Genomic DNA, 71,378 nt, shown 5'->3' with positions numbered 1-71,378 from the left:
CTGCTCATTCTGTTGGTTTTTGTTTTTTGCCCTTCTCCCCCGTCCCTCTTCTCAGCTGTTTCTCTTTCCCTCTTTCTTTCTCCCCTTCTTTCCCCCAGTCAAGTCTGTCCCGTATTCAGCAAGTGAAAATAAAATAAACAATAAAAGGTGAATCAAATGGACCATTACGGCAAGGCTGGGATGGTCAATTTGGTAAAGTAAATCCGTTGGGCATCTTTCTTTGCCTTTAGACAACAATTCTGATGGCAAAAGAGCCAAACGGGACAGGCAAAAAAAAAAAGAAAAAAAGAAAAAAAAAAGAAGTGGCTTTAGATCTGACTCTTACAGACAGGCATGCATGTCTCAGGGTGATTACACACTAACACATTGTGATTAATCACACACATTTGTATACATTTTATTAACAAGATTTAAAAAAAACACTATACAAAATGTGTTTTTGTGACAGGCCGCTAGTAACAAAGTGCTTAAAGATTTCAAATTGGTTCTTTCCCAAGTTTTCTGTTATGTGTACACATATTCCTTGAATTAGGTGCTTTTTAATTCTCCAATAATGGTCAGTGCAAAGTGTTTACACAAACAAACAAACAAGTGTTTACACAAACAAACAAACAAAAAACATTACTCAGAAAATGGTCAGGTACAAGAACTGGATTAAAAAGGATTGGAAAAAACAGATAATGTCCAATGAAATACTTCAGCGTGTGGCTCATGACTTTTGCACAGTACTGTAAATGTTATTAATAATGAAAGATATAAAGATGTAGCTTTCCCATTTTTAAAAAATTCCCATACACATTATTCTTTTCTTCTAGTGAAGGTGCCTCCTCCTTCAGACCTTAGGATAACTAATTTCTCAGACAGTGACATCACGGTGCGCTGGGAAGCTGCAGATGATGATGATGTTTCTTACCTCATTAAGTGGATCTCCCTAAGTGGAGGCGACCTGAGGCAGGTGGGGAAGAACTATTGAGTTGTTGGAGTACATATTATGAAATAAAAAATACAATATCTCAATAAACTGTTGTCCTGTGTCTTAAGGAGTATCAGATATCACTGTCTGCACTCTATGGAGATGGAGCTCAGAGTGAAGCTGTGGCCGTACGCTATAGCACCTGTGAGTCACACATTTTAACTATATCAGCTGCTGGTGGGAGCAGGCTCTCATGGATCTTTCTGGATATTTGCAGCGGGGACATGCTGGGGTCATTTTGGAGCAGGTTAATTTGTGTGCGCCACGTGTCATAATCAGTTTTGTTGTTAGGTCTGGGAACCTTACTGGAGAAGGTACGGAGTCTAACCTGGGACTGGATGTGTTTGACATCTTGCCTTCGTACGATATGCTCTACCACGACCTTCTGAATGTCAGGTGGATTCAAATCACTTACTGAAAGGGACGCACAGGCTTAAGCAGACAAAGAAGGAAATCGGGTAAACCCTCCAGCACTCATTTCTGTGTCCATTCTGGGCTAAAAACAAAAACACCTCATAACTACCTGTGGATGCTGGCTGAGCCTCTGAAGGTTGAGTGATATGTCATTAAGCAGGTAGTCAGAGTTCTCATTGATCAGTTCCTTGAGGGAAGTGTATCCACAGGCCTTACTGATGTCCTACATGGAGCTCAGCGCCGCCTGGCTCACCAGCAGTGTCTCCTCACCAGCTTTCTCCAGCACAGGATACAGCGAGGCCATCAACAAGGCACAGAAATTGCGGCCCACTGGCTGAGCACAGCAGGCGATTCCCCCGAGTTGGATGCACAGCTGACAGATGTTGCTGTTGAGCTAATGGATCATGGATGCAGATGTTGATGATGAAGGAATCACTTGGAGAGAGCTTGTATTTGAGTTGCTGGCATCACTGTTGTATATCGAGGGGAGTCTGGATGGACCGAGCAGCTACGCAAAGAGACAAAACCTGTGTTAAAGCACTGCTTTCTAACCACTTTTACACATGCACTGCAGCTCTGAAGTTTTCAAGATATTGTCCATGCACGTGAGAACGCAAATGTCTGACACAGTTAGATCAAACATTAAACAGCCTTTAGCCTTCCTGCTCCTGAGTGAAAGCCTGTATTATATCTGACTGTGCTCATGTGGGGATAAGACAGATTAGCCTTTTCTCAAAGTGAAGAGTGGGGGCCAATTTAGGATCTTCACTCAAATTTAAAATACAAGGGAAACTGATGTATTTCCTTAAATAAACAAAAACCACACAAGCGCTTATAAAATGCTCATCCTACCCAGTCATATGCAAAGTGTTAGAATCAACGTGTGATCCACCTGCCACTAAGAGATATTATTTCTCTTTGGTAGATGGAAAAAATGGAATCAAACTCACTGTCAGTAGCTACAACAGCACATTTGTTATAATATGATGAATCAAGCATTTAGATATTAAATAGTATTGAGGGAGACAGGATCAAATACAGTGGGGCAAAAAAGTATTTAGTCAGCCACCAATTGTGCAAGTTCTCCCACTTAAAAATATGAGAGAGGCCTGTCATTTTCATCATAGGTATACCTCTAACTTGTCCGAGTTTTAAAGAACTGATTTGCAAATTATGGTGGAAAAGAAGTATTTGGTCACCTCATTTTTTGCCCCACTGCGTAATATACAAAGATATTTGTGGCAACTCGATGTGCTTTGTCCACTTTTATTATCGGATTGCTCTGTTAACCAAAGGGAATACCTCAGTTTATTGTATGTTTGACTATAATTTACAAAAAGACTAAAGCATCATTTCTTATCTTTTCTACAATAACTATCAAATGAACAAATGGAGAGTGCTCGCTCAAGTCATGGATCAAGTGACTTAAAGGGCCGTTTTCAAAGAAAACTACAAGTGTATAAGCAACCAAGGAAGTGAGTCCTACCTGGCCACTGGACAACATTCAGTGACAGTGCACTTGCTGGCATCTCCGGTGATTCAGTAGGGTGAATAAGGGATCTTGTCTCCTCCGTACTTAATGAGAGTGGTGTATCTGTCAGTCATGTCTGGCACATAAAACACCAGGTAGGTCCCATCATGGCTGTCACAGATATCTGCTTCTTGGGCTTCCCCTCTGGGTCCTTCAGGAGAAAACAAAAACTGTTACCTAAATATCAATGCTTTGAATACATTATTGTGTGGTCCACGTTCATGCACTCACAGTGATCTGCACTGCCAGCAGTCCCTCACCTGCATCTTTGGCATCAATGGTGACCTTCACTGGCAGAGAGGTGGGCGCTCCAGTGGTGTTAAGGCCGGATCCACTTGCACGCACCTTGCTGGTATCATGGGTGGGCAGCACCTTCACCTTGTAAGGGCGGACCAAAGGGGAGAGAAGACAACTGGCTGTGGAATACAGTCTCACAAATGAAAGGAGCCTTATTTACAGAACCGAGTAAACCACGCAAAGAGTTTTCCATTTTCAAAGCTGGCCAGAGTGGAACACTGTAACATGTAACACCTAGAAGGTTCAGATGGCTGCAGTACTTTGCTAATTTGGATCAAAAGTTTGGGGGGAAAATGTAATTAAATCAAGTGATTGTAATGCTGTTACTTCCGTTGTGTAGTTAACCATCTATCATTTTAGATGTTTCATTAGCAGCCTGATGAAATTAGCTGTGTAGTTAGCCGACTTCTGCCATCCAAACAGATGAGGTGAATTATGCAGATCACTAGCACAGTACACAGATTACCACTTCTTATTCCAGCCAGACTTCAGGTACTTCATTCGAATCATGCAGTAACAACAAAGGTTTATTACTACTGGCTTTTTAAATTGTGCTTCTTCTGTTCTAGAAAAACAGAAACATGTGATCACAGGGTTTTGTTTTTTTCAATGACATTTGTGTTGGTTGTGTCGGTTGCAGGCAAACATTGATCATAATGGTTAGATATTAGGAAATAGCTTAAAATGTGTGCATATTTAACTTGTTGCACTGCCGTAGTGTTACCTGCGTGGGATCTCCTCATGAGCATATGACTGTACCCTGGATGATGATATGTGAGGAGCTTGAACTTGATTCGCTAACAGAAACTAATTTGGCTAGCTTAGCGCACATGTCTTGTGGCAAGATATATGCACTTAAATGTTTTAAGTCATTGGCTGTTCTGCCAAATTGCCACCAACCTGCAACTTTGTGAGCTGACTGTTTCGCGATTTTTGTGTTTTAGACAACAAAAATAAAAGAAAAAGATGTACAGATCCAGGCTTTTCCTTTACTGTGGTAGTCGCATAGAATGACGTCACTGACACTGGTTTAATATGAAAACAAACTTTGCAAAAAAAAGAAAGAAGAAGAAGTGAGTCGGCGTGTCATCTTTATCGAGCACCATACATGTTTTGCCTCACATTAAAATTATTACTTTTCCTTTTCAAAAATAATTTATATTCAGAGAAGTCAAATATAGCAAATTTGCACGGCTTCCACGCGGGCAGGTGGCGCAGAACACTTGCCGGCCCCTGGCAACTTGAAGCACAGACAGGCCCTGGTTCGAGCCTCGGCTCGAACACACTCACTGAGTTCAGGTCCTATCTGTGTCTTCAGTCTGCTAGGGGGATTCCTGGGCTGCGCAGGGAATCCCAATCCTTTTTTTTTCTTTTCTTTTTTGGGCTGTTGGGGCCTGTATTTACAAAGCTGGGACTATCTCCGTTGTCATGGCTACCAAGAACAACGCCAGCTTGGGGGAGAGCGGAGAGCCGATAAGCAAACACTCATTCATCCTTTCTCCTCTTTCGTTTCACAGCTGCTGCGGTGGGAAACGCTGGGACTTGTGTGGCTATGCAGTTTTTGCATTGTTGGGAACTTTTAAGGACCAGCCTTGAATTTTACAGATTTGATAAGTGAAGCCTGGATATATAGTGAAGAGAGCTGGGATAATCTGGACAGAATCTGCAGGCTGCATCTCCAAATCACAAGTGGCTTTAGATCTGACTCTTACAGACAGGCATGCATGTCTCAGGGTGATTACACACTAACACATTGTGATTAATCACACACATTTGTATACATTTTATTAACAAGATAATAAAAAAACACTATACAAAATGTGTTTTTGTGACAGGCCGCTAGTAACAAAGTGCTCTCAAGGTTAAATACACATACCGGTAGACATTGAGGGCTAGCAGGAGGGACCATGCGCTTACCTGCTGCTCTCTGGCAGGTAGCTCCATGCCCTCCTGGGTTTTAAATGCACCTTAGAACACACATGCATCAACACTACAATGAGCGGGTGGAGGGAGGTTTGGAGTCTTCTCTCACCCCCATTCTCTGCGACCTGCTGGAGCGGGGGGGGGGGGGGGCTAGGAGGAGGAGTTGGCCGTCCGACTGCGGTCTGGGGTGTGGGGCCTCCCTGCTGCTGCGGAGTCGGGGCGGTCTGCCTCCCCCCACCGCAGGGAAAAGGGTAATACCACCTGGGTCTGGGTGCAGTTCCCCCTCCAGGGGCAAGGGTACCTAGACCCGGTTTGTAGGGTACGCTTGGGGAGTGTGATCGTGTGTACAGCGTCTCTTTATGTCTGTCTCCACGTTGGTTGAGTGTGGAGTAAGTGCATATGAGAGCATGAGTGTGGGAATGGATGTTTGTATATGTGTGTGCCTGTATTTCTGTGTCTATATGTCAGGTTGGGTGTCAGGCGCCACCTCTCTGGGGACATCTCAGGCCCTCCAAGGTTTGGAGGCCTATCTCCCCCTACCACCACTTCCCCTGCCAGTGGCGGACTCCCTCAGACATCGGTGCGTTGGTGGTTCTTTGTGTCCGGGGATGGGCGTCCAGGTACACACCGGCTCACTCCTTGGCGGCCGCTTATCGGGGCCTGGAGCCTGGGGCTCGCTCGGGCCACTTCGGAGGTGGGGTGCCCCCGGCCTCTCGGCCTGGGGCTCGGTCACTCAGGCACGGCTGGCTGCCGGCGGAGCTCACGGGCGCGTCACTGCAACTCCCCCCCCCCTGGCTTCTGCTCCGCGGCTGCTGAGTGAGCCCTCATCTGGGACTCTCCTCAGCTCTTTCTGGGACAGTGGCGCGGCTGCCCCTCTGTTGGTCTTCCTTGGTCTCTTGTGTTCTGGGGGCCTCTGGATGTCTGGAGTTTTGATCTCCTCCATACCTGCTTCATGCCCTGGAGGACGGGGCTGTGGCCCCCCCACACCCTCTAGCAGATCATTACATGAAGGAACCTTTTTAAAAAAAACAAGCGCATCCATGCTCACAGGTGTACACATGGGTGATCACACCCACAAACTACACCCTTTTTGGCTCCTACCTCAAAGCACACTGTGTTCTGTTGATCTTATGTGCTGCACAATAATGTTTAATATTTAGTATTTACTGTCATATTCCCATATATCATTGTGATGCTGTTTATTCTATTACTCTTGTTCTCTTCTGCTTGTTTTCTTTTTTCTTTCTCAGCAGGTGATCCAGGTGATCGATATATGCATTTTTTATTTCTTTTTTTTTTTCTGCTCATTCTGTTGGTTTTTGTTTTTTGCCCTTCTCCCCCGTCCCTCTTCTCAGCTGTTTCTCTTTCCCTCTTTCTTTCTCCCCTTCTTTCCCCCAGTCAAGTCTGTCCCGTATTCAGCAAGTGAAAATAAAATAAACAATAAAAGGTGAATCAAATGGACCATTACGGCAAGGCTGGGATGGTCAATTTGGTAAAGTAAATCCGTTGGGCATCTTTCTTTGCCTTTAGACAACAATTCTGATGGCAAAAGAGCCAAACGGGACAGGCAAAAAAAAAAGAAAAAAAGAAAAAAAGAAGTGGCTTTAGATCTGACTCTTACAGACAGGCATGCATGTCTCAGGGTGATTACACACTAACACATTGTGATTAATCACACACATTTGTATACATTTTATTAACAAGATTAAAAAAAAAAACACTATACAAAATGTGTTTTTGTGACAGGCCGCTAGTAACAAAGTGCTTAAAGATTTCAAATTGGTTCTTTCCCAAGTTTTCTGTTATGTGTACACATATTCCTTGAATTAGGTGCTTTTTAATTCTCCAATAATGGTCAGTGCAAAGTGTTTACACAAACAAACAAACAAACAAACAAACAAACAAACAAACAAACAAACAAACAAACAAGTGTTTACACAAACAAACAAACAAAAAACATTACTCAGAAAATGGTCAGGTACAAGAACTGGATTAAAAAGGATTGGAAAAAACAGATAATGTCCAATGAAATACTTCAGCGTGTGGCTCATGACTTTTGCACAGTACTGTAAATGTTATTAATAATGAAAGATATAAAGATGTAGCTTTCCCATTTTTAAAAAATTCCCATACACATTATTCTTTTCTTCTAGTGAAGGTGCCTCCTCCTTCAGACCTTAGGATAACTAATTTCTCAGACAGTGACATCACGGTGCGCTGGGAAGCTGCAGATGATGATGATGTTTCTTACCTCATTAAGTGGATCTCCCTAAGTGGAGGCGACCTGAGGCAGGTGGGGAAGAACTATTGAGTTGTTGGAGTACATATTATGAAATAAAAAATACAATATCTCAATAAACTGTTGTCCTGTGTCTTAAGGAGTATCAGATATCACTGTCTGCACTCTATGGAGATGGAGCTCAGAGTGAAGCTGTGGCCGTACGCTATAGCACCTGTGAGTCACACATTTTAACTATATCAGCTGCTGGTGGGAGCAGGCTCTCATGGATCTTTCTGGATATTTGCAGCGGGGACATGCTGGGGTCATTTTGGAGCAGGTTAATTTGTGTGCGCCACGTGTCATAATCAGTTTTGTTGTTAGGTCTGGGAACCTTACCGGAGAAGGTACGGAGTCTAACCTGGGACTGGATGTGTTTGACATCTTGCCTTCGTACGATATGCTCTACCACGACCTTCTGAATGTCAGGTGGATTCAAATCACTTACTGAAAGGGACGCACAGGCTTAAGCAGACAAAGAAGGAAATCGGGTAAACCCTCCAGCACTCATTTCTGTGTCCATTCTGGGCTAAAAACAAAAACACCTCATAACTACCTGTGGATGCTGGCTGAGCCTCTGAAGGTTGAGTGATATGTCATTAAGCAGGTAGTCAGAGTTCTCATTGATCAGTTCCTTGAGGGAAGTGTATCCATAGGCCTTACTGATGTCCTACATGGAGCTCAGCGCCGCCTGGCTCACCAGCAGTGTCTCCTCACCAGCTTTCTCCAGCACAGGATACAGCGAGGCCATCAACAAGGCACAGAAATTGCGGCCCACTGGCTGAGCACAGCAGGCGATTCCCCCGAGTTGGATGCACAGCTGACAGATGTTGCTGTTGAGCTAATGGATCATGGATGCAGATGTTGATGATGAAGGAATCACTTGGAGAGAGCTTGTATTTGAGTTGCTGGCATCACTGTTGTATATCGAGGGGAGTCTGGATGGACCGAGCAGCTACGCAAAGAGACAAAACCTGTGTTAAAGCACTGCTTTCTAACCACTTTTACACATGCACTGCAGCTCTGAAGTTTTCAAGATATTGTCCATGCACGTGAGAACGCAAATGTCTGACACAGTTAGATCAAACATTAAACAGCCTTTAGCCTTCCTGCTCCTGAGTGAAAGCCTGTATTATATCTGACTGTGCTCATGTGGGGATAAGACAGATTAGCCTTTTCTCAAAGTGAAGAGTGGGGGCCAATTTAGGATCTTCACTCAAATTTAAAATACAAGGGAAACTGATGTATTTCCTTAAATAAACAAAAACCACACAAGCGCTTATAAAATGCTCATCCTACCCAGTCATATGCAAAGTGTTAGAATCAACGTGTGATCCACCTGCCACTAAGAGATATTATTTCTCTTTGGTAGATGGAAAAAATGGAATCAAACTCACTGTCAGTAGCTACAACAGCACATTTGTTATAATATGATGAATCAAGCATTTAGATATTAAATAGTATTGAGGGAGACAGGATCAAATACAGTGGGGCAAAAAAGTATTTAGTCAGCCACCAATTGTGCAAGTTCTCCCACTTAAAAATATGAGAGAGGCCTGTCATTTTCATCATAGGTATACCTCTAACTTGTCCGAGTTTTAAAGAACTGATTTGCAAATTATGGTGGAAAAGAAGTATTTGGTCAACGAGTGCATATGTTCGTATATGTTTCTCTTCATTCTGAGTCAGTGCATGTAGATGTGTATGTGTGTGTGTGTGTTTGTGTTCATCACTTTCCTGTTCTGGTGTTCTGAGTAAACCGCGGCCTGAAGCATGCCCTGGGTCCTGCCCTCCTCCATTTCAGTCTGTTTGCGTCCATTGGTGATGCTGATTAAAGTTCTGTCCATACTGGTTCTGGCCCCAATTGAGGCAGTGCTTTTCTCCAGTGTCCTGCATCTTCTCCTTATTCCACTCCTCCTTAGCTTGACCCTTTTGCTTCTGTAGCTCCTTCAGGGTTTTGATACGCAGCTCAATCGTCTGGATGTCAGTGTCAAGCTCCAGTCTACGCTGCTGCTCCAGCTCTTCCTCTGTTTCTCCCAGCCAAGTCAAGATTTTGTTCAGGTCAAAGTTCAGCTGCTGTCACTGCTGCTCGTTCTGCTTTGTTCTCATCTCCTTGCTGAGGTCCTGAGCCTGCAGAAGCTCCCAGTGCTCCATCCCTCCTGAAGTCTGGGGGTCTGAGCTGCTGGGATCTGCCAGTCCAGACACCGTATCCTCTTCCTCCTCACCGTGTCAATACCTCCACGACACTCGCCCCTCAGTCGCAGATATCACATGTATGAGGAGTCCGTTTCTATGCCTGTACAATTGCAGCTGCTGTCCATTTGTTGCAGGCAGAAACGGCTGACATCCAGAGGGTGTAAATGAGAGTCTGCAGCAGCAACTTCACCAGTGGAAGACCTCAGTGTTTGTTCTGTTAGCTTAACAAAGGCCTCAAGGACGTTTCTGGGATGCTCATCTGGCCCCGGCAAGCTCCGGCCTGACTTCACGTCCAGCGTCTGGGACTGCAAGTCTGATGGGTTCCATTATCAGCCAGCTCCTCTTGAGCCATGCTCAGTTTCTGCTCTGATGTCTTGAGCTCTCACTGAGGACATAAACCTCAGTCTTTTCCGTACACATCAGATTGAAGTCCATTGATGTTTCCCTTGCCTTGCTCCACGGCCTTCTACGGCTCTGCTGTTCGGCTCTTCTCAGAGGTCAGCTCCTGGCCGAGCCCCGACACCTGTGCCTTCAGCTTATTTTCTCCTGGTGTTTTGTCCATTCTGAGGTGCCTCCTGACCTCAGTTACTCCTCCTGTCTCTAGCACGCCCTTCTTGCTGCCCGATGGTCATTGTTGGTCCGTCACTGTCCTGCACAGTTTTAATGCAGAGTGGTTAAGGTCAGCATGGTTTTGCTCGGCCTCTCTTTTCATCTGGGCTTAATGGGCGTCTCGTCACAGCTCTGTCAGCTGACGCTGTCTTTTTCCATATGGCAAGAGTGTGAAGAGTGTGTGAGAGGGGTGTGTCCGATCAGGCACAATGCTGGTGGCTTTGCGAGTGCCTCGTTTTCCAAATCCAGATGTTTATTTGTCACGTACACAGCAACAGAGAGAACAGTCTGTTGTTGGGATGGCTGAGGTCTTTCACGATCTTCCTGGTCTTGGTCCAGCACCGCCTTCTGTAGATTGAGTGCAGGTCAGGGAGCTCGGAGCGAATGGTGCGCTCAGCTGATTGCACAACCCTCTGTAGTGCTTGTCTGTCCGGCATGGTGCTGTTCCCGAACCAGACAGTGATATAGCTGCTCAGGATGCTCTCAATAATTCCTTTATATAAGGTGGTCAGAATCGGTGGTGGGAGCCGGGCCTTTCTCAGTCTTCTCAGAAAGAAAAGACGCTGACAGAAATCTCCCCGTGTAGTGAAACGGGCCTTGGATTACCGCTCTCCGTCTCTGCTGCATGAGATCATTTTCCTGCAGCACTGTTGACATTTTCAAGTTGTTGTTGTGGGTCCAGCTGCTTTAGCATTTGGTCAGGGTCACATCAAAGATGGTGGAGGAGAGAGCAAAGATGGTAGAGGGGAGAGCAGGAGTCCAGGGTCAGCTTCGGCTTCCCGGGCCGACAAAGCAGCCTGTAATCAAGCGTAAAGAGAAAAAACAAAACAAAACAAAACAAAACAAAAACAAACGAACAGGAAAATGATGTTGTATTGGCTGTGTTATTCAGAGGGGGAGAAACAACGGGACCAGGCCCTGTGTCAGCCTTCTCTCCCCCTTTTTTTGTTTTTTCTCTCCATATAATCCACTCATGACCCGCCAAGCTGACAGGACAACACAGGTACATGTTAAAATTCTTAAGATCATGTTTAAAGCACAAAAATGGAATTTTCTTTCATTAGGGGTATAACATGGCATAAAATAATATTATAATCTAACAAGTCCCAAGGAATTGAGTTAAAGGCTCAAGTAGTTTGGTAGGGAATTGGCTAGGTATATTTTAGAAATTAGGCCAGAGGCTGTTCCAGAAGTAACAGATACTGGGATTGGCTGCAAAAAAGTTATCTTTCTTCGGTTGGACCCGTTATGGTAAAATTTGTCGAAATTTGTTAGGTGCTAAATCTGTCAGGCCTTGCAGTGATTGTAAATATAAGACGTCTTTGTAATATAAAATAACAGAGGTTTGTGTGACCCTGTGTGTGACGTGCAGCTGCAGCGCTGCGAGCTATTTTTAGACGGTGTGTGAACATGCAAATGAGGTGGCTGCTGTGAAGCGCACAGAGGATTTTTGCTTGCTGTTTAGCGTGTTTTTGAGTTTTATAATTATGATTTGCAAACAATGATACATGCCTGTAATTAAAACGCTGATTTTGCTGATTATAATATTACAAATAAGGTTTTGAATGACTACGCTGAATGTTTGATGTTTGGCTGGGTTTTGATATAGAAGAGACAAATCGTGCATGATTTAGACTGGCACTTCAGTCGGCAGAGTAACATAGTGATGAAAATGATATTAAATAAATCTCTTAGTGTGTTGATACAGGTGGCTACGGGCCTGGGCCAACTGCCCCCACAAGCACAGCGGCCGAAGCAAAATTATAGTAATGGAAACCACACTCAGCAAGAATCAGCAGCTGTGGAAAAGACAGCAGCTAGGAAAGAATTAGAGGAGAAATTAAGAGAAGTTTTTAACTCATAAAATTGAGGCCACCAGACTTGTGGAAGTTGGGAAGGCGTCCGGAGCATCACAACAAAAAGGTGAAACAAAAACACACACAAGCAGAGTAATGTGAGAGAGAGGCACGTGCTAGAGGAATTCCTCGTTTGAGAAAAAAAAGTTCAATTCACCCACCTACAAACGCACACACACGCAATGAAGAAACAGCTTACATTCATGAACACGTGAAGATTTTCCAGCAAGTTTAAAGTAGCGAAACTTAACATACACCTGCTGTTAAATAATAAAGTTTATCCACTACTAACAAATAAACTCTCTGGGTTGCAGGACAACAACTTAACTTCAAAAAGACACTGGTCTGACCAACCAGTGAAGACACAACAAATTTAGTGGTTAAAAGATTCAAATTGTGACATGTTTTCTGCTGATTGATTAATACAAGTGATTACTGAGTGAAAGAAATGTCCATTTTTGGGCTTTTAAACATGATCTTAAGAATTTTAACATGTACCTGTGTTGTCCTGTCAGCTTGGCGGGTCATGAGTGGATTATATGGTGAGAAAAAACAAAAAAAGGGGGGAGAGAAGGCTGACACAGGGCCTGGTCCCGTTGTTTCTCCCCTCTCTGAATAATGCAGCCAAAATAACATCATTTTCCTGTTCGCTCGTTTTTGTTTTGTGTTTGTTTTGTTTTTTCTCTTTATGCTTGATTACAGGCTGCTTTGTCGGCCCGTTTCACTACACGGGGGAGATTTCTAGACAGCTTCAGCTGACAGAGCTGTGATGAGACGCCCATTAAGCCCGGAGGAAAAGTGAGGCCGAGCAAGACAATGCTGACCTTAACAACTCTGCATTAAAACTTCATACTTGCCTAAAGAACAAGCATGAATGATGCCTGAGTGGACACACACAACTCACAAGTTCCTGGCTCTGTCAGCTCCTCTGCAGAGGGTTTCCCTAAGAAGGTGGACCTAGCAGGGTCACCGGGAGACGGGGAGCTGTGCCTCACGGCCCTCACTTCGTCGGAGAAACCCTCATGCAGAGTTCAGAAACTTCTGTGTTGAGTATGTCGCTGTGAGCCTCCACCATTTAACTAGTGGGTGCAGCCTGAACTGTCTAGAGACAGACCAGACCAGCTGCACAACACAGACACTTCCAACCTGAGGACAAATCTAAGAGAACAGAAAAAGGAAAGGAAACTTAGCTTAGAACCATGCAGCGCTACAGGAGACGGCAGCACTGCAGAGGTGAGGACCGGCACCTGTTTGAAAGAGACAAATGCACACAAAATAAGTGTTTGTTGTAGAATGTGCAGCATGAAAGTAGCCTGCATGTTTTGCATAGAACTGTTTTATGCATCTGCATTTCACAAAGAATGACAAATTGGTATACGGGACAACAAATAAAATCTAATGTATAGAAAAAAGATAATAGGATATGCCCATGACAATAAGAATGATAAAGGACTTCACAAAGTCAATTTATTGCTAAAGTGTGATCTTAGAAAATTGCTATTGTGCACCACACTAAACAGAACAAATTCTGTCAAAACTTACTTTTGCAAGATCCCACAAATGTTTTGCAAGATCTTGAGAGTTTTTTTCTTTGCATTTATCATGCTTCCATCAATACCTGTAAAGCTGTACAGAGTACTGCAGCTGGTTGTTAATGAATGCAACAAAGACCACCAGATCAAAGTACACCTAGCCACGAGTGTTTCCCCTTCCACTGAGCACTATCTTCATCTCGCAAAATACATGTTCAAATTTTTTTTCTTCAATGTGCCTTGCAAGGCTCCATAACATACCTATCAATCTGTGAGCATTTCTCAGAGGCTGCAGCAACTGCAGCTTTTGAGGAAGTTGCAACAGCACATTTGTGAATTCTCACGCGTAGCCCTACAGGAACACCCACAGTTACAAATACCATAGCGACCAACATCAGTGCTACTACTGCCCACAGTTCATGTAAAGGAAACATAACGGTGTCATACAATAAACTACAGAATCAGCATTGTTGTCTGTGAAGGTTCTCAGTCATTCAGGTCATCGTAGTCAAAGGAGCTTGTAAAGAAAAGCGTCTGGACTTCTTTAAGTTGCTTGAAGACGTTTCACCTCTCATCCGAGAAGCTTCTTCACTTCATCAGCATTGTTGCACAACCGTGTATTCAATCTTGTTACCCTTCTTTAAAGTCCACCACCTGTGCTGCAAGTGAAGTTGAGGGCAACTGTGGCTCAGGGAGTTGGGAAGCACATCTGTAACCGGAAGGTTGCCGGTTCGATCCCTGGGCTCTCTGTCCTGGTCGTTGTGTCCTTGGGCAAGACACTTTACCCTACCGCCTACTGGTGATGGCGCGATATGGCAGCCTCGCTTCTGTCAGTCTGCCCCAGGGCAGCTGTGGCTACAACCGTAGTTGCCTTCACCAGTGACTGAATAGTGGCATTGTAAAGCGCTTTGGGTGCCTTGAAAAGCGCTATATAAATCCAGTCCATTATTAACACATTGGAAGTTGTGGCACTTCTCATTATTTGACGTGCACAGCCGCTCTGTGTGAGGGTCAAACATTTGTTTATTCAACACCTGTGAAGGTATCAGAAATCGGCTACTGAGAAAAAATGCATAGATAGCAAGAGAAGCAAATTAAAGCACTGCACGTGCTTTACGTGCTATGACATGCTGCACGTCATAAAACCCAGTTTCTTGATTAACATTTTTAAGAGTTAAGTTGTAATACTTTTGTGCATTATTAAAACAAATCCTAAAATTCTGTATCACTGTGCTGTTACGAGAAGGTAGCTTGAATGTAGGTATCTGGCCCTGTGTAAATCTTGAGCATGAGTGATGTTGTGGGACAGTGCACCAACTACACAGGTACAGTGGCGTGTCTAGAAAATTTTTGTTGGGGGGGCCAGGTAGGGGCACAGATTTGGAGAAGGGTGGCAGATTTAATTGGCAGATAATGTTTTTAAAAAAAAATTCTACCAACCCTTAACCATAATTCAATAATCCTATAAACCTAATAACCAAATGCACTTTTAACTCTTATTAGAATGAGATTTTAACCACTACGGTGCAAAGTTTTTAGATACTGCGTTGATAAAGTACAAGAGATACAATCAGTGCTTTGTCAGTGTTTACTCAGCATTCAAGGACAGCAATATTTGCATAGTATTTTTACTGACATATACTGCACATATGTTTTGGGCAAAAACATTTTTGAATATTAAAATACGAACATTTGTAGCAAACAATTGACAAATTAGCCATTCCAATGCAAAACTTTCTCTGCCTGTTAAAAAAAGAAGATAATCTTCTCACAAACTGGTGTTTGATTTTGAAACAGGAAAAAAGTGGAGAAACAACTGAAAAGACTAATATTTGAATAAAACCTGAAAGCAAGTAAATACTTTCTATGCTGCCTTATGGTAAACTTTGGTAATATTGATAAAGAACAACACTGGCTGATGATGAAATACATTCAGCTGGCATGGTGACACTGCCAGTATAACCTGCAGGGCTGGACTGGGACAGAAAATCGGGCATTTTGACTACAGACCGACCCACCAGGTATTAAAGCCATAAAGCCTTTGAATGAAAACAAACCCTGTTGTGACAGTGATGTACAGTCTTTTTGGTATATGTATGATTTCTATACATTTTACGTCAGATAAAAACTTTGGTTGTAAGATTTAGATAATTATTTAATAAAAGCTAGATATTTTAAATGAGAATAGGAAAGAAAAGTATTTCTTTGTGCCCCCTTTCCCTGTTAATGCCCTACCTGGCCCCCTGGCAAAACTTTGCTAGACCCGCCCCTGCACAGTTACCAGCTGTCAGCTACATAAAAAAGGATCCTGGTGGGTGGTCTTCACGTTTCCCTCTCACCAGATATCCAAACCGACATCATGACCAGCAGCTTTACAGCTGTGGCTCCAGCAAACATCAGCTGATACTAGAAATTAATATTAAATAAATTCTAACAACAGCCGATCAAGCTTAAACGTGCTGCTGTTGTTTAGCGTGACATCTGCTGGTTTCGTCTTTCTGGCGCAAAGTGGGCGATAAACAAACAAGAGAGAAAAGCCGATCAGCTGATCATCGATCAGTTTCATGATTGAAGTAGCAACAGGAGAGGGAGGATGAGAGAAGAGGCAGCTGTGCAGCGTAAAGACAGAATAAATCCAGCTTTGTGTCTTTTTCCATTCTAGCTGAAGTTCGGGACAAACTGCGTCTCTTCTCAGCTCAATACGAAACGTGTAATATTTTCTCTGATTGAGGGACCATTCCATTTTTTTAAGGAGCCGTTGGCAACTCTACTAACTAACCTTATGAATAAAATAAAGTTCACTATCAGTAACATCATAGCAACCGAACAGCTGTATAAAAACTCCAAGCTGGCTAGAACGCAGTATGAGTTATTGCAACTGACAGTAAAAAGTCAGCACAACGAAAATAAACTCCACCTAAACTTAGTTCATATCTGACCCAGATAGACTGCAGGTCATAACTTCTTACCTGAAGTTCAGTTCACCTGACACTCGGACTGGCGGCTGCCTCGGGGCTCTCCTCCTGCCTCCCCTTCCCTCATCCACCTGCTGCCTCTGTGGAAGCCCCGCCATAGCCACCACCAAACAACGGAGTTATTTCTACACATCGACCTGCATCTGGCCAATCCACCACCTCTCATTGTTCATGCCCTTACAAAAATAAATAAAAAAGTTTCCTGCAGTGACGTCTTTCGTGCTTGGCTCTCCTACCTTTGCTAACGTGATGCACATAGCGCAGAAGCCGATGCTGCATTCACTTACACTCGGATATCTGAGCGTCACCGTGAAAACATAATCGGACATTTGATATTTGATTGAATTTTATTGTTTTGCCTTTGGGGTGGCACCTGGGGTGGCCAGTCTGGTTGGGGGGGTGGCCTGTGCCCCCCCAGGCCACCCCGCTGGACACGCCATTGACCATAGCCAAAGAAAGCTCGTTTATGACCAGCATCATGTAAATAAGCGCTCTGAACGTCAGCCACAAACGAAGCCGAAGAAAACGTTAGCATCATTTCCTGGTTGCTGTGCGACAAGCAACTGTAAAACTCGAAGCTCTGAACGCGGTCCTCTGTCATATAAATCTGCGAGTGGTCTCTGCGTGAGGCGAGCGGCTTTTCCCGGTGAGTGAGAGATTGAGCGTGAGGTCCGGAGCGCGCACAATGAATAAAAAGGGCTCTGAGAAAACACGCCATGTGGTAGCCTGGCTTAACAAAGCGGAGTGGGATCAGGTTCGGGACTACCTTTACTCGATGGACTCCTCTCTGCAGAGGTTTGCGTTAGAGAGGATATCGGCTTGGAGGGCCAGGTGCGCTGATAGTTTTCCCGTGGCCGTGGACTGCACAGCAGACCTCGTGCGCTGCCAGGTGCGGGACCGGTCCGGACAGCTTACCGGAGATGACTTGACCCTGATGTACGGGACGGCCCTGGTAAGATTTTTTAATCTTATCACGGAGCGCCAGCAGGGGAGAAAGGCCCCGCCGCTGAGGCAACTGGCTGGAAACTTGAACATCCCCGAGTGGGTGGTGGATCTGAGGCACGAAATCACGCATCGGACTCTTCCTTCTTTGAAATGGTGCCGAAAGGGATGTAAGGTGGTCCTGGAGTGGCTCCAGCAGGAGTTTTGGTCCAGACAGCTGGGAGGAGGCCCCGATGAGCAGCTCGTTGCCAGGCAGAAAGAAGTGGATGCCTGCAGAAACGCTCGGGAGCTGCTGATCTCTTTTCAGAAGGACCAGTACCAAGCTTTTGATGATGGGTCTCCTGAAGACAAGGGGAAGAGCTTGTGGCAGGCCCCCTTAGCAGACATGAGTTCGTTGCTGGGTGAGATCAAGCAGTTTGCACTGGGGTCCAGGGAGCTGTTGATTGATGTGCTGCTGGAAGACGGTTTTCTTGTTCCTACCATGGAGCAGCTGGAAGCATTAGGCTGTGCAACATCTGACAGTGCCAGTCCCACTGAGCCCAGAGTCCCACAAACCTTCCTGCGCTTTTGGCTGCCCCTGCTAAAGATGCTTAACTCTTCGTCTTTCATTCACCTCTTCCTGGAGAAGCTCTTTGTGGAACTGAAGCTGCTCAGCAAAGAGCCCAACGGTCACAGGTGTTTCTATATTTCTGCATGGATTTCAGAAGTCTTCCTCTGCAACAACAACAAATTTGAATATCATTTTGAGACAAAGTTGCAGAAGAAAGCCAGAATGAAGGACAGGATTTTCATCGACCGCATCAAGCTGAGGTGGCAGCAGCTTCTCTCTGCATGTCTGGATGCCCCCTGCATCAGCACACCTCACCTGATCCAGCTAGTCCTGGATGACATGGAGCATCCCCCCCCTCAGGAAACCAGAGAGAAGCTGTTCCAGCTCTGCTCCATCTACACACAGACAGAGCGCTCAGAGGCCAGCACACCTCTGCAGCAGCAGCAGCCCATATATACTGTGAGTATGCTGCTGGACCAGATGCAACACTCCTCACCGATGGACTCGGAGAGAAGTGAGGACCGCAAATGGGCAGACGTGCAGGCTGAAAGAGCACTTGCCCTCAGACACGTAGCAGCATCCCCGGGGCCTCGGCTCCAGCCCGGCCAGCTGAGGGCCTCCTCTGGAGCAACAGCGAGCTCAACAAACTGAAATGTGGACTGAAGCTTTTTTAAGTTACTTGTGTTGTTTTTGTTACTTGTGTTATTTTTTGTTTTATGTTAAATGGTAAATGTTTTATGTTAAGCACAAGATTGTTGTTGTTGTTGTCATTCCAGCCTCCGCTGACTCTTGTTGTGCTAGAAGCAGTTTTGAAGCAAAAATACAATATTCAGAAGACAAAATGTTGTGGAATTTTAACCATGAGCACAGTGCAGGTTCAGCAGTTGTGATTGTTTCTGTCCAGTCGAGCTCGTTAACTAAACATGTTGGCAGAAGCAGAAATAAAACTTTCAGAAGACAAAATGTTCTGATTTAAAGAAGGACCAAAGGAAGGAAAGCATAGGTTTTGATTAAGTCTGATAAACTAGAATTATAATTTATTGTTACATTAAAAGGAGCAAAATGAAATAAAAAGGCTATATCAAAAACAGGTTATAACATAGGAAATGTGAGGTTTTAAAATGAAGTTAGTGTCAGCGTTTTAAGAGAGTGGTAAAATGATGAGTAACGTTGAAGAATATATATAAATACAAGTCTATAAGTCAAGAACATAATTAGGATAAGGCTTTTGATTAAAGAGTCCCAACTATGATAAGTTAGGGAGATGCAGGAAAAGGTGTTTTGTTTCCTTTGCAGAAGATCTCGGCGACCACAGGGGGTGAGGATCCTGGAGGCCCGAGGCCGGATGGACCACAAGAGAGGGTCAGAGCGAGGACACAATGTATTGCGACCTCTGGTGTACCAGAGGTCGAGAGAGGGAGTGTGGAGCAGGGAAATTATTTTACTGCTATTGTTAAATAATCGTCATCGTCACCATTGCATTAATAATATAATCTGCAGCATTGATATTGCATTCAGAGGTTTAAACAGTGTGTGTCTTTCAGAAAGACTAAGTTGCAGAAAGTTTGCATTAATGAAAGCAGAGTCTAAGTTATTCTGAGGAGCAGGTTAGACGAGGCTATTTGATGAGCCTCTGGTCTGGTGGAAGGTCAGAAGTGCAACGGGTGAGATGAGAGAGCATTTGAGGACGACATATACACACACACACTTAGTTAGAGAGAATCATTTATAGGTGAGAGGTTAGTTATGTTTACTCGCAACTGTGAAAGAGGAACAGTTTCTTGTTGTCTCGGCAAGAAAGAGGAAATACCTGGTGTGAATACGTATGAATGGACGGTGACTGGACGGACGAACTGAACTAAGGTTGGACCAACTGGACACTGAGGTAAAGACTGGACTAAGGCTAAGCACATGACTGATGACTGTTCTGTTTTAAGTTCATTTTCATGACATAGATTGGATCATGAGTGGGGAAAACTGAGCATTTTTAGTTTTGTACATTATTTTGACACATGAAATGTGTCAAAATAAAGGGGGGATTTAAGGTTTAAGTTGAAATGGGTTTAGGATCATTTTAGGACTTTTGGGGTGTTTGATGATTTAGATATGGTAAAACTGAGGCAGACATTGTTATTTTCATGTTTAAGTTGAAGGATTAAAATGAACTGAATCCTGGTTAGAAGATAAACTCTTTACACACATAAAGAGCATTTAGATTAGGGCTGAACGATATATCGCATTTGCGATAATATCGCGACATGATCAAGTGCAATTTTCTAACCGCAAAGGCTGCGATTATACTGCGATTATATTATACAATTCATGGGCTGCATCCTCCTGAGGCCGCATTTGTAGACCGATTACGTCACAGCGACGCGCCGAAGGCTGTCCAAATTACTACCATATCCCAGAATTCATAGCGCGGCCCAGCCAAACTCCAGTTTCCAGCAATGGCGGCCGCTACTAAGTTTTAAAATTACTCATACTAATCTTTCTGGGTCACAAAATAAACTTTTAACATATTTTCAGGCGAGAAAGTAGTTGTGTAAACATCAAATATCTGCTCGGTTTATCAAGATATCCCATATTTGCAAAAGTGCTTCGACGTTTTCAGAGGCGTCTGCTACCCACCAGCTCGACAGCTAGCCGGGAGCTCGAGGGTTACTGATGCGGCCGAGAACGGCACAACTCCCGGCACATCATTTTCAGATCACCGCGGAGTTTCGCTGCTCGGGTTAAACGTAATATATAAGTCACTTAGACAACCTAAAAATGTTATTGTTGGGCTTTTTTCAGTGTTTTGTTTGTTCGTGAGTAAATCGGTTTGGCTGAGATTAAAGTTATTAGATTAGATAAAATAAAACTTTATTAATCCCCCGGGTGGGTTCCTCCTTGGTTTTCACACAGCTGACTAAACGTCAAACAGAAAACTTATTAAACAGAAGTATGAGACAGTCGAGAATTTACACCAGTGTCTGGTTATATTTTAGATAGCAAGAAGCAGACGGCCGAGTTTATTAAACTCCACCGAGACAGCGGTGACGCTAATCAGAACTAGACCGTCCAATTTCACGCCTTTAAATTTTAAAGGCGTGTTTGTGTGTGTGTTTATACAATTGCTATTATGTTTGCACTTTATGTGTAATGTTACTGACTGCAGAGATCAGTAAGATGTGTGTATTTTTTATTTATTAGTTTTATTTATTTAATATTATTTTTTAATTGAATGACTGTCTAGTAGTTCACAGATGTCGAAAAACTGAGTGTGGTAAAGCCACTGATTTTTTTTATGTATATTTCTGCAATCTGCACATTGTACTGACTTTCATTTTAATGTTTACACCAGGGTTCCTTGTCAGCACTTTATGCTCAGATGTTTGTAAGCTAAAAATAAACTATTGTGTATGTTCAAATATACTGTTGTGATTGAAGAAGTTAAATAAAAATGTCAGTCATCAATTCATGCATCACCTCATGTCATCATAACAGAGGTCTGTCTTCCAGGAAAGAACAGTTTAAAATTAATGTAATATAGTATTGGCCATACTATATGATGTATTGCTTGTCTTTGTTTAATAATACAGAAGACAAAGACCTTAAAAAATAATCGCATATCGCATCGCAATATTGGGGCAAAAAATCGCAATTAGATTATTTTCCATAATCGTTCAGCCCTAATTTAGATTAAGTAAAGTTAATATAAAGGATAGAGCCCAGAACATGATATCTTGAACCAACTTTGAATAATTAAGGGAACATTAGATGAACACAGTAGATTAGTGAGGTGTACCAGAGAGAGGCTTTTTGTTTTCTATCCTTTACAGGAGAACATTCCAGTAACACAGCGACCACAGGGGTGGCAAGAATCTCCAGTTTCGCAAACAGGTCACATCTGGATTACACGCTGTGGACAGGGCGACCCCGGAGGCAAAGGTGGTGTGGCTGAAGGTGCTCAAACGCAAGTGGAAGGAGCCACGCTGGACTGGTCCATACGAGGTCGTTGCCAGGACAACTACAGCAGTCCAACTGAAAGGGAAGGGCGACACCTGGTATCACTGGTCGCAGTGTGCACCAGCACATGAGAGCTTGGTTGAGGAAGAGGCTTCAACCAACACAGGTGTCAACAAACAGAGACAGAATAAACCCTCTCACCTGTGCAACAGGCCATTCAGTAGTCCACCTGGAAGGCTGAAGAAAGAAGAGCAGCAGCGGAGAAGGTCGTCACGCCATCAGAAAGGGGCAGTGATAAGTTAAAGGCTCCACAAAGAGGGGAGTTTCAGTCCAGAATCTAAAATCTATATAACAAGTCTAGAATACAAAGTTTATATAACATGATGCAAACAACCGAATCAGAGACACGTAATGGGAAGAAACGTATTAAAATGTTCCTTACAACTACATGTGTATTATATGCGATAATAGTAACCATGGCTCTGTTGTCTTTTGTCTGTATTTTGCAAGGCACTCCGGACCCCTTGTCTGAACACGGAGGCCAGTCCAGCCCAGCAGTTCCTGAGACTGTAGGTCCTAAAACAGGATCGCTAGAAAGACAAAAGCGCGAGGGGTCAGGTAAAGGTGATGAATGTCTCAGCAGAAATAATGGCATAGAGTTGAACTATGTTAAAGGGTCTACCAGCTCATTCATGTTAGATTTGTGTGACGTCATTAAATGTACAGGAGCCAGTAGTAGATGGAAAGTGTCAGACAACAGTGGGACCATTTATGCCAAAACAAGATAACTATGCATGTTTTAAGTTCTCTACTGATAATGAAAAGTACAAGGTGGGAGAGATCGATCCAACTTGGTGTGCTGTCACACTTCAGGGACGAACCACCAACAATGTAAGCGGCCCTAGCACGGTAATTGGAACCTGGGCAGGAAGTGGGCTCTATTATTATCGTGGGGAAAATACTCTGTTGGTTCATGTTCCTATAGGAAGCGTAGGGACATGTGCGATGGTGCGATTAGGAGCTCCACTCATGCTGATTGGGAATCAGGTAAAGGCTATTCCACAACGCAACACACGTACTCTAGCCGCCAGACGTCTGAGACATGTTTTGGTCAAAAGAGGGACCCAAGGTACACATGCTTATGATCCTCGCCTGAACTCGCCTAGGGGAGTTCCAGACGAATATAAGCTGGTGAATCCGATAGCTGCAGGATTTGAGAGTATATTCCTTTGGGTAACACCTAATAAGAATGTTGACCGCATTAACTATGTTCATTACAATCTGCTGAGACTTTCTAACCTAACCAGGGACGCCATGATGGGGTTCGCAGAACAATTGGGTCCAAGTTCTCTGATGGGAGTTCAAAATAGGATGGCGCTTGACATGTTATTGGCAGAGAGGGGAGGTGTGTGCTCGATGTTTGGAGATATGTGCTGCACGTATATCCCCAATAATACTGCCCCAGGTGGCTCAGTAACCCGAGCTCTGCAGGGCCTGAAAACTTTGTCTAAAACCATGCATGAGCACTCAGGGGCCTGTTCTTCGTACCGCGCTAAGTGAGTTAGCTGGATGAGATTGTTGACGATTTCGCGTGATCCTGGATCGTTCGGTTCCCCGAAGCCCATCCGGGACTTGCTGTCATAGCAACAGAGCCGTAAGCGTAAACCTGCTGGGGAGCAGGTTTACTTTATGTAAACAGGATTAGATCGCGGCCACGCAGGTATGTCCGCGTCATTCATACGAAAGCAACAGCGATATTCCACCACTGTTTCACCATAAATAAATAACATCAATGTAACTAAAGATAATGCAGCACTTGATCCTTTTATTGATTTCACACAGATACATACAGGTCATTCCCTAAAAAAGGGAAATGTACTATTAACATTCTATTACATGTATGTGATTATTACAGATGTAATTCATATTTCAGAGTAGCAATTGTAAATTACTTCGTGTAATCAAGATGAGAGACCACGGCTATAAAAGCGAAGGTGGATTTGGGAAGTCTGTCGCAGTCATATCCTGTCCGTTTACGCGAGCAACCCATTGCAGAAGGTGCAAGATTGATAAGGAGAGTCCTCAGAATTCAGCGTATATTGCGGGACAGACAGGATCCTTTAGCTCAGCGCGACAGTGTGCTCATAGAGAGATATCGATTTTCCCGTGAGGGTATTATTCACTTAACCAACTTGTTGACGAGGGGGTGCAGGACCACCACCTGTCTTTTTTTGCTCTGCCCTTTTCTTGGTTGCTGTTATGAACAAACAAACAGAGTATTCCAGGGTCTCTTTCCAAGAGACGACAAGCAATATAAGTGATAAATATTACCATTCTGTAGAATATTCTTATATTTCACTTTTACTTGTTCCCATGTTCTAGTGGGTCCTGTTGTGGCTCTAATGTGAAAGGGGATATAATATAACATATTATAATATAATATAATGTAATATAATATTGGATAATATGGTGTGATATGATAAATCTACCCTACCGCCTACTGGTGTTGGCCAGAGGGGCCGATGGCGCAATATGGCAGCCTGGCTTCTGTCAGTCTGCCCCAGGGCAGCTGTGGCTACAACCGTAGCTGCCTCCACCAGTGTGTGAATGTGAGAGTGAATGAATAGTGGCATTGTAAAGCGCTTTGGGTGCCTTGAAAAGCGCTATATAAATCCACTCCATTATTATTGTTATTATTGAATTACTTACGAGTTTGATTTGTCAGCAACTTTCTGCCAGCCCTCTCTCCTTGCTTTTGCAGCCTTTGCAGTGTTCCCTTGCGTTTTAATTAAACTCTGAAACTCCTGAAATCCCTCACTCAAGAGTTCTTGCTCTGCTGCCGAAAAATACCGAGCGCGCTCCTTCGACATTTTCGCCGACCAATCAAAGGGTTGCCGATCAATGTTTCTACTATCGATGCGTAGCCCCTGTTGGGCCACCCAGTGATCTCACATTACTTCATCCAGCTATACTAATCGTCAACAACAGGTGTGTTCGGGGAACCGGAATAGCGAGCTCAGAGTTAGCGCGATGATTTGGTCTTGGATGTTTCATTTGATCTTGGATGTAGTAAGCGACGTACGAAGCACAGGGCCCAGGTATTGAAAACCCGCTGGCATCCTGGATGACATCTGTGTTTGGACAATGGTGTGGCTATATCAGTGATGTGCTCATTGGCTGTATTTTTGGGAATATTGGTCATCGCTGGTTGTTGTATCATTCCTTGTGTCAGAGGATTGTTGGTAAAGATAGTGGCGAGGGTTACGAACCCTGGCTGGGTTGAGGGCATCTACCAGATGAACCTGGAACCCATAGAGTGGGGCAGGGAGTGATACAACATGAAGTATGGTGACATTCCTGTGGGAATGTCAAAAGAGGGAATGTTGGGATTCAGAGATTCTTTTATTACTACCATATAATTTGCCTTATGAAGAATGTATTAATAACATGTTTCACAGTATCACTTATCAGTAATATTTCTTACAGGGTTTATATTGCATTGAATATGTCTGTCATCACATTGACCTTTCTATTTTATAGGTTGAGTTCATTTTATACACAATGCATAAATGTGCTTGGTTAAGAGTTGATGTTCCAGTCTAGAAGGTTTTAAGCTTCACTGGTGAGAGTGTCCAGATGATACATGTTGAGGGGAGATGAGAACATAGCAGGTTAATTGCATGCATGCTTACAATACACATAGTCAGGTTTGAGTGAAGGCCTAAGCGTCTTCTACTCCAGTCTGAGACTGGCTGCTAAAGTACTTTACTTAGTGATTAATGACGAGGGTCCAATTATTAGCTCTCAGAAATGCTAAGACCTGAAGTTATTACCTTAAAAGGCAAGTAATGAAGAAAGGAGAAGTTATATGTCAGTTTATAGTTATTAAAAGTATATGTGATGTACCCTTGTTTGCACGAATTGAACTTTTGTCCATCTGTCACCCTGTATTTTTGAACTGTATTGACGTAGGTGTGATATGTTATCCTATAAAACCAGAACCCAGTGTATTTTTGTCAGAGCAACCCATTCTGTATGCTGACGGTTGGTTGTTCTCCTGTGATAATAAAACTCATCGTTTGATTGCACTTTTCCGGAGCCTCCGTTGTTTTTTGTCTGGTCTGAAGTTGATCGATTTCGCAACAGTATGCACAAATATGACCCAAGATGGGACTCGCCAACCTGGATTGACTCAATAGGAGTTCCCAGGGGAGTTCCAGATGAGTATAAGTTAGTTAATCAGATAGCGGCCGGCTTTGAAAGTGTGTTTCTATGGATAACTCCGAATAAAAATGTCGATCGCATTAACTATGTCCATTATAATGTGTTGAGACTCTCTAATCTCCCTAGGGACGCGGTAGAAGGCCTTGCGGAACAATTAGGCCCGACGTCGTTAATGGGAATCCAGAATCGAATGGCCCTGGACATGTTGTTGGCTGAGAAAGGTGGTGTCTGTGCCATGTTTGGGGACATGTGTTGCACGTTCATACCCAACAATACTGCACCAGACGGTACGGTTACTAGGGCGCTTGAGAGTCTGAAAATGTTATCTAAAACCATGCATGAGCAATCAGGTGTGAACACTGGACCGGGAGACTGGTTCACGTCTGTCTTTGGGCAATGGAAGAGTGTTGTTATGTCTGCCATGTTTTCTTTTGTTGTTTTTCTTGTCATATTGATGATTGGATGTTGTCTCATCCCTCTGGTCCGGCGGCTTTTAGTAAAGATGCTGGAGAGAGCCCTGAGCTCAGGCTCAGCAGGTTCAGCTGCGCCGGAGTCCATGATGCCTTTGAGGGAGATTGTAGGCTGGACGGAGGAGTGAGACAAATCCTGGTGTAAGTTGGGCTCGCAAGCGAGCCCAAGAGGAGGAGTTGTCAAGAAAAACATGTAATTTCACTGCCATTATTTCATTATTATTTCATTAGTCTGCATCACTTAGTATCAGTTGATCATCACCATTATCATGTATCATTTATCATTTAGTAAATCTGCTTAATCTTGTATTCCAGAGCACGCAGAATAAGACACATTCCTCTGTAATATTCTATTGTGCAAAAACCACCAGCATCTCTGTGGCTCCAGGCGGCCCAAAGTAAAGTCAGATGAGGACAGCGACCTTTTGTTGGCCTGGACAGACAATCTCACAAACTGCACACTCGGACACACAATTGTTTAGACCAGATGTTTTCCCTCATCCATATCTGGGAACATAAAGCCTGAGAAAGTGTTAGGTTTCTGAGAAGCTGAGTTCTAGGAAATGTTCTGACGTCATATTAGGCTATAAAGCTTTCTGTAACGAGCAGAGAAGATCGAAGACCGGCTTCCCACACTGTATAACTGTGTGTGTTTAATAAATCACTTTTTGGACACTTCTGGGGACTCTGTCTGTGCTTATTTTTCCTTCCAAATAAAAAGAACCTTTACAAAAGAACTGTGCATTTCGTGTTGTTAAGACTGTTTCATCTGGGACCATTTTGCAATCTAACGCAAGCTTAATTAAGGATTCTGTTTGTTTTATTCCTTCTAAGCCCAAATGAATTTCTTGTGAATCTGTCTACTGTGAGCCTGGTGATTTTGTTACTGATGCCTGACTGCCAACTGTATAAAACAAAAAACTACACACAATATTCGAAGCACATAGCGCACAGTCGTAAATTCACCCTAATTTTGGTATGATCTGAGCTCAGGCACTGGGTGACTGAGCATAGCACTTACGCATGTGAGCGAGGGGGGAGAAACTGCTGCAGGAGAAGCGTAGACAGGCAGACAGAGGAGAGCTTAAGTTTGACCAGGTACCAAAGCAAATCATTCATACTGTACAAATAATGTAAATATGACGGTGTATCACAAAAGATTGATATCAAACTGATCACTTGACCCATATTACGTTACTTGCTCTTGGAGTGAATCAACAAATGGGGAAATGAAAATCCGAACAACAACAATGATGTTTTTTTAGAGAGTCTTAGCTTACATGTGTGTTTATTTCATATTTTCAGTTGTTTCCCTCCACGGCTAAACAAAGCACTGTAATCGGTTTCAGTTATGTACTGATGAACACAACAATTGACACAAGTGGCTTCTTTCAAAGAAAAAACTCAGGTAGATTTTATTTTATATATTATGCTTTGTATGTTGTTCAGTATATTTCTATGCAAAACAAGAGGAATTTCAATACACAGCAGTATATTCACAGCTGAAACCAGATATTTACATACACTTTAGGGAAAAAACATAAAAACTTTTTTTTTTCTGTTAAACATCAATTTAGAGTGAACTTGCAACTAGAAGATCACTGGCTGCTCTCTGCCCAGCATGGAGGTCACTGCAAACTCTCGGTACCTCAGCAGAGCTGGCAATATCATCAAGGACTACTCTCACCCCAGCAACCAACTGTTTGAACTATTACCGTCAGGCCGACGGTACAGGTCACATAAAACCAGGACAAACAGATTCAGGGATAGCTTCTTTCCCAGAGCTATCACCGTAGTAAATAAGAACAAATACAATTGAACCTATTCCATACCGTCACTGTCATTATATTATGCTGCTATTCATACTGTCATTATATTAATGCTGCTATCCTGTATATATTGTACAAACTATTGTTTGAGTACTTACGATTGTTTTTTTGTACTTTTTATATTTTACATTTATATTTATTATTGAAACTTGCACCAAGGGAGTGGCACTCCAATTTCGTTGTACTCTGTACAATGACAATAAAGGCTATTCTAACTTGTTTTGTTTTAGATAAATAAATATTGAAATATCTTTTGAATTAGTTAAATGTCAGAATATATATATATAGAGAGAGAGCTGTCTATTATTTATCACTTTCATCAAATTTAGGAGTACATATACACTAAGTTTATTGTTAATTAAGAAGAAAACTGCAGATGATTGCATTCTGATCTTAAGCAGCCTCTGATAGGTTAGTAGAGTCGGATTTTTTAGTAGAGTCCTCTGTCCTCTGCTGGATGTGTTGGAGAACACTTTCAGCCCTCTGAGGACTGCATACCACTGCCTGAGCCAAGCCAATGTGCCACTAAGCTCCAGCCAGTGTCCACACTGCCAGAGGTCTCCACACATGCTGGTTCGGTGTCTGTCTCCGCTAAAGGGTCAGAGGAACCCGTTTGAGCTGTCTGTCTCGGCTGGAGGGCCCAAGGGGCCCATTCAGCCACCTGTCTATGCTGAAGGGTCAGAGACCTGTTCGGCCTCCTGTCTCCTTTATAGTCGAAAAAGATGTGCTCCTGGTGCACTGGCCATTGCTGCTACTCAAATCGAGCGTGGACCTGGACCTCCAGCAGGCCCCGGGGACCTACGTCACACCTTGCTCTTGTCTCCCTTACAGCTGAAAAAGGTCCATGCTTGTGCCCTGGCCCTTCTGAAATTCCATCTCCATTTAGCCGAGGCAGTGAGTCGGCCTCCTGTCTCCCTTACGGTCGAAAAAGATGTGCTCCTGGGCGCACTGGCCCTGCTGCTACTCACATCGGGCATGGCCCTTGCCCTCCAGCAGGCCCCGGGGACCCACATCCTCCCCTGCTCTACTCCCCCACTAGCTTCTTCTCCTGCAGTTACCCTCCACCACATATCCAGCACATATCCAGCTAACCCTAACCCACTACAATTCGTCCTGATTGTAGCACAAGTGGAACCAATAAGCAGGATTCATTGGCAAGCAGACAACCAGTTCCAACTACTGGGAAGAACCAGTGCGATGCATTTTGTGGTACGCGTCGTGGTAGCTCCTGCTAGGATTTAGGACAGACCTGAGGCTGATGAGAAGGATCTGGGTGTTGCAGGGCCGTCCTGGCTGACACGGCGCTGCGTGAAGCTCTGGGATGCTGCCTCTGGACTGGCACACTGGGGTGGTGGTTCCCCTGTTTAAAGACTTAGACCTGAGCGTGTGCTCCAACTGTCACACTCCTCAGCCTCCTCTATGCCAGGGTGTGTCTGTCAGTCAGGCCTCTGATTCAGGAGGAAGCAGTTTGTGTCCTGGTCATGATCACTGGAGCAGCTTGTTATCCTCTCGACTGCAGGGTCTGTGGGAGTTTGCACAACCAGTCTACATGTGGTTTGTGAGGCTTCTACTTTTGTAGGATCTTCATCTTACAGTACAAAGAGCCTTTGCTGCAGCTGTTGTTGTGTTTTGGCGCCTCATGGATAACTTTTCATGTCATTTGAGTTTCAGGCTTGTTGGTGTTGCTGAGCTGTGTGCATCGTCTGCGTGGGTTTGTCAGCATAATGGGGCTCATATTAAAATGACTTTACAGTCACAGAGAAAAACTTTAAAACACAAAATCAACACTTTGAACCATCGTGGAAACTACGTGTCCTTACTTGTCATCAAATGATGAGTGTGCGTCCTCACCAGGTGTCACAATCATGTGTATCAAAACGTGTGTAACTGTTAAACAGCAAAATGTGTTAAAGCTGAAAGTCTGACTGTTCAAAGGTGAAACTACAAACACTTGTACATATACAGCTCCCTCCATAATGGCCTGAGGAAAACCAAAGACCTGATGTGATTTCATGTTTTCTTTGTTTCACAGTTTAAAAGTTTGTGGTTCTGTTCTCAGACCTTTGTCACTCACATGTTGTGCATCAGCTGTTTATGTCACTGTGCAGCCAAACTAACTCCCCTCATGTGTTTCCTTTGCAGCTGCTCCTCTGGATAGCATTGAGTCCCTGGCTGCCTACTACGTGAGCTGCGTCAGGCAGGTGCAGCCGGACGGCCCGTACAGAGTCGCTGGATATTCTTCTGGTGCCTGTGTAGCATTTGAAATGTGCTCTCAGCTGCAGACCCAGAATCAGCCTGTGGAGTTCCTGTTTCTCTTTGATGGCTCACATTCATATGTGGCAGCGTACACACAGGTCAGAGAAACACTCGCGCATCTTTATTTCATGTATATGCTGTATAGCGTGTGTGATGTTGGTTTTGAAGGATGAGCTCTGGTCACATGATCTGCATGTGAACAGGTTTAACTGTGTTTTTGATTTGCAGAGCTACAGAGCCAAGCTAAGACCCGGCAACGAGTCTGAGGCTGAGACTGAAGCCTTGTGTGCCTTCATCCAGCAGTTCACTGGCATTGAATACAACAAGGTATACTGTCTCTGACCCACAGGTTCACACACAAGTATTCCTTTATGTGGCATCAGCGTTAAAGGCCACACAACCTGAGCTTTTGCCTCACGGCGCCTGTAAGGTAAAGATGGTGACTGTAACACAGTCTGGAGCTGCTGTTCCAGCACAGTCTGTGTGTGGTGCAGGTTTGACTCAACAATGATGTGATGTTTGGAGCTGTTATGGAGACTAAAGTAAAACATGCGGTTAAATCAAACCTTCGTACAGTTTCTCACTGAAAGCTGACATTTGTAACTCCTGAATATCAAAACATCTTCATTTTGCATTTTCATATACATAAGATCTGTGATGTTCATTAATTATGTGTCACTTACTTTTCTGAAAACAACAATATGTCACGGTGCGGCATGGCACACCGTGGAAGGAGTGGGGAAGGAGGACCCAGGCGCGGTGCTCTACGTATAGACAGTGTTTATTTACAGAGGGTGATATCAAACAACAATAAATCCCCGTGTTTCTCCCCAGACTCCCGTGTCGTGTCCTCCAAGTGCTCTCTGCTCCCGTGCCTGCACTCCCGGTGCTCGCTGCTCCTTAAGCCTTCCACGCTCCTCCTGCGGGAAACAATAGCGGCAGCAGTCAGGACACTGAACAATGGCAGGCATACACTACACGACCAAAACCTAAACTGGGTAACTAACGTGGAGTCCCAAGCAATGATCCCGCGTCAGTGGGCGCTCCAAGACTCTCTTAAGTAGCTCCCCCGACGAGGCCTGATCAGCAGCAGGTGTGTGGCTTCGGGTGTGGCCAGTCCCCTTGCAGGGCCACACCCTCCAGGCCTGACGCCGCCTATAAACAAGTGCTCAGCCACCCACACACACACACACACACACACATATACACAAGCACAGGGAAGGGGGAGCAACACCAAAATACACAACAATAATAATAATAATAATAATAATACATGACTGCTCAGGGATCCTGGGTCGCCCAGTCCCAGGACCCTGACACAATATCTCCGCGAGCACGCGGTAACGTTTGCTATGAACTTACAGTCGTCTCCATGGTTACATCCTACAGCTTTTGGAGACTCTGCTCCCGCTGTCAGACCTGAATGCACGCGTCAGTGTGGCCGTGGACCTAATCACCTCCGCTCACAAGGACATCGACCGAGACTCACTGCACTTTGTAGCCTCCGCCTTCTACTACAAGCTAAAGGCTGCTGATGCATATGTACCTACTGCAAAATACCACGGCAGCGTGAAGCTGCTGCGCGCCGAAACCAGCAGCGAATATGAGCAAAACCTGGGAGCTGACTATAAGCTCAGCGAGGTACCGATGCACATTTACATCAGTCTGTAGTACTTATCTTCACTGTGCGTGTGTGCGCTTGTGTGTGTTTCTATAAACTCTGTCTGAGCCTTCCAATGTTCAAACTGTGTACTGCGTCTTTCTTCAGGTCTGTGATGGCGAGGTGTCGGTCCACGTCATCAAGGGAGATCACCACACTTTCCTAGAAGGTGCGGGGGCGGAGTCTATCAAGAACATCATTCATAACTCGCTGGCTGAGCGAGCTGTCAAACCAAGGGAGGGTTAAACATCCACCGTCTCTTCACCCTAATTCCTCAGCTTTCCCCAAACTAGACTGTAAATGTGTCGTTATAGGAAGTGTTTGCACTGCTTATGTTTACACGCTACTGTTATCCTAATATCCCAAATGTTAATGGTTAGTGAACCAGTCGACATCCCATCATCTCACAGCTCCATCGATTCCAACTGCAAGTTTTGTTTTTTGTTGCCATATGTTGTTGTTTGCAGAAGTTCATCCCACAACAAAATAACGTGGTTAAAAAATTAATGTAACAAAGTAACAAACACTGACACATTGATTGAATCCTGAATTACATAACATCACTCAAATTGGTGTTTCTGCTCATGCAGACATCAGTAGACAGGCAAACGCGCTGCGACCAGCCTGATGAGCGACTGTGGAGGGAGGGCTGACCCTGCAGCCGTGTTTCTGCACACTAACTACTCGTAACACAAGTTGGAGGCATTTCTTTATTTTGTGATATTTGTTTACTTTTCAGTCATGTGACCACACAGTCATCAGTTACAGTGGCAACCAGCAAATGTTTACGTTGTCAATAAGTTCACAACAAATTAAGTGTTTCATAAACTGTGTTTTAACAATGACACTCGTGTTACTGTAATTTACAGACCAGTTATTTCACTAATTCAGAAGAAAAACTGCTTCTCTTCATGATGGACTGTGTCAAACACACGCTGTTGTTCTGACAGACGCCTGTGACAGAGGCGTCGCTAAGGACCAAATGTGTCTCTTCAGAGGTTAATCAGAGATGTGAATGATCACTGTAACAGTGAGATCATATTTACTGATGTAACCTCTGAGAAACTGTTTCCTTTTAAAGGCTTTGGTCCAGAGATCTAAAACCTCAGCAAATAATCCAAACCTGAGTACAACAGCTGGCCTGAGACCTGTGATTGGGTCAGTGAAGGAAGCTGCTGATTGGAGATGAATGTGCTGAGGAGTCACAGTACGATGGACGTGACAATAAAGGCCTCTGTGTTTTATTGTAACATTTCTGTTATGTTTTGTAGGACTAATAAGGGCCTCAACAGTCGCTCAGTGTTTTCCTTCATTGTAACGAGCCTGTCCCGTTGGATCTATGATTCCTGTGCTTTTGTTGTCGTTACTATTTCTGATCATTTATCTTGTAAATATAGTTTTTGGGTTTTGTTTTTTAGAGGATGGGTCAGTTTATCAGGGACTGAAACACAAATCCTGTTGGCCCAGAAAATTCTTAGTCGCTGTTGGCGCCACCCGACCGTTTAGTTCAGACCATTAAAGTAACGACTGGTTCTATATGACACTTTTCTACATGCAACAAAGGTGGTGATGGAAGGAGGAGAACAAACTTTTTTGTCTGTATTTAATAGCACAATGAAGACCAGACAGCAAAGCAGGGAGGGAGAAATAAAGGGCCTCAGGTCAGAGTTGAACCCGGCCGCAGCATTTACCCCATGACCAGGTGACGTGGTCACCCGCCCGACCCTTACGCACAGCAGTATTTCACTTCAGCTACCAGGAGTATGTGGGTCGAGCATGCAGACTGAACTTTAGCTGCATGTTAGAAAGCCGAGTTTATGAATGAAGGCTAGAACAAATGTCCCGGCTGAAGGAGGAGGGGCTGCAGAGGTGTATAAACACAGGTGGGCGGGGCAGGGCTAGTGTGCAGGATGACTCAGTGACCTACACTGACCCGTGTTGGTGAACATTTTGTTAAAGTTAAATGTTTTCAAGCTGACAAGTAAATTATCCAGCGAGCTAAGTTGAGCTGACCGACGTGCAGTAAGGTTTTCATGCTCTTCACTAACAGCTGATCGCTGAGAATATATCAACAGTAATAATGTCCTGTAATTCCCACGGCTCTGTATGTCACACCTGCGTATGCTTCCCCATCACATTCATCACCTGTTCCTCTGGTGTCTCTGATTGGAGCACGCAGGTGTGTGGAGCAGAGTGAAATCACACACCTAATGCTGTTTTATTCAACCTGGATCTTGGAAGTTTTGATTAACATCAGTGTCAAACATGAACTAACTCTTTGTCCCCTTCAACATTACATGTTGTTTTTTGAAGTAACAGGTTCAGTGATCTTAAAAGGCTGCGGTAACGTGTCGCTGATAAAACACTGAGTCATTTTCAAATTATTCACTTTAGTTCAATTCAGCTTTATTGTTTTATGTGAAAGTCTCCATCCTGTGTCCTTCACTTATCTTTATCCCAGGTGTGAATTGTTCACAGGACTTAAAAGAAGGACGTGTCTGTGGAAAAGGCTCCGGCCAACCTAAACTCCTCCCTCATCAGGACACAGAAGAGCCGCTGAGGCAGCGCCTTGGAGTACGCTGCTGGTCGCGGCACACAGGTGCGCAACAAGATCTCCCGGCCTGCTGGAGGAGGGAAGTCTGGTACTCTGCTGCTTCCCCCAGTTTGCTTCTTGTCAGATCCCAAGTCCTCATCGACGGGCGCCAGAAGGGCAGCCTAAAAGGGCAAAGGTCAAATGTTAGCAAACAGCAACCGATTCTGAAGAAATGTGCTGTGTGATATTCAGAAGTACTGTAACCCGAGTCTCCCACAGAGACCTGATCCAGACTACAGCTCACAAACACAGCTCCTCTACTAACACCTCACTGCAGCTGCACGCTGCTGATCCTGTCTGTGATTAGAAATGATTTCAATAAAGTAAAACAGAGGCTCGTTTTCTATGAGCGTAAACAGGGATCTCTTTTTCAGTCTCAGTGTAACAAACGTGTTTACTGAATAAGTCTTTCAGTAAAAATGTTTTTGTTAATTCAGTAAAATCTGCAAAGATGACTTGTACTGTTGGCAGCAACAAACAGAGACAACAGAGTGTGGGACAGACAGGAAGTCAGGACACGTCTATGTGCTTCACAGTGGGACTAGAACATGAACATTTCTACACACACCACAGGCAGCAACTGTGCAAACCTCCACGTCACCAAAAACACCCTGCAGGTCCCATCAGAGCAACGGCAGAGAAAACAGATGAGCCCGGAGAGACCGAACAGCGTGGGGACGGCAGAACCCATGCTGTCGATGACCGTGGAAGGCACTGAATTGCCCTTTCTGGTAGACACTGGAGCAACATACTCGACATTAAGAGACACACCAGACAGTGCAACACTCTCCTGTCACACAGTTAATGTGGTCGGTTTTTCCGGGATACCGATGACTCTGCCATTGACAGATCCAGCATTGACAAAGCTGGGAAAACAGACTTTGAAACATCAATATGTGGTGTCCTCACAGGTGCCTGCAAATCTCATGGGCAGGGACCTGCTCGTGAAGCTGGGAGCCACGATCATGTGCTCACCAGATGGACTGATTGTTACTCTGCCTGGAGGAAAAGAATTCCCATGTCTGGGATCACCTTCAAAGACTCAATATCTAGTCCAGAACTCTGAACAACCCACTGCCGAAATCTACTGGGGGAGGCTAGTGGAAGAAGGCATTCTGAGACATTATCAGCTGTGGAAACCCTGGATAATGAGCCTGGCCGTCTATTCCCCGCCACGGGATCCTTTCCACGTCACACTCTTTTATGATAGGGAAGATAACGATATCTATCGGGAACAGTTCCAGTCTGATCTCGAGGGACAGACGTGGAATGTGCGAACACATAACATTTATGTTGGACCAGAAGGTGTGGCCGCGGCTGTGAAATTTACTGATGAACAACTGCCTTGGTACAATGTGGGAGAGGATTCAGCCCCTCACATTACCTTGGCGGTCCACGAGGGTCATGGGCCAAGAGATCTGGGACCGATGGTCAAGCGGGCGCTGGACAACGCATGCTGGCAAAGCACCCAAATTCCAAATGTCTGGTATGCACCAAAATGTAAAATATATCGCATAACTTGTTTGTCCAACGATGCAGTGATCTTAGAACATAAAGAAATCTCCAGAATACATGGCAGGGAAAGAATGGATCATCCTGATGCAGTAGCTGAGCTCTTGAAATTGCCTGATACTTTGTGGTCCGCAGGGCCCACAGATGTAGGTTTGGCTAACTGTTCGCCTGTCCTGTTCCAGCTGAAGTCTGACACACCAATTAACAGACCACAATATAAGCACAAAACTGAAGCAGAGGAAGGTATAGCTGAAACCATTGAAGGGCTGTGGAAGGCAGGAGTGCTTGAGCCCTCATGGTCATTTTGGAACACACCTATTTTGCCAGTGGAAAAACATGGGACAGGGAAGTACCGTATGGCACATGATTTGAGAGCAATAAATGCCATACTGAGGACTGATACTGTGCCTGTACCAAATCCCTACACAGCTCTGACCGAAATTACTGGGGACCAAAAATGGTTCACATGTATTGACCTAGCGAATGCATTCTTTTGTCTCCCACTGCACGAGTCACTCAGAGACATTTTCTCTTTCACATACAGAGGCCGGAAATTTAGGTACACACGCCTACCACAAGGCTTTGCACTCTCACCAGGAATTTTCAATCAAGTATTGAAAGAGGCACTCTCCCCATGTCAACTGCCAGAGGGCTGTACATTAATACAGTATGTTGATGATCTTCTTATTGCAGCCCCGTCAGCAGCGGCCTGTACGGCAGCATCGCTCGTGGTGTTGAACAGATTGGCGGAGTGTGGCTTCAAAGTGAGTAAAGAAAAACTACAGTTGGTCCGACCAGAGGTAACATTTCTGGGCCGGGTGATCGCACACAGATCAGTGGGGTTAATGAACACACACAGAGACCAAATTCTGACACATCCAAAACCAAGAACTGTGAAGGAGTTGCTTTCCTTTCTTGGCTTGACAGGTTACAGTAGGCAGTTCATTCCGAACTATGCTGGTAAAACTGCCCCTTTAAGGGACCTGATCAAGAAAGTCGGCGTTCGAAATCTTAAGGCTGAATTGCCTTGGACGCCGGACACAGAGACAGCGTTCATTTCACTAAAACAGGATTTGTCAAGAGCCACAGATCTAGCCACACCTAACTATGATGAGGCATTTTATCTTTATGTTTCAGAAACAAAGGGAGTTGTGAATGGTGTGTTGTTTCAGAAAAAAGGGGGAGGTAGAGATGTACTTATGTATGTCAGCATAAGATTAAATTCAACAGAAGCAAGGCATCCCACATGCACACAACACGCAGCAGGAGTAGCAAAGATAATTCAGAAAACAGCACACATAGTGAGGGAACACCCACTGAGAGTGCTTACCACACACAGTGTAGTGGCCTATGTGAACTCACAGGTATTCACAATGACCCCACTGACGCAACAAAGGTTGAGCAAAATTTTAGATGTGCCAAATCTGACATTCACACATGAAGGAATAAATATGGCAGACCTAATGGGGTCAGGAGAACCACATGATTGTATTAAGAAAGCCCAAGTTGAAGGAAAAATCAGGGAAGACCTGAAGGCAGAGCCCATACATGGAGCTGAGGATTGGTTCACAGATGGATGCTGCCACAGAGATGAAGAAGGATTAAAAGCCGGCTATGCAGTAGTCTGTAGAGTAGGAACTGAGTTTCAGGTGAAAGAAGCAGGAAAAATTGAGGGACAACAGTTGGCCCAGAGAGCTGAAGTGATAGCCCTAACTCGAGCCCTGAGGTTGGCTAAAAACATGAGAGTGAACATCTACACTGACTCAGCATATGCGTTTGGAGCAGCTCATGTGGAACTGGCTCAGTGGAAGAGAGCCGGGTTCAGAACGGCCACTAATGCACCCATCTGTCACCAAAAGGAAATGGAGGAACTGGAAAAGGCCCTGGAGGACCCAGACGAGGTAAGTATTATAAAATGCAAAGGCCACTCACAAGCAGACAGTATGGTGGCAAAAGGAAATCAGAAAGCTGATGAAGCCGCAAAGGAAGCAGCAGGCTACAAAGGACAGAGACAAATGGTACAGGTAACCCCAGAAGAGGAGGCCAGTACTAACAGTATGGAAGAAGTGAGACAGGCTCAGGAGGAGACATCCCCAGAGGAAAAGGGGGTGTGGGAAAACAAAGGAGCCTGGCAAGATGGCGGTTTGTGGAGGGGGCCAGATGGGCGTCCCGCCTTAACGGCCAAAATGGCGGAACAGAAGGTGAATGAGGCTCACGGGCTTGGTCACGTGGGAGTGAAACAGATGGAGAGAAATTTGTGCCGATGGTGGCATCCTGATTTGAGAAGGATGATACTGGAAAAGGCCAGAACGTGCCTAATTTGTGGGGCACACAATCCAAAGCCAGCAGTAAAACCTGAAGCTGGTAAGTTTCTCATGCCAGAAAGGCCAGGCGAAGAGGTCGTGATTGATTATACCGACATGATTGATACAGGACCAGGTGGTGTGAGGTATTTGTTGGTGTGTGTGGATGTTCTGACTGGATGGCCCGAAGCATGGGCAACCAAACGTGAAGACGCGAAAAGCGTGATTAAGTGCTTAATCAATCATTACATTCCAAGGCATGGGTTTCCCAAGAGAATTAGATCAGACAATGGTACTCACTTCAAGAACAAAGATTTGCAAGAGGTAGAGAGGATGTTGGGAGTGCAACATAAGTTCGGGACGGTCTATCATCCTCAATCTCAAGGAAAGGTAGAGAGGATGAACCTAAATTTGAAAAACAAGTTGGCTAAAATCTGTGCGCAGACAGGGCTAAATTGGGTCGCAGCCCTGCCCATTGCTTTGATGACCATAAGATGTTCTGTTAACCAATCCACAGGTTTCACCCCTTACGAGCTGCTGACTGGGAGACAGTTTCCAGCACCCTGGACAGTGGTCCCAGTGGAGCAGCCCAGGACAAGCAACAGGTCTCATGCAGAATATTTTAATGAGTTGAAAGCTCTTGTGTCCAGCTTTACAAAACAGGTCACTTGTGAGAGACCCACGGGGAACGGAGAGGTCCCGGACGCAAAGGCGGTGTGGCTAAAGGTCATTAAGCGAAAGTGGAAGGAGCCCCGCTGGACTGGTCCGTATGAGGTGACCGCCCGGACGGCTACAGCAGTCCAGCTGAAAGGGAAAGGCGACACCTGGTACCACTGGTCGCAGTGTGCACCCGCACACGAGAGCTTGGTGGAGGAAAATTCGTCTTCAAAGAACGCAGGTGTCAAGGAACAGAGGCAGAATAAACCTCTTCACCTGTGCAACGGGCCGACCAGTAGTCCACCTGGAAGGCCGAAGAAAGAAGAGCAGCCTAGGAGGAAATCGCCGCGTCTACAGAAAGGAGTGGTAATAACCTAAGAGGTTAAAAAGGGGTGGTTTAAATAAAAAGAGTGAAAGGGAAAGGGGAAAACAGAAACAAAAGTTTCAAAATTTATGTTAAGTACAAAATATACATCACACAATGCCACCCCGCGAACCGGAGATTCGTGAGGAGAGAGGACTAATTAAAATGTTGCTTGTGATTGTTAGTTTGATGACTGTAATGATATTGATAATGGCCCTATGTTTGCTTGTTTATATTTTGCAGGGAGGCCCCCGTGAACTGTCTGAACACGGGGGCCAGTTGAATCCAGCACCAAAAGAGAAACTGTTTATTGAAACAGGGCTAAAAAGGAGATCAAAACGCGAGGTTTCGGGTAAAAGGGATGAGTGCCTGAGTACATATGGTGGTTTAGAGTTGAACTATGTTAATGGGTCCACAACTTCATTCACGTTTGATTTATGCGATGTTTTTAAGTGTGGAGGAGCAGATAGTAGTTGGAGAGCATATAATGTGTGGGTTTGTTGGGATTATGCAGTAAGTACACATTGTGAAAGAGGGAGTAGGCCCTTTGCAAACTGGTGTCGGAACTGGAATCAGGTAAAGGGTTACACTGGGGAAAATGGGGAAACGTCAGGACAAGGGTTAGAGAACGTGTTAAAACTTCAAAGAGATTATAGTCCATCTAAGAATCCTTTGACTATGTCGCTGGGCAACTGGCGGCGTAAAAACTCTGTATATTTAGTCTTGGGTGTGGAGACTGTGGGAACTGACCCGAAGGGGTTAATTAAAGTCAATTTTCTTGAAAAGGCCAATCCCGTAAATCCCGTAGAGCCAGTTAGAGAAGAAAAGGAAATACACATGATTAACGACCCAATGAACGCTGTTGTACATTTTACAGGAGAAAGGGGAAACGGGTCGTCATATGCGGTACCAGAGGAACAGGAACCAAAGGATAGACGAGTCCTGGTGGTGGACTATACTAGACTGAAGCCTCAAGATTTAATTGAGCGCGCCACTGGGTTCAGTGACAGTAATCTCTGGCTGGACTGGATGGCTCTAAATGCTAGGGAACAAGAGCTATCTAATTGTGTTGCTTGCGCCTCTGCTAGACCACGTCTGTTCACAAAGCCCGCTCCACTCCATCTGGAGGACAAGTGGGGCTATGATTGCATGTTGCGAATGACTAGGGGAGCGGTGAGTACTGGAGACTGCACTGTCTTGTCCAGTTTGTTTCCTCCAGTTGACAAGCAGACAAAGGCAGGACCATTTTTGCCGAAAAAAGATAATTATACGTGCTTTAAGTTCTCCACAGATAAAGTAATATATAACGTGGGAGAAATCGACCCAAGTTGGTGCGCTGTTACCCAGACGGGAAGAACCACAAACAATGTAAGTGATCCCACCACTTTGATTGGGACTTGGGCTAGAAGTGGACTTTACTATTATTGTGGGCATAAGACTCTTTTGGCTCGTGTTCCTCTGGGAAGTGTGGGGACGTGCGCGATGGTGAGGCTAGGAGCACCTCTTATGCTAATTGGAAATCAGGTAAAAAACATTCCACAGCACAACACACGCACATTGGCAGCTAGGCGGAAGAGACATATCCTGTCCAAAAGGGGGATTGAGGGAACACACGCTTATGACCCTAGGCTGAACTCGCCAACCTGGATTGACTCAATAGGGGTCCCCAGAGGAGTTCCAAGTGAATATAAACTCGTAGACCAAATAGCTGCTGGTTTTGAGAATCTTCCAATAATTTCTGCTCTCTTTCCAGTGACCCCGAACAAGAATGTAGATAGAATCAATTATGTTCACTATAATTTGCTGAGGCTCTCTAACCTTACCAGAGACGGGATGGAAGGGTTAGCGGAGCAGATGGGTCCGACCTCATTAGTGGGAGTCCAAAATAGAATGGCCCTTGATATGTTATTGGCGGAAAAAGGGGGGGTTTGTGCGATGTTCGGTGATCAGTGTTGTACTTTTATCCCGAATAACACTGCTCCAGATGGCTCGGTGACGCGAGCCTTGGAGGGGCTAAAGAGTCTCTCTAGAACCATGCATGACCACTCGGGAATTGACAACCCGCTGGAGAGCTGGATGACCTCAGTGTTCGGAAAGTGGAAGGGGTTTGCTCTGTCAATTATGTTTTCTCTATCTGTATTGGTGGGTATTTTGGTGACCTGTGGTTGTTGTCTCATTCCTTGTGCCCGAAGGTTGGTAGAGAAGGTGATTGTAAAGGCAGTGGACCCTGGGGCGGTGGCCCCTATGTCCATGATGCCGATGATGGATCTGGAAGTAGTCGAGTGGACTGAGGAGTGAACAACAACCTATGTATCGACCTCTGGTGTGCCAGAGGTCGATACATAGGTTGAACAAAAAGTATACATAGGTTGAACAAAAAGTATTTTACCAGCATAATATAATCTGCAGTATGATCATTGCTTTAACAATGTAACAGATAGCTTTAAGATGGCCTTAAGATGTTTATGATGATGTTAACTTTGTATTCCAGGTGCAGTTATAACTATTTTATACATATTGCATATCTGTGCTTATTTGAGTTGATGTTCAGGTTCATTAATGGTTTTGAGCTTCATCTAGTGAGAGTGTCTAGATGATCCATGCTGAGGGAAAACTAGAACATAGAAGGAATTGCAGTACATGCTTACACAACAGTTCATTTTAATATCTTTTATATGTTCATATTCTTGTATTAAGCTTTTAGTAGGGGTTCTTGATTAAAACATTTATTTAGTAGAGGACACATACATAGTCTCAGTTGTTACATATCAGAGTGGCTTCTGTCTCTCTGTCTGGTTAGAGGTTAGGAGCTAGTCGCGAGGTGAAACAGGGTGCAATTGTGGTTAGCACACAGACACACACACACTTAGTTAGAGAATCATTTATAGGTGAAAGTTTAATCATGTTTTGCTGGGGTTGCAAAAAGAGCAGTTTGTCGCAGAACTGCTGCTGAGGTGTCAGGATGACAAGCGAGCATCCGGCAGTGACAGGAAGCACCTGTTATGAACATAGAAGACAATTGTTCTTTTAAACGGTGTCAAAAGTCATTGTGGTTTTGATTTGATCTATGTATAAAATGTATCTGTGACGTTGAAGGGGCGTCATTAAATTTAAGCCCTGACGGTATAAATATCTGTTTAATGCTTTGATTAAGTTGAAGATCAATTGCTGTTTCTAGTGATCTTCCCACGTGTGAATTAAAATCTTCGTTTGACTTCACCCGGCCGGACCAGTGTGGTTATTCTTCGAGCACCTCTTGTACCCTTCCTCAATTTTTGAACCTTAACAGTTTTCAAGCTGACAAGTAAATTATCCAGCGAGCTAAGTTGAGCTGACCGACGTGCAGTAAGGTTTTCATGCTCTTCACTAACAGCTGATCGCTGAGAATATATCAACAGTAATAATGTCCTGTAATTCCCACGGCTCTGTATGTCACACCTGCGTATGCTTCCCCATCACATTCATCACCTGTTCCTCTGGTGTCTCTGATTGGAGCACGCAGGTGTGTGGAGCAGAGTGAAATCACACACCTAATGCTGTTTTATTCAACCTGGATCTTGGAAGTTTTGATTAACATCAGTGTCAAACATGAACTAACTCTTTGTCCCCTTCAACTAGTGATGGGCAGATGAAGCCCCATGAAGCACTGAAGCTTTTCATCCAATTGGTTCACCCCAATGCGAAGCTTCATGAAGCTTCATTTGCTCTAGCAGGACACCTACTGGACGTAAAAATAATAGCTGGCATGAATTTGAAGAGTGTGGCATTTTGCACACAGCCTGTAAATGTCAACAACAAAAGGAGTGTGTAAAACATGTATATTGTAGTGATGGCAGTGTACTGTGTGTATTTATAGTGGCAGTATGGAAAATGATCATTTGGAAATGCTTGAAATGGAAATGATCATTTACTGTGAGGTGAGGTGTGGTTGGGGTGTGGACAGTAGTTGTGCTTTTGTAACGTTGAGGTATGGACAGCTACACACTGAGGCTTTGAGCCTCAGTCTTGCCTGTTCACATTTTATTCTGTAAAAACTAAATTTTCACTGCTTTTATGGCCTTTTTAGTGGGGAGAACATAGCTAGGATTTAATGATTTAACAAATCTTTTAAATCCTTTGTCCTCCACAATGCTAAATAGCTGTGAGTCCTCAATCACCATGCTGACCAGGTCTTCATCTATTTGAGATTGTTCTCCTGAGGAAAGACAATAAAGATAAAGCACAAATATAAATATCACACACGTAACTTATTACAGTTGTATAATATTGTTATATCATTTAGTAACATTACGGCATGCCATATCATCATGGCATTTGATGGCTCACCTGGTCTTGCTCCACAATCGGTGTTCCCCTTATTCTCATGCAAAGCTCTGTAGTGCCTAAACATGGATGAGGTGTTGTTGTTATATCCCAGCTCCCTGGCACATAGCAAACACTTCACCTTGTACAAAAGTCAAGACAGCTCAACATAAATTGTATTGCACCATCAGTATCATGACAATACATCTTCTGTAGAAATTTACATACCTTGTTGGGAGGAATAAGATCAAAATGTTCCCACACAGGGGAGGACATCCTCCTCTTCTTAGCTGGCTCCATTCTCTCCTGACTTTCTCTCCTCACTCTCATAAACCTCCAAACTGTCTCCAAACTCTCACTAACCGCAGCTCTCCATCAAACACCCACATTTTGAATGAAGTCTGAGGGGTTTATATCGCTGTCATATCTCGCGGCAAAGTTCGAACCACTTCATGAACCAGTCACGTGGTACAGCCGGGCAGCGAGGCTTCGGACGTCATCATTTTCAGCTCCTCCCATAAATGAAGCAAGCCTCGATACGCGCTTCGCGGAAACGCCCCCTCCATTACTCGACACACGCTCCGAAGCCTCGATACAGAACGTCACATCACTACCTTCAACATTACATGTTGTTTTTTGAAGTAACAGGTTCAGTGATCTTAAAAGGCTGCGGTAACGTGTCGCTGATAAAACACTGAGTCATTTTCAAATTATTCACTTTAGTTCAATTCAGCTTTATTGTTTTATGTGAAAGTCTCCATCCTGTGTCCTTCACTTATCTTTATCCCAGGTGTGAATTGTTCACAGGACTTAAAAGAAGGACGTGTCTGTGGAAAAGGCTCCGGCCAACCTAAACTCCTCCCTCATCAGGACACAGAAGAGCCGCTGAGGCAGCGCCTTGGAGTACGCTGCTGGTCGCGGCACACAGGTGCGCAACAAGATCTCCCGGCCTGCTGGAGGAGGGAAGTCTGGTACTCTGCTGCTTCCCCCAGTTTGCTTCTTGTCAGATCCCAAGTCCTCATCGACGGGCGCCAGAAGGGCAGCCTAAAAGGGCAAAGGTCAAATGTTAGCAAACAGCAACCGATTCTGAAGAAATGTGCTGTGTGATATTCAGAAGTACTGTAACCCGAGTCTCCCACAGAGACCTGATCCAGACTACAGCTCACAAACACAGCTCCTCTACTAACACCTCACTGCAGCTGCACGCTGCTGATCCTGTCTGTGATTAGAAATGATTTCAATAAAGTAAAACAGAGGCTCGTTTTCTATGAGCGTAAACAGGGATCTCTTTTTCAGTCTCAGTGTAACAAACGTGTTTACTGAATAAGTCTTTCAGTAAAAATGTTTTTGTTAATTCAGTAAAATCTGCAAAGATGACTTGTACTGTTGGCAGCAACAAACAGAGACAACAGAGTGTGGGACAGACAGGAAGTCAGGACACGTCTATGTGCTTCACAGTGGGACTAGAACATGAACATTTCTACACACACCACAGGCAGCAACTGTGCAAACCTCCACGTCACCAAAAACACCCTGCAGGTCCCATCAGAGCAACGGCAGAGAAAACAGATGAAAGGTCTGTTAGAGAGAAAAACGCTTCGCTGCTTTCTTACCCGTATGACATCAAAAGGGTTTTGTTTTTTTAATAATAAAGGCTTCATGTTTTACAGTTAAAGGTAAAGCTCATGCAAACATGCAGGCTTATTTGTCTGATCAATGCAAAAGTTCAAACATGTCTCTTTCAAGCCTCATTATCAGCTGAGATCATAGTAAAGACACAGACAGGATCCTGATCCATCTGTTCTTTATATAATTACTGTTTTTACTGTAATGTAGAATATCATGGACATAATACACAGACTGCAGCCTAAATACTGCTAAAAACAGCCCTTTTTATTTTTAAGGTTTCACGTATTAACCTTTTATTATAAAAGTCACCTGATCCTTAGCAGGTGTGTATACAGAAATACACCAGGTCATTATTTAAGCAAAGCGAAGCCAAACTGCTCCTGTGTGACAGATGAAGTCCACCTTTAAACAGCATTTAGATGCTGCTAATGAAACTCGATTAGTGGCAGCACTGGTCTGTGGGCTGGGGACACTGGTGCCACCAGTACAGCGCGCACTTTTCACAGCGCCACCATGTGGACCAAACTGTATTCTGGGTCAAACCTGATGTTTTATCATTTACACTGAACAAAAATATAAACGCAACACTTTTGCTTTTGCTCCTGTTTTCCATGAGCTGAACTCAGAGATATGAAACATTTTCTACAAACACAAAAGACCCGACACTCGCAAGCAATGTTCCCTCTAAGCTGCGCGCGTACACAATTGCGCACTGCTGGCACGGTCTCTGCACAGAAAATCTGCGTTGCGCGCACAAAAAAAAAAAAAAAAAATTCACCTGAATTGAAATTAAAATGAAAACTTTAACAATCCTGTTTTGCAGTGTTAGTCAGTGACTGGCTGCTCCCGTATGGGATTAGAACGAGGCCACCTTATCCCGTAGTCCAGCCAATCACGCGATTCACATTCGTATATACGCAGCTAATCAACGTCGCTGTCAGGCTCTGACGCGTCCTTATGCGCCGACACCGGTGTTTTAGCAAAGCGGCTGATGTGGAGTGAAGCCACGTTAATGACAACGTGTACAACCATTGGAGATGTGAGCAGGACCGACGGAACAACTGACGGGAAAAGTGTGGACTTTATACCAGTTTTTAAATTGTGTTGATCGGCCGCGTACAACCAGAGTTATGATAAAAATATCTGCAATGTTTGGTTTTCTTCCTGAATACTGTCGTTGTTTATATTTACTGCGGGAAGAAACGGTGAAAACGGCGTTTTCTGGTATAAAGTCCACACTTTTCCCGTCAGTTGTTCCGTCGGTCCTGCTCACATCTCCAGTGGTTGTACACGTTGTCATTAACGTGGCTTCACTCCACATCAGCCGCTTTGCTAAAACACCGGTGTCGGCGCATAAGGACGCGTCAGAGCCTGACAGCGACGTTGATTAGCTGCGTATATACGAATGTGAATCGCGTGATTGGCTGGACTACGGGATAAGGTGGCCTCGTTCTAATCCCATACGGGAGCAGCCAGTCACTGACTAACACTGCAAAACAGGATTGTTAAAGTTTTCATTTTAATTTCAATTCAGGTGAATTTTTTTTTTTTTTTTTTTTTTTTTTTTTTTGTGCGCGCAACGCAGATTTTCTGTGCAGAGACCGTGCCAGCAGTGCGCAATTGTGTACGCGCGCAGCTTAGAGGGAACATTGCTTGCGAGTGTCGGGTCTTTTGTGTTTGTAGAAAATGTTTCATATCTCTGAGTTCAGCTCATGGAAAACAGGAGCAAAAGCAAAAGTGTTGCGTTTATATTTTTGTTCAGTGTAAATGATAAAACATCAGGTTTGACCCAGAATACAGTTTGGTCCACATGGTGGCGCTGTGAAAAGTGCGCGCTGTACTGGTGGCACCAGTGTCCCCAGCCCACAGACCAGTGCTGCCACTAATCGAGTTTCATTAGCAGCATCTAAATGCTGTTTAAAGGTGGACTTCATCTGTCACACAGGAGCAGTTTGGCTTCGCTTTGCTTAAATAATGACCTGGTGTATTTCTGTATACACACCTGCTAAGGATCAGGTGACTTTTATAATAAAAGGTTAATACGTGAAACCTTAAAAATAAAAAGGGCTGTTTTTAGCAGTATTTAGGCTGCAGTCTGTGTATTATGTCCATGATATTCTACATTACAGTAAAAACAGTAATTATATAAAGAACAGATGGATCAGGATCCTGTCTGTGTCTTTACTATGATCTCAGCTGATAATGAGGCTTGAAAGAGACATGTTTGAACTTTTGCATTGATCAGACAAATAAGCCTGCATGTTTGCATGAGCTTTACCTTTAACTGTAAAACATGAAGCCTTTATTATTAAAAAAACAAAACCCTTTTGATGTCATACGGGTAAGAAAGCAGCGAAGCGTTTTTCTCTCTAACAGACCTTTCATCTGTTTTCTCTGCCGTTGCTCTGATGGGACCTGCAGGGTGTTTTTGGTGACGTGGAGGTTTGCACAGTTGCTGCCTGTGGTGTGTGTAGAAATGTTCATGTTCTAGTCCCACTGTGAAGCACATAGACGTGTCCTGACTTCCTGTCTGTCCCACACTCTGTTGTCTCTGTTTGTTGCTGCCAACAGTACAAGTCATCTTTGCAGATTTTACTGAATTAACAAAAACATTTTTACTGAAAGACTTATTCAGTAAACACGTTTGTTACACTGAGACTGAAAAAGAGATCCCTGTTTACGCTCATAGAAAACGAGCCTCTGTTTTACTTTATTGAAATCATTTCTAATCACAGACAGGATCAGCAGCGTGCAGCTGCAGTGAGGTGTTAGTAGAGGAGCTGTGTTTGTGAGCTGTAGTCTGGATCAGGTCTCTGTGGGAGACTCGGGTTACAGTACTTCTGAATATCACACAGCACATTTCTTCAGAATCGGTTGCTGTTTGCTAACATTTGACCTTTGCCCTTTTAGGCTGCCCTTCTGGCGCCCGTCGATGAGGACTTGGGATCTGACAAGAAGCAAACTGGGGGAAGCAGCAGAGTACCAGACTTCCCTCCTCCAGCAGGCCGGGAGATCTTGTTGCGCACCTGTGTGCCGCGACCAGCAGCGTACTCCAAGGCGCTGCCTCAGCGGCTCTTCTGTGTCCTGATGAGGGAGGAGTTTAGGTTGGCCGGAGCCTTTTCCACAGACACGTCCTTCTTTTAAGTCCTGTGAACAATTCACACCTGGGATAAAGATAAGTGAAGGACACAGGATGGAGACTTTCACATAAAACAATAAAGCTGAATTGAACTAAAGTGAATAATTTGAAAATGACTCAGTGTTTTATCAGCGACACGTTACCGCAGCCTTTTAAGATCACTGAACCTGTTACTTCAAAAAACAACATGTAATGTTGAAGGGGACAAAGAGTTAGTTCATGTTTGACACTGATGTTAATCAAAACTTCCAAGATCCAGGTTGAATAAAACAGCATTAGGTGTGTGATTTCACTCTGCTCCACACACCTGCGTGCTCCAATCAGAGACACCAGAGGAACAGGTGATGAATGTGATGGGGAAGCATACGCAGGTGTGACATACAGAGCCGTGGGAATTACAGGACATTATTACTGTTGATATATTCTCAGCGATCAGCTGTTAGTGAAGAGCATGAAAACCTTACTGCACGTCGGTCAGCTCAACTTAGCTCGCTGGATAATTTACTTGTCAGCTTGAAAACATTTAACTTTAACAAAATGTTCACCAACACGGGTCAGTGTAGGTCACTGAGTCATCCTGCACACTAGCCCTGCCCCGCCCACCTGTGTTTATACACCTCTGCAGCCCCTCCTCCTTCAGCCGGGACATTTGTTCTAGCCTTCATTCATAAACTCGGCTTTCTAACATGCAGCTAAAGTTCAGTCTGCATGCTCGACCCACATACTCCTGGTAGCTGAAGTGAAATACTGCTGTGCGTAAGGGTCGGGCGGGTGACCACGTCACCTGGTCATGGGGTAAATGCTGCGGCCGGGTTCAACTCTGACCTGAGGCCCTTTATTTCTCCCTCCCTGCTTTGCTGTCTGGTCTTCATTGTGCTATTAAATACAGACAAAAAAGTTTGTTCTCCTCCTTCCATCACCACCTTTGTTGCATGTAGAAAAGTGTCATATAGAACCAGTCGTTACTTTAATGGTCTGAACTAAACGGTCGGGTGGCGCCAACAGCGACTAAGAATTTTCTGGGCCAACAGGATTTGTGTTTCAGTCCCTGATAAACTGACCCATCCTCTAAAAAACAAAACCCAAAAACTATATTTACAAGATAAATGATCAGAAATAGTAACGACAACAAAAGCACAGGAATCATAGATCCAACGGGACAGGCTCGTTACAATGAAGGAAAACACTGAGCGACTGTTGAGGCCCTTATTAGTCCTACAAAACATAACAGAAATGTTACAATAAAACACAGAGGCCTTTATTGTCACGTCCATCGTACTGTGACTCCTCAGCACATTCATCTCCAATCAGCAGCTTCCTTCACTGACCCAATCACAGGTCTCAGGCCAGCTGTTGTACTCAGGTTTGGATTATTTGCTGAGGTTTTAGATCTCTGGACCAAAGCCTTTAAAAGGAAACAGTTTCTCAGAGGTTACATCAGTAAATATGATCTCACTGTTACAGTGATCATTCACATCTCTGATTAACCTCTGAAGAGACACATTTGGTCCTTAGCGACGCCTCTGTCACAGGCGTCTGTCAGAACAACAGCGTGTGTTTGACACAGTCCATCATGAAGAGAAGCAGTTTTTCTTCTGAATTAGTGAAATAACTGGTCTGTAAATTACAGTAACACGAGTGTCATTGTTAAAACACAGTTTATGAAACACTTAATTTGTTGTGAACTTATTGACAACGTAAACATTTGCTGGTTGCCACTGTAACTGATGACTGTGTGGTCACATGACTGAAAAGTAAACAAATATCACAAAATAAAGAAATGCCTCCAACTTGTGTTACGAGTAGTTAGTGTGCAGAAACACGGCTGCAGGGTCAGCCCTCCCTCCACAGTCGCTCATCAGGCTGGTCGCAGCGCGTTTGCCTGTCTACTGATGTCTGCATGAGCAGAAACACCAATTTGAGTGATGTTATGTAATTCAGGATTCAATCAATGTGTCAGTGTTTGTTACTTTGTTACATTAATTTTTTAACCACGTTATTTTGTTGTGGGATGAACTTCTGCAAACAACAACATATGGCAACAAAAAACAAAACTTGCAGTTGGAATCGATGGAGCTGTGAGATGATGGGATGTCGACTGGTTCACTAACCATTAACATTTGGGATATTAGGATAACAGTAGCGTGTAAACATAAGCAGTGCAAACACTTCCTATAACGACACATTTACAGTCTAGTTTGGGGAAAGCTGAGGAATTAGGGTGAAGAGACGGTGGATGTTTAACCCTCCCTTGGTTTGACAGCTCGCTCAGCCAGCGAGTTATGAATGATGTTCTTGATAGACTCCGCCCCCGCACCTTCTAGGAAAGTGTGGTGATCTCCCTTGATGACGTGGACCGACACCTCGCCATCACAGACCTGAAGAAAGACGCAGTACACAGTTTGAACATTGGAAGGCTCAGACAGAGTTTATAGAAACACACACAAGCGCACACACGCACAGTGAAGATAAGTACTACAGACTGATGTAAATGTGCATCGGTACCTCGCTGAGCTTATAGTCAGCTCCCAGGTTTTGCTCATATTCGCTGCTGGTTTCGGCGCGCAGCAGCTTCACGCTGCCGTGGTATTTTGCAGTAGGTACATATGCATCAGCAGCCTTTAGCTTGTAGTAGAAGGCGGAGGCTACAAAGTGCAGTGAGTCTCGGTCGATGTCCTTGTGAGCGGAGGTGATTAGGTCCACGGCCACACTGACGCGTGCATTCAGGTCTGACAGCGGGAGCAGAGTCTCCAAAAGCTGTAGGATGTAACCATGGAGACGACTGTAAGTTCATAGCAAACGTTACCGCGTGCTCGCGGAGATATTGTGTCAGGGTCCTGGGACTGGGCGACCCAGGATCCCTGAGCAGTCATGTATTATTATTATTATTATTATTATTGTTGTGTATTTTGGTGTTGCTCCCCCTTCCCTGTGCTTGTGTATATGTGTGTGTGTGTGTGTGTGTGTGGGTGGCTGAGCACTTGTTTATAGGCGGCGTCAGGCCTGGAGGGTGTGGCCCTGCAAGGGGACTGGCCACACCCGAAGCCACACACCTGCTGCTGATCAGGCCTCGTCGGGGGAGCTACTTAAGAGAGTCTTGGAGCGCCCACTGACGCGGGATCATTGCTTGGGACTCCACGTTAGTTACCCAGTTTAGGTTTTGGTCGTGTAGTGTATGCCTGCCATTGTTCAGTGTCCTGACTGCTGCCGCTATTGTTTCCCGCAGGAGGAGCGTGGAAGGCTTAAGGAGCAGCGAGCACCGGGAGTGCAGGCACGGGAGCAGAGAGCACTTGGAGGACACGACACGGGAGTCTGGGGAGAAACACGGGGATTTATTGTTGTTTGATATCACCCTCTGTAAATAAACACTGTCTATACGTAGAGCACCGCGCCTGGGTCCTCCTTCCCCACTCCTTCCACGGTGTGCCATGCCGCACCGTGACATATTGTTGTTTTCAGAAAAGTAAGTGACACATAATTAATGAACATCACAGATCTTATGTATATGAAAATGCAAAATGAAGATGTTTTGATATTCAGGAGTTACAAATGTCAGCTTTCAGTGAGAAACTGTACGAAGGTTTGATTTAACCGCATGTTTTACTTTAGTCTCCATAACAGCTCCAAACATCACATCATTGTTGAGTCAAACCTGCACCACACACAGACTGTGCTGGAACAGCAGCTCCAGACTGTGTTACAGTCACCATCTTTACCTTACAGGCGCCGTGAGGCAAAAGCTCAGGTTGTGTGGCCTTTAACGCTGATGCCACATAAAGGAATACTTGTGTGTGAACCTGTGGGTCAGAGACAGTATACCTTGTTGTATTCAATGCCAGTGAACTGCTGGATGAAGGCACACAAGGCTTCAGTCTCAGCCTCAGACTCGTTGCCGGGTGTTAGCTTGGCTCTGTAGCTCTGCAAATCAAAAACACAGTTAAACCTGTTCACATGCAGATCATGTGACCAGAGCTCATCCTTCAAAACCAACATCACACACGCTATACAGCATATACATGAAATAAAGATGCGCGAGTGTTTCTCTGACCTGTGTGTACGCTGCCACATATGAATGTGAGCCATCAAAGAGAAACAGGAACTCCACAGGCTGATTCTGGGTCTGCAGCTGAGAGCACATTTCAAATGCTACACAGGCACCAGAAGAATATCCAGCGACTCTGTACGGGCCGTCCGGCTGCACCTGCCTGACGCAGCTCACGTAGTAGGCAGCCAGGGACTCAATGCTATCCAGAGGAGCAGCTGCAAAGGAAACACATGAGGGGAGTTAGTTTGGCTGCACAGTGACATAAACAGCTGATGCACAACATGTGAGTGACAAAGGTCTGAGAACAGAACCACAAACTTTTAAACTGTGAAACAAAGAAAACATGAAATCACATCAGGTCTTTGGTTTTCCTCAGGCCATTATGGAGGGAGCTGTATATGTACAAGTGTTTGTAGTTTCACCTTTGAACAGTCAGACTTTCAGCTTTAACACATTTTGCTGTTTAACAGTTACACACGTTTTGATACACATGATTGTGACACCTGGTGAGGACGCACACTCATCATTTGATGACAAGTAAGGACACGTAGTTTCCACGATGGTTCAAAGTGTTGATTTTGTGTTTTAAAGTTTTTCTCTGTGACTGTAAAGTCATTTTAATATGAGCCCCATTATGCTGACAAACCCACGCAGACGATGCACACAGCTCAGCAACACCAACAAGCCTGAAACTCAAATGACATGAAAAGTTATCCATGAGGCGCCAAAACACAACAACAGCTGCAGCAAAGGCTCTTTGTACTGTAAGATGAAGATCCTACAAAAGTAGAAGCCTCACAAACCACATGTAGACTGGTTGTGCAAACTCCCACAGACCCTGCAGTCGAGAGGATAACAAGCTGCTCCAGTGATCATGACCAGGACACAAACTGCTTCCTCCTGAATCAGAGGCCTGACTGACAGACACACCCTGGCATAGAGGAGGCTGAGGAGTGTGACAGTTGGAGCACACGCTCAGGTCTAAGTCTTTAAACAGGGGAACCACCACCCCAGTGTGCCAGTCCAGAGGCAGCATCCCAGAGCTTCACGCAGCGCCGTGTCAGCCAGGACGGCCCTGCAACACCCAGATCCTTCTCATCAGCCTCAGGTCTGTCCTAAATCCTAGCAGGAGCTACCACGACGCGTACCACAAAATGCATCGCACTGGTTCTTCCCAGTAGTTGGAACTGGTTGTCTGCTTGCCAATGAATCCTGCTTATTGGTTCCACTTGTGCTACAATCAGGACGAATTGTAGTGGGTTAGGGTTAGCTGGATATGTGCTGGATATGTGGTGGAGGGTAACTGCAGGAGAAGAAGCTAGTGGGGGAGTAGAGCAGGGGAGGATGTGGGTCCCCGGGGCCTGCTGGAGGGCAAGGGCCATGCCCGATGTGAGTAGCAGCAGGGCCAGTGCGCCCAGGAGCACATCTTTTTCGACCGTAAGGGAGACAGGAGGCCGACTCACTGCCTCGGCTAAATGGAGAGGGAATTTCAGAAGGGCCAGGGCACAAGCATGGACCTTTTTCAGCTGTAAGGGAGACAAGAGCAAGGTGTGACGTAGGTCCCCGGGGCCTGCTGGAGGTCCAGGTCCACGCTCGATTTGAGTAGCAGCAATGGCCAGTGCACCAGGAGCACATCTTTTTCGACTATAAAGGAGACAGGAGGCCGAACAGGTCTCTGACCCTTCAGCATAGACAGGTGGCTGAATGGGCCCCTTGGGCCCTCCAGCCGAGACAGACAGCTCAAACGGGTTCCTCTGACCCTTCAGCGGAGACAGACACCGAACCAGCATGTGTGGAGACCTCTGGCAGTGTGGACACTGGCTGGAGCTTAGTGGCACATTGGCTTGGCTCAGGCAGTGGTATGCAGTCCTCAGAGGGCTGAAAGTGTTCTCCAACACATCCAGCAGAGGACAGAGGACTCTACTAAAAAATCCGACTCTACTAACCTATCAGAGGCTGCTTAAGATCAGAATGCAATCATCTGCAGTTTTCTTCTTAATTAACAATAAACTTAGTGTATATGTACTCCTAAATTTGATGAAAGTGATAAATAATAGACAGCTCTCTCTCTATATTCTGACATTTAACTAATTCAAAAGATATTTCAATATTTATTTATCTAAAACAAAACAAGTTAGAATAGCCTTTATTGTCATTGTACAGAGTACAACGAAATTGGAGTGCCACTCCCTTGGTGCAAGTTTCAATAATAAATATAAATGTAAAATATAAAAAGTACAAAAAAACAATCGTAAGTACTCAAACAATAGTTTGTACAATATATACAGGATAGCAGCATTAATATAATGACAGTATGAATAGCAGCATAATATAATGACAGTGACGGTATGGAATAGGTTCAATTGTATTTGTTCTTATTTACTACGGTGATAGCTCTGGGAAAGAAGCTATCCCTGAATCTGTTTGTCCTGGTTTTATGTGACCTGTACCGTCGGCCTGACGGTAATAGTTCAAACAGTTGGTTGCTGGGGTGAGAGTAGTCCTTGATGATATTGCCAGCTCTGCTGAGGTACCGAGAGTTTGCAGTGACCTCCATGCTGGGCAGAGAGCAGCCAGTGATCTTCTAGTTGCAAGTTCACTCTAAATTGATGTTTAACAGAAAAAAAAAATGTTTTTATGTTTTTTCCCTAAAGTGTATGTAAATATCTGGTTTCAGCTGTGAATATACTGCCCATGAATTGTATAATATAATCGCAGTATAATCGCAGCCTTTGCGGTTAGAAAATTGCACTTGATCATGTCGCGATATTATCGCAAATGCGATATATCGTTCAGCCCTAATCTAAATGCTCTTTATGTGTGTAAAGAGTTTATCTTCTAACCAGGATTCAGTTCATTTTAATCCTTCAACTTAAACATGAAAATAACAATGTCTGCCTCAGTTTTACCATATCTAAATCATCAAACACCCCAAAAGTCCTAAAATGATCCTAAACCCATTTCAACTTAAACCTTAAATCCCCCCTTTATTTTGACACATTTCATGTGTCAAAATAATGTACAAAACTAAAAATGCTCAGTTTTCCCCACTCATGATCCAATCTATGTCATGAAAATGAACTTAAAACAGAACAGTCATCAGTCATGTGCTTAGCCTTAGTCCAGTCTTTACCTCAGTGTCCAGTTGGTCCAACCTTAGTTCAGTTCGTCCGTCCAGTCACCGTCCATTCATACGTATTCACACCAGGTATTTCCTCTTTCTTGCCGAGACAACAAGAAACTGTTCCTCTTTCACAGTTGCGAGTAAACATAACTAACCTCTCACCTATAAATGATTCTCTCTAACTAAGTGTGTGTGTGTATATGTCGTCCTCAAATGCTCTCTCATCTCACCCGTTGCACTTCTGACCTTCCACCAGACCAGAGGCTCATCAAATAGCCTCGTCTAACCTGCTCCTCAGAATAACTTAGACTCTGCTTTCATTAATGCAAACTTTCTGCAACTTAGTCTTTCTGAAAGACACACACTGTTTAAACCTCTGAATGCAATATCAATGCTGCAGATTATATTATTAATGCAATGGTGACGATGACGATTATTTAACAATAGCAGTAAAATAATTTCCCTGCTCCACACTCCCTCTCTCGACCTCTGGTACACCAGAGGTCGCAATACATTGTGTCCTCGCTCTGACCCTCTCTTGTGGTCCATCCGGCCTCGGGCCTCCAGGATCCTCACCCCCTGTGGTCGCCGAGATCTTCTGCAAAGGAAACAAAACACCTTTTCCTGCATCTCCCTAACTTATCATAGTTGGGACTCTTTAATCAAAAGCCTTATCCTAATTATGTTCTTGACTTATAGACTTGTATTTATATATATTCTTCAACGTTACTCATCATTTTACCACTCTCTTAAAACGCTGACACTAACTTCATTTTAAAACCTCACATTTCCTATGTTATAACCTGTTTTTGATATAGCCTTTTTATTTCATTTTGCTCCTTTTAATGTAACAATAAATTATAATTCTAGTTTATCAGACTTAATCAAAACCTATGCTTTCCTTCCTTTGGTCCTTCTTTAAATCAGAACATTTTGTCTTCTGAAAGTTTTATTTCTGCTTCTGCCAACATGTTTAGTTAACGAGCTCGACTGGACAGAAACAATCACAACTGCTGAACCTGCACTGTGCTCATGGTTAAAATTCCACAACATTTTGTCTTCTGAATATTGTATTTTTGCTTCAAAACTGCTTCTAGCACAACAAGAGTCAGCGGAGGCTGGAATGACAACAACAACAACAATCTTGTGCTTAACATAAAACAAAAAATAACACAAGTAACAAAAACAACACAAGTAACTTAAAAAAGCTTCAGTCCACATTTCAGTTAGTTGAGCTCGCTGTTGCTCCAGAGGAGGCCCTCAGCTGGCGGGGCTGGAGCCGAGGCCCCGGGGATGCTGCTACGTGTCGCGCTGCTCTCCAGCTCCACTGGCTGGTCAAACACAGTCATTATCGAATAATTGTCCACCATGAGGCCCGACGGGTCGTCCGACTGTCCAGGAACTTTACCAAGGGTATAGTTCTTCCATGTGACATTATCAGTGCACACCTGCCACGGAGAACCTCTGAGGGCAAGTGCTCTTTCAGCCTGCACGTCTGCCCATTTGCGCTCCTCACTTCTCTCCGAGTCCATCGGTGAGGAGTGTTGCATCTGGTCCAGCAGCATACTCACAGTATATATGGGCTGCTGCTGCTGCAGAGATGTGCTGGCCTCTGAGCGCTCTGTCTGTGTGTAGATGGAGCAGAGCTGGAACAGCTTCTCTCTGGTTTCCTGAGGGGGGGGATGCTCCATGTCATCCAGGACTAGCTGGATCAGGTGAGGTGTGCTGATGCAGGGGGCATCCAGACATGCAGAGAGAAGCTGCTGCCACCTCAGCTTGATGCGGTCGATGAAAATCCTGTCCTTCATTCTGGCTTTCTTCTGCAACCTTGTCTCAAAATGATATTCAATTTTGTTGTTGTTGCAGAGGAAGACTTCTGAAATCCATGCAGAAATATAGAAACACCTGTGACCGTTGGGCTCTTTGCTGAGCAGCTTCAGTTCCACAAAGAGCTTCTCCAGGAAGAGGTGAATGAAAGACGAAGAGTTAAGCATCTTTAGCAGGGGCAGCCAAAAGCGCAGGAAGGTTTGTGGGACTCTGGGCTCAGTGGGACTGGCACTGTCAGATGTTGCACAGCCTAATGCTTCCAGCTGCTCCATGGTAGGAACAAGAAAACCGTCTTCCAGCAGCACATCAATCAACAGCTCCCTGGACCCCAGTGCAAACTGCTTGATCTCACCCAGCAACGAACTCATGTCTGCTAAGGGGGCCTGCCACAAGCTCTTCCCCTTGTCTTCAGGAGACCCATCATCAAAAGCTTGGTACTGGTCCTTCTGAAAAGAGATCAGCAGCTCCCGAGCGTTTCTGCAGGCATCCACTTCTTTCTGCCTGGCAACGAGCTGCTCATCGGGGCCTCCTCCCAGCTGTCTGGACCAAAACTCCTGCTGGAGCCACTCCAGGGCCACCTTACATCCCTTTCGGCACCATTTCAAAGAAGGAAGAGTCCCATGCATGATTTCGTGCCTCAGATCCACCACCCACTCGGGGATGTTCAAGTTTCCAGCCAGTTGCCTCAGCGGCCGGGCCTTTCTCCCCTGCTGGCGATCCGTGATAAGATTAACAAATCTTACCAGGGCCGTCCCGTACATCAGGGTCAAGTCATCTCCGGTAAGCTGTCCGGACCGGTCCCGCACCTGGCAGCGCACGAGGTCTGCTGTGCAGTCCACGGCCACGGGAAAACTATTAGCGTACCTGGCCCTCCAAGCCGATATCCTCTCTAACGCAAACCTCTGCAGAGAGGAGTCCATCGAGTAAAGGTAGTCCCGAACCTGATCCCACTCCGCTTTGTTAAGCCAGGCTACCACATGGCGTGTTTTCTCAGAGCCCTTTTTATTCATTGTGCGCGCTCCGGACCTCACGCTCAATCTCTCACTCACCGGGAAAAGCCGCTCGCCTCACGCAGAGACCACTCGCAGATTTATATGACAGAGGACCGCGTTCAGAGCTTCGAGTTTTACAGTTGCTTGTCGCACAGCAACCAGGAAATGACGCTAACGTTTTCTTCGGCTTCGTTTGTGGCTGACGTTCACCCTGCGGGCACGCTGACGCCACCTGCTGGATTGGAGGATGGAGCGATGGTTCTACAGAGCGCTTATTTACATGATGCTGGTCATAAACGAGCTTTCTTTGGCTATGGTCAATGGCGTGTCCAGCGGGGTGGCCTGGGGGGGCACAGGCCACCCCCCCAACCAGACTGGCCACCCCAGGTGCCACCCCAAAGGCAAAACAATAAAATTCAATCAAATATCAAATGTCCGATTATGTTTTCACGGTGACGCTCAGATATCCGAGTGTAAGTGAATGCAGCATCGGCTTCTGCGCTATGTGCATCACGTTAGCAAAGGTAGGAGAGCCAAGCACGAAAGACGTCACTGCAGGAAACAATTTTTCGGTGAAAGAAAATGAGGACAGAATAAATGTCCCGGTAAGTAATATTAAGTTTGTTGAGTTTAGTAAACTTCGGCGAAATTAGAATACCAAGGAAAAAATAACACTTAAAGAATTATTGCAGCCGTGGAATATTTCAGACAGTATGCTACAGAGGGCAGCTAACATAAGAGTTATGAGTTATAAGATGTAATCTAAGTCGTAACATTGCTGTATGGAGCTGCAGATTTGGTTGCAGGTTAACATAGCTGGACTGGCCATCGGGCTTATTTGACTTATTTTTTATTTATTTTTGTAAGGGCATGAACAATGAGAGGTGGTGGATTGGCCAGATGCAGGTCGATGTGTAGAAATAACTCCGTTGTTTGGTGGTGGCTATGGCGGGGCTTCCACAGAGGCAGCAGGTGGATGAGGGAAGGGGAGGCAGGAGGAGAGCCCCGAGGCAGCCGCCAGTCCGAGTGTCAGGTGAACTGAACTTCAGGTAAGAAGTTATGACCTGCAGTCTATCTGGGTCAGATATGAACTAAGTTTAGGTGGAGTTTATTTTCGTTGTGCTGACTTTTTACTGTCAGTTGCAATAACTCATACTGCATTCTAGCCAGCTTGGAGTTTTTATACAGCTGTTCGGTTGCTATGATGTTACTGATAGTGAACTTTATTTTATTCATAAGGTTAGTTAGTAGAGTTGCCAACGGCTCCTTAAAAAAATGGAATGGTCCCTCAATCAGAGAAAATATTACACGTTTCGTATTGAGCTGAGAAGAGACGCAGTTTGTCCCGAACTTCAGCTAGAATGGAAAAAGACACAAAGCTGGATTTATTCTGTCTTTACGCTGCACAGCTGCCTCTTCTCTCATCCTCCCTCTCCTGTTGCTACTTCAATCATGAAACTGATCGATGATCAGCTGATCGGCTTTTCTCTCTTGTTTGTTTATCGCCCACTTTGCGCCAGAAAGACGAAACCAGCAGATGTCGCACTAAACAACAGCAGCACGTTTAAGCTTGATCGGCTGTTGTTAGAATTTATTTAATATTAATTTCTAGTATCAGCTGATGTTTGCTGGAGCCACAGCTGTAAAGCTGCTGGTCATGATGTCGGTTTGGATATCTGGTGAGAGGGAAACGTGAAGACCACCCACCAGGATCCTTTTTTATGTAGCTGACAGCTGGTAACTGTGCAGGGGCGGGTCTAGCAAAGTTTTGCCAGGGGGCCAGGTAGGGCATTAACAGGGAAAGGGGGCACAAAGAAATACTTTTCTTTCCTATTCTCATTTAAAATATCTAGCTTTTATTAAATAATTATCTAAATCTTACAACCAAAGTTTTTATCTGACGTAAAATGTATAGAAATCATACATATACCAAAAAGACTGTACATCACTGTCACAACAGGGTTTGTTTTCATTCAAAGGCTTTATGGCTTTAATACCTGGTGGGTCGGTCTGTAGTCAAAATGCCCGATTTTCTGTCCCAGTCCAGCCCTGCAGGTTATACTGGCAGTGTCACCATGCCAGCTGAATGTATTTCATCATCAGCCAGTGTTGTTCTTTATCAATATTACCAAAGTTTACCATAAGGCAGCATAGAAAGTATTTACTTGCTTTCAGGTTTTATTCAAATATTAGTCTTTTCAGTTGTTTCTCCACTTTTTTCCTGTTTCAAAATCAAACACCAGTTTGTGAGAAGATTATCTTCTTTTTTTTAACAGGCAGAGAAAGTTTTGCATTGGAATGGCTAATTTGTCAATTGTTTGCTACAAATGTTCGTATTTTAATATTAAAAAATGTTTTTGCCCAAAACATATGTGCCTCAGTGCCTCTCTCCTTCTGACATTGTTAAAGAAAACACAACAAACTTATAATTATTTAGATAGTTACATGTAGGTAATGTCCTCAAGTTCTGTATAACCACTTTTTCCTCTCTCTGTGTTTGTTTCTCGTTCGTTGTTGTGTGTGTTTGTGTGCATTTGTCTCTTTCAAACAGGTGCCGGTCCTCACCTCTGCAGTGCTGCCGTCTCCTGTAGCGCTGCATGGTTCTAAGCTAAGTTTCCTTTCCTTTTTCTGTTCTCTTAGATTTGTCCTCAGGTTTACCCGATTTCCTTCTTTGTCTGCTTAAGCCTGTGCGTCCCTTTCAGTAAGTGATTTGAATCCACCTGACATTCAGAAGGTCGTGGTAGAGCATATCATACGAAGGCAAGATGTCAAACACATCCAGTCCCAGGTTAGACTCCGTACCTTCTCCGGTAAGGTTCCCAGACCTAACAACAAAACTGATTATGACACGTGGCGCACACAAATTAACCTGCTCCAAAATGACCCCAGCATGTCCCCGCTGCAAATATCCAGAAAGATCCATGAGAGCCTGCTCCCACCAGCAGCTGATATAGTTAAAATGTGTGACTCACAGGTGCTATAGCGTACGGCCACAGCTTCACTCTGAGCTCCATCTCCATAGAGTGCAGACAGTGATATCTGATACTCCTTAAGACACAGGACAACAGTTTATTGAGATATTGTATTTTTTATTTCATAATATGTACTCCAACAACTCAATAGTTCTTCCCCACCTGCCTCAGGTCGCCTCCACTTAGGGAGATCCACTTAATGAGGTAAGAAACATCATCATCATCTGCAGCTTCCCAGCGCACCGTGATGTCACTGTCTGAGAAATTAGTTATCCTAAGGTCTGAAGGAGGAGGCACCTTCACTAGAAGAAAAGAATAATGTGTATGGGAATTTTTTAAAAATGGGAAAGCTACATCTTTATATCTTTCATTATTAATAACATTTACAGTACTGTGCAAAAGTCATGAGCCACACGCTGAAGTATTTCATTGGACATTATCTGTTTTTTCCAATCCTTTTTAATCCAGTTCTTGTACCTGACCATTTTCTGAGTAATGTTGTTTGTTTGTTTGTTTGTGTAAACACTTGTTTGTTTGTTTGTTTGTTTGTTTGTTTGTTTGTTTGTTTGTTTGTTTGTTTGTTTGTTTGTTTGTGTAAACACTTTGCACTGACCATTATTGGAGAATTAAAAAGCACCTAATTCAAGGAATATGTGTACACATAACAGAAAACTTGGGAAAGAACCAATTTGAAATCTTTAAGCACTTTGTTACTAGCGGCCTGTCACAAAAACACATTTTGTATAGTGTTTTTTTTTTAATCTTGTTAATAAAATGTATACAAATGTGTGTGATTAATCACAATGTGTTAGTGTGTAATCACCCTGAGACATGCATGCCTGTCTGTAAGAGTCAGATCTAAAGCCACTTCTTTTTTTCTTTTTTTCTTTTTTTTTTGCCTGTCCCGTTTGGCTCTTTTGCCATCAGAATTGTTGTCTAAAGGCAAAGAAAGATGCCCAACGGATTTACTTTACCAAATTGACCATCCCAGCCTTGCCGTAATGGTCCATTTGATTCACCTTTTATTGTTTATTTTATTTTCACTTGCTGAATACGGGACAGACTTGACTGGGGGAAAGAAGGGGAGAAAGAAAGAGGGAAAGAGAAACAGCTGAGAAGAGGGACGGGGGAGAAGGGCAAAAAACAAAAACCAACAGAATGAGCAGAAAAAAAAAAGAAATAAAAAATGCATATATCGATCACCTGGATCACCTGCTGAGAAAGAAAAAAGAAAACAAGCAGAAGAGAACAAGAGTAATAGAATAAACAGCATCACAATGATATATGGGAATATGACAGTAAATACTAAATATTAAACATTATTGTGCAGCACATAAGATCAACAGAACACAGTGTGCTTTGAGGTAGGAGCCAAAAAGGGTGTAGTTTGTGGGTGTGATCACCCATGTGTACACCTGTGAGCATGGATGCGCTTGTTTTTTTTAAAAAGGTTGGAGGCGACCTGAGGCAGGTGGGGAAGAACTATTGAGTTGTTGGAGTACATATTATGAAATAAAAAATACAATATCTCAATAAACTGTTGTCCTGTGTCTTAAGGAGTATCAGATATCACTGTCTGCACTCTATGGAGATGGAGCTCAGAGTGAAGCTGTGGCCGTACGCTATAGCACCTGTGAGTCACACATTTTAACTATATCAGCTGCTGGTGGGAGCAGGCTCTCATGGATCTTTCTGGATATTTGCAGCGGGGACATGCTGGGGTCATTTTGGAGCAGGTTAATTTGTGTGCGCCACGTGTCATAATCAGTTTTGTTGTTAGGTCTGGGAACCTTACCGGAGAAGGTACGGAGTCTAACCTGGGACTGGATGTGTTTGACATCTTGCCTTCGTACGATATGCTCTACCACGACCTTCTGAATGTCAGATGGATTCAAATCACTTACTGAAAGGGACGCACAGGCTTAAGCAGACAAAGAAGGAAATCGGGTAAACCCTCCAGCACTCATTTCTGTGTCCATTCTGGGCTAAAAACAAAAACACCTCATAACTACCTGTGGATGCTGGCTGAGCCTCTGAAGGTTGAGTGATATGTCATTAAGCAGGTAGTCAGAGTTCTCATTGATCAGTTCCTTGAGGGAAGTGTATCCACAGGCCTTACTGATGTCCTACATGGAGCTCAGCGCCGCCTGGCTCACCAGCAGTGTCTCCTCACCAGCTTTCTCCAGCACAGGATACAGCGAGGCCATCAACAAGGCACAGAAATTGCGGCCCACTGGCTGAGCACAGCAGGCGATTCCCCCGAGTTGGATGCACAGCTGACAGATGTTGCTGTTGAGCTAATGGATCATGGATGCAGATGTTGATGATGAAGGAATCACTTGGAGAGAGCTTGTATTTGAGTTGCTGGCATCACTGTTGTATATCGAGGGGAGTCTGGATGGACCGAGCAGCTACGCAAAGAGACAAAACCTGTGTTAAAGCACTGCTTTCTAACCACTTTTACACATGCACTGCAGCTCTGAAGTTTTCAAGATATTGTCCATGCACGTGAGAACGCAAATGTCTGACACAGTTAGATCAAACATTAAACAGCCTTTAGCCTTCCTGCTCCTGAGTGAAAGCCTGTATTATATCTGACTGTGCTCATGTGGGGATAAGACAGATTAGCCTTTTCTCAAAGTGAAGAGTGGGGGCCAATTTAGGATCTTCACTCAAATTTAAAATACAAGGGAAACTGATGTATTTCCTTAAATAAACAAAAACCACACAAGCGCTTATAAAATGCTCATCCTACCCAGTCATATGCAAAGTGTTAGAATCAACGTGTGATCCACCTGCCACTAAGAGATATTATTTCTCTTTGGTAGATGGAAAAAATGGAATCAAACTCACTGTCAGTAGCTACAACAGCACATTTGTTATAATATGATGAATCAAGCATTTAGATATTAAATAGTATTGAGGGAGACAGGATCAAATACAGTGGGGCAAAAAAGTATTTAGTCAGCCACCAATTGTGCAAGTTCTCCCACTTAAAAATATGAGAGAGGCCTGTCATTTTCATCATAGGTATACCTCTAACTTGTCCGAGTTTTAAAGAACTGATTTGCAAATTATGGTGGAAAAGAAGTATTTGGTCACCTCATTTTTTGCCCCACTGCGTAATATACAAAGATATTTGTGGCAACTCGATGTGCTTTGTCCACTTTTATTATCGGATTGCTCTGTTAACCAAAGGGAATACCTCAGTTTATTGTATGTTTGACTATAATTTACAAAAAGACTAAAGCATCATTTCTTATCTTTTCTACAATAACTATCAAATGAACAAATGGAGAGTGCTCGCTCAAGTCATGGATCAAGTGACTTAAAGGGCCGTTTTCAAAGAAAACTACAAGTGTATAAGCAACCAAGGAAGTGAGTCCTACCTGGCCACTGGACAACATTCAGTGACAGTGCACTTGCTGGCATCTCCGGTGATTCAGTAGGGTGAATAAGGGATCTTGTCTCCTCCGTACTTAATGAGAGTGGTGTATCTGTCAGTCATGTCTGGCACATAAAACACCAGGTAGGTCCCATCATGGCTGTCACAGATATCTGCTTCTTGGGCTTCCCCTCTGGGTCCTTCAGGAGAAAACAAAAACTGTTACCTAAATATCAATGCTTTGAATACATTATTGTGTGGTCCACGTTCATGCACTCACAGTGATCTGCACTGCCAGCAGTCCCTCACCTGCATCTTTGGCATCAATGGTGACCTTCACTGGCAGAGAGGTGGGCGCTCCAGTGGTGTTAAGGCCGGATCCACTTGCACGCACCTTGCTGGTATCATGGGTGGGCAGCACCTTCACCTTGTAAGGGCGGACCAAAGGGGAGAGAAGACAACTGGCTGTGGAATACAGTCTCACAAATGAAAGGAGCCTTATTTACAGAACCGAGTAAACCACGCAAAGAGTTTTCCATTTTCAAAGCTGGCCAGAGTGGAACACTGTAACATGTAACACCTAGAAGGTTCAGATGGCTGCAGTACTTTGCTAATTTGGATCAAAAGTTTGGGGGGAAAATGTAATTAAATCAAGTGATTGTAATGCTGTTACTTCCGTTGTGTAGTTAACCATCTATCATTTTAGATGTTTCATTAGCAGCCTGATGAAATTAGCTGTGTAGTTAGCCGACTTCTGCCATCCAAACAGATGAGGTGAATTATGCAGATCACTAGCACAGTACACAGATTACCACTTCTTATTCCAGCCAGACTTCAGGTACTTCATTCGAATCATGCAGTAACAACAAAGGTTTATTACTACTGGCTTTTTAAATTGTGCTTCTTCTGTTCTAGAAAAACAGAAACATGTGATCACAGGGTTTTGTTTTTTTCAATGACATTTGTGTTGGTTGTGTCGGTTGCAGGCAAACATTGATCATAATGGTTAGATATTAGGAAATAGCTTAAAATGTGTGCATATTTAACTTGTTGCACTGCCGTAGTGTTACCTGCGTGGGATCTCCTCATGAGCATATGACTGTACCCTGGATGATGATATGTGAGGAGCTTGAACTTGATTCGCTAACAGAAACTAATTTGGCTAGCTTAGCGCACATGTCTTGTGGCAAGATATATGCACTTAAATGTTTTAAGTCATTGGCTGTTCTGCCAAATTGCCACCAACCTGCAACTTTGTGAGCTGACTGTTTCGCGATTTTTGTGTTTTAGACAACAAAAATAAAAGAAAAAGATGTACAGATCCAGGCTTTTCCTTTACTGTGGTAGTCGCATAGAATGACGTCACTGACACTGGTTTAATATGAAAACAAACTTTGCAAAAAAAAGAAAGAAGAAGAAGTGAGTCGGCGTGTCATCTTTATCGAGCACCATACATGTTTTGCCTCACATTAAAATTATTACTTTTCCTTTTCAAAAATAATTTATATTCAGAGAAGTCAAATATAGCAAATTTGCACGGCTTCCACGCGGGCAGGTGGCGCAGAACACTTGCCGGCCCCTGGCAACTTGAAGCACAGACAGGCCCTGGTTCGAGCCTCGGCTCGAACACACTCACTGAGTTCAGGTCCTATCTGTGTCTTCAGTCTGCTAGGGGGATTCCTGGGCTGCGCAGGGAATCCCAATCCTTTTTTTTTCTTTTCTTTTTTGGGCTGTTGGGGCCTGTATTTACAAAGCTGGGACTATCTCCGTTGTCATGGCTACCAAGAACAACGCCAGCTTGGGGGAGAGCGGAGAGCCGATAAGCAAACACTCATTCATCCTTTCTCCTCTTTCGTTTCACAGCTGCTGCGGTGGGAAACGCTGGGACTTGTGTGGCTATGCAGTTTTTGCATTGTTGGGAACTTTTAAGGACCAGCCTTGAATTTTACAGATTTGATAAGTGAAGCCTGGATATATAGTGAAGAGAGCTGGGATAATCTGGACAGAATCTGCAGGCTGCATCTCCAAATCACAAGTGGCTTTAGATCTGACTCTTACAGACAGGCATGCATGTCTCAGGGTGATTACACACTAACACATTGTGATTAATCACACACATTTGTATACATTTTATTAACAAGATAATAAAAAAAACACTATACAAAATGTGTTTTTGTGACAGGCCGCTAGTAACAAAGTGCTCTCAAGGTTAAATACACATACCGGTAGACATTGAGGGCTAGCAGGAGGGACCATGCGCTTACCTGCTGCTCTCTGGCAGGTAGCTCCATGCCCTCCTGGGTTTTAAATGCACCTTAGAACACACATGCATCAACACTACAATGAGCGGGTGGAGGGAGGTTTGGAGTCTTCTCTCACCCCCATTCTCTGCGACCTGCTGGAGCGGGGGAGGGGGGGGGGGGGGCTAGGAGGAGGAGTTGACCGTCCGACTGCGGTCTGGGGTGTGGGGCCTCCCTGCTGCCGCGGAGTCGGGGCGGTCTGCCTCCCCCCACCGCAGGGAAAAGGGTAATACCACCTGGGTCTGGGTGCAGTTCCCCCTCCAGGGGCAAGGGTACCTAGACCCGGTTTGTAGGGTACGCTTGGGGAGTGTGATCGTGTGTACAGCGTCTCTTTATGTCTGTCTCCACGTTGGTTGAGTGTGGAGTAAGTGCATATGAGAGCATGAGGGTGGGAATGGATGTTTGTATATGTGTGTGCCTGTATTTCTGTGTCTATATGTCAGGTTGGGTGTCAGGCGCCACCTCTCTGGGGACATCTCAGGCCCTCCAAGGTTTGGAGGCCTATCTCCCCCTACCACCACTTCCCCTGCCAGTGGCGGACTCCCTCAGACATCGGTGCGTTGGTGGTTCTTTGTGTCCGGGGATGGGCGTCCAGGTACACACCGGCTCACTCCTTGGCGGCCGCTTATCGGGGCCTGGAGCCTGGGGCTCGCTCGGGCCACTTCGGAGGTGGGGTGCCCCCGGCCTCTCGGCCTGGGGCTCGGTCACTCAGGCACGGCTGGCTGCCGGCGGAGCTCACGGGCGCGTCACTGCAACTCCCCCTGGCTTCTGCTCCGCGGCTGCTGAGTGAGCCCTCATCTGGGACTCTCCTCAGCTCTTTCTGGGACAGTGGCGCGGCTGCCCCTCTGTTGGTCTTCCTTGGTCTCTTGTGTTCTGGGGGCCTCTGGATGTCTGGAGTTTTGATCTCCTCCATACCTGCTTCATGCCCTGGAGGACGGGGCTGTGGCCCCCCCACACCCTCTAGCAGATCATTACATGAAGGAACCTTTTTAAAAAAAACAAGCGCATCCATGCTCACAGGTGTACACATGGGTGATCACACCCACAAACTACACCCTTTTTGGCTCCTACCTCAAAGCACACTGTGTTCTGTTGATCTTATGTGCTGCACAATAATGTTTAATATTTAGTATTTACTGTCATATTCCCATATATCATTGTGATGCTGTTTATTCTATTACTCTTGTTCTCTTCTGCTTGTTTTCTTTTTTCTTTCTCAGCAGGTGATCCAGGTGATCGATATATGCATTTTTTATTTCTTTTTTTTTTCTGCTCATTCTGTTGGTTTTTGTTTTTTGCCCTTCTCCCCCGTCCCTCTTCTCAGCTGTTTCTCTTTCCCTCTTTCTTTCTCCCCTTCTTTCCCCCAGTCAAGTCTGTCCCGTATTCAGCAAGTGAAAATAAAATAAACAATAAAAGGTGAATCAAATGGACCATTACGGCAAGGCTGGGATGGTCAATTTGGTAAAGTAAATCCGTTGGGCATCTTTCTTTGCCTTTAGACAACAATTCTGATGGCAAAAGAGCCAAACGGGACAGGCAAAAAAAAAAAGAAAAAAAGAAAAAAAAAAGAAGTGGCTTTAGATCTGACTCTTACAGACAGGCATGCATGTCTCAGGGTGATTACACACTAACACATTGTGATTAATCACACACATTTGTATACATTTTATTAACAAGATTAAAAAAAAACACTATACAAAATGTGTTTTTGTGACAGGCCGCTAGTAACAAAGTGCTTAAAGATTTCAAATTGGTTCTTTCCCAAGTTTTCTGTTATGTGTACACATATTCCTTGAATTAGGTGCTTTTTAATTCTCCAATAATGGTCAGTGCAAAGTGTTTACACAAACAAACAAACAAACAAACAAACAAGTGTTTACACAAACAAACAAACAAAAAACATTACTCAGAAAATGGTCAGGTACAAGAACTGGATTAAAAAGGATTGGAAAAAACAGATAATGTCCAATGAAATACTTCAGCGTGTGGCTCATGACTTTTGCACAGTACTGTAAATGTTATTAATAATGAAAGATATAAAGATGTAGCTTTCCCATTTTTAAAAAATTCCCATACACATTATTCTTTTCTTCTAGTGAAGGTGCCTCCTCCTTCAGACCTTAGGATAACTAATTTCTCAGACAGTGACATCACGGTGCGCTGGGAAGCTGCAGATGATGATGATGTTTCTTACCTCATTAAGTGGATCTCCCTAAGTGGAGGCGACCTGAGGCAGGTGGGGAAGAACTATTGAGTTGTTGGAGTACATATTATGAAATAAAAAATACAATATCTCAATAAACTGTTGTCCTGTGTCTTAAGGAGTATCAGATATCACTGTCTGCACTCTATGGAGATGGAGCTCAGAGTGAAGCTGTGGCCGTACGCTATAGCACCTGTGAGTCACACATTTTAACTATATCAGCTGCTGGTGGGAGCAGGCTCTCATGGATCTTTCTGGATATTTGCAGCGGGGACATGCTGGGGTCATTTTGGAGCAGGTTAATTTGTGTGCGCCACGTGTCATAATCAGTTTTGTTGTTAGGTCTGGGAACCTTACCGGAGAAGGTACGGAGTCTAACCTGGGACTGGATGTGTTTGACATCTTGCCTTCGTACGATATGCTCTACCACGACCTTCTGAATGTCAGATGGATTCAAATCACTTACTGAAAGGGACGCACAGGCTTAAGCAGACAAAGAAGGAAATCGGGTAAACCCTCCAGCACTCATTTCTGTGTCCATTCTGGGCTAAAAACAAAAACACCTCATAACTACCTGTGGATGCTGGCTGAGCCTCTGAAGGTTGAGTGATATGTCATTAAGCAGGTAGTCAGAGTTCTCATTGATCAGTTCCTTGAGGGAAGTGTATCCACAGGCCTTACTGATGTCCTACATGGAGCTCAGCGCCGCCTGGCTCACCAGCAGTGTCTCCTCACCAGCTTTCTCCAGCACAGGATACAGCGAGGCCATCAACAAGGCACAGAAATTGCGGCCCACTGGCTGAGCACAGCAGGCGATTCCCCCGAGTTGGATGCACAGCTGACAGATGTTGCTGTTGAGCTAATGGATCATGGATGCAGATGTTGATGATGAAGGAATCACTTGGAGAGAGCTTGTATTTGAGTTGCTGGCATCACTGTTGTATATCGAGGGGAGTCTGGATGGACCGAGCAGCTACGCAAAGAGACAAAACCTGTGTTAAAGCACTGCTTTCTAACCACTTTTACACATGCACTGCAGCTCTGAAGTTTTCAAGATATTGTCCATGCACGTGAGAACGCAAATGTCTGACACAGTTAGATCAAACATTAAACAGCCTTTAGCCTTCCTGCTCCTGAGTGAAAGCCTGTATTATATCTGACTGTGCTCATGTGGGGATAAGACAGATTAGCCTTTTCTCAAAGTGAAGAGTGGGGGCCAATTTAGGATCTTCACTCAAATTTAAAATACAAGGGAAACTGATGTATTTCCTTAAATAAACAAAAACCACACAAGCGCTTATAAAATGCTCATCCTACCCAGTCATATGCAAAGTGTTAGAATCAACGTGTGATCCACCTGCCACTAAGAGATATTATTTCTCTTTGGTAGATGGAAAAAATGGAATCAAACTCACTGTCAGTAGCTACAACAGCACATTTGTTATAATATGATGAATCAAGCATTTAGATATTAAATAGTATTGAGGGAGACAGGATCAAATACAGTGGGGCAAAAAAGTATTTAGTCAGCCACCAATTGTGCAAGTTCTCCCACTTAAAAATAT

At 44.4% G+C, this 71,378-nt stretch overlaps 4 protein-coding genes and 1 pseudogene across 4 annotated transcripts; 3 read left to right on the top strand and 2 right to left on the bottom strand.

The window, feature by feature from the left end:
* Positions 1-17,269: 17,269 nt before the first annotated feature.
* On the top strand, positions 17,270-18,750 carry LOC146620737 (ribosomal biogenesis protein LAS1L-like; annotated as a pseudogene).
* Positions 18,751-29,871: 11,121 nt separating this feature from the next.
* Positions 29,872-32,784, top strand: LOC146620736 (fatty acid synthase-like). The gene is made up of 5 exons (XM_085367700.1): positions 29,872-30,016; positions 30,693-30,904; positions 31,035-31,133; positions 32,196-32,447; positions 32,575-32,784. Exons 1-5 carry the CDS (start codon positions 29,872-29,874, stop codon positions 32,710-32,712), a joined length of 846 nt encoding a protein of 281 aa, XP_085223826.1. The 3' UTR covers positions 32,713-32,784.
* A 5,973-nt stretch (positions 32,785-38,757) lies between these two features.
* On the top strand, positions 38,758-39,909 carry LOC146620735 (uncharacterized). Its single transcript, XM_085367699.1, has 2 exons — positions 38,758-38,935; positions 39,392-39,909. Exons 1-2 carry the CDS (start codon positions 38,758-38,760, stop codon positions 39,907-39,909), a joined length of 696 nt encoding a protein of 231 aa, XP_085223825.1.
* An 11,224-nt stretch (positions 39,910-51,133) lies between these two features.
* LOC146620734 (fatty acid synthase-like) lies at positions 51,134-53,133 on the bottom strand. Its single transcript, XM_085367832.1, has 4 exons — positions 53,014-53,133; positions 52,785-52,883; positions 51,471-51,722; positions 51,134-51,343 (listed from the first exon to the last, which is right to left on the bottom strand). The coding sequence occupies exons 1-4, from the start codon at positions 53,101-53,103 to the stop codon at positions 51,206-51,208; spliced, it is 579 nt and encodes a 192-aa protein (XP_085223958.1). The 5' UTR covers positions 53,104-53,133; the 3' UTR covers positions 51,134-51,205.
* A 4,227-nt stretch (positions 53,134-57,360) lies between these two features.
* LOC146620733 (ribosomal biogenesis protein LAS1L-like) lies at positions 57,361-58,971 on the bottom strand. Its single transcript, XM_085367831.1, has one exon. The coding sequence runs from the start codon at positions 58,969-58,971 to the stop codon at positions 57,361-57,363; it is 1,611 nt and encodes a 536-aa protein (XP_085223957.1).
* Between the last annotated feature and the right edge of the window lie 12,407 nt (positions 58,972-71,378).

Source organism: Diplotaxodon limnothrissa, linkage group LG12 (genome assembly GCF_057381915.1).
Source record: "Diplotaxodon limnothrissa isolate DT_005_m linkage group LG12, D_limnothrissa_male_GT1.1, whole genome shotgun sequence".
Lineage (NCBI taxonomy): Eukaryota > Metazoa > Chordata > Actinopteri > Cichliformes > Cichlidae > Diplotaxodon > Diplotaxodon limnothrissa.
Note: the sequence above shows the minus strand (reverse complement) of the source record. Positions and strands in the feature narration are given on the sequence as shown.

Bases quoted from the DNA above. Each gene is read 5' to 3' on its own strand.
- LOC146620733 (XM_085367831.1), bottom strand. From the start codon at position 58,971: ATGAATAAAAAGGGCTCTGAGAAAACACGCCATGTGGTAGCCTGGCTT.
- LOC146620734 (XM_085367832.1), bottom strand. From the start codon at position 53,103: ATGTGCTCTCAGCTGCAGACCCAGAATCAGCCTGTGGAGTTCCTGTTT. The intron at 52,884-53,013 runs GTCAGAGAAACA...TTTGATTTGCAG, and splicing joins ATGTGGCAGCGTACACACAG to AGCTACAGAGCCAAGCTAAC. The intron at 51,344-51,470 runs GTACCGATGCAC...GTCTTTCTTCAG, and splicing joins CTGACTATAAGCTCAGCGAG to GTCTGTGATGGCGAGGTGTC.
- LOC146620735 (XM_085367699.1), top strand. From the start codon at position 38,758: ATGGCGGAACAGAAGGTGAATGAGGCTCACGGGCTTGGTCACGTGGGA. The intron at 38,936-39,391 runs GTAAGTTTCTCA...ACCAATCCACAG, and splicing joins AGCAGTAAAACCTGAAGCTG to GTTTCACCCCTTACGAGCTG.
- LOC146620736 (XM_085367700.1), top strand. From the start codon at position 29,872: ATGCTGCCTCTGGACTGGCACACTGGGGTGGTGGTTCCCCTGTTTAAA. The intron at 30,905-31,034 runs GTCAGAGAAACA...TTTGATTTGCAG, and splicing joins ATGTGGCAGCGTACACACAG to AGCTACAGAGCCAAGCTAAG. The intron at 31,134-32,195 runs GTATACTGTCTC...TACATCCTACAG, and splicing joins CTGGCATTGAATACAACAAG to CTTTTGGAGACTCTGCTCCC.